At 46.7% G+C, this 71,019-nt stretch overlaps 7 protein-coding genes; 6 read left to right on the top strand and 1 right to left on the bottom strand.

Annotated features, from left to right (window-relative positions):
- Positions 1 to 1,565: 1,565 nt before the first annotated feature.
- GSTUM_00003853001 (uncharacterized protein) lies at positions 1,566 to 2,707 on the top strand (the record flags this gene model as incomplete). The annotated part of the gene is made up of 4 exons (XM_002835057.1): positions 1,566 to 1,614; positions 1,679 to 1,746; positions 1,829 to 1,958; positions 2,019 to 2,707. The coding sequence occupies 4 exons, from the start codon at positions 1,566 to 1,568 to the stop codon at positions 2,705 to 2,707; spliced, it is 936 nt and encodes a 311-aa protein (XP_002835103.1).
- A 23,433-nt stretch (positions 2,708 to 26,140) lies between these two features.
- On the top strand, positions 26,141 to 27,138 carry GSTUM_00003850001 (uncharacterized protein; the record flags this gene model as incomplete). XM_002835056.2 has 2 exons in its annotated part: positions 26,141 to 26,295; positions 26,453 to 27,138. The coding sequence occupies 2 exons, from the start codon at positions 26,141 to 26,143 to the stop codon at positions 26,985 to 26,987; spliced, it is 690 nt and encodes a 229-aa protein (XP_002835102.1). The 3' UTR covers positions 26,988 to 27,138.
- Positions 27,139 to 27,998: 860 nt separating this feature from the next.
- GSTUM_00003849001 (uncharacterized protein) lies at positions 27,999 to 28,874 on the top strand. XM_002835055.2 has 1 exon: positions 27,999 to 28,874. The coding sequence occupies exon 1, from the start codon at positions 28,207 to 28,209 to the stop codon at positions 28,612 to 28,614; it is 408 nt and encodes a 135-aa protein (XP_002835101.1). The 5' UTR covers positions 27,999 to 28,206; the 3' UTR covers positions 28,615 to 28,874.
- Positions 28,875 to 31,902: 3,028 nt separating this feature from the next.
- GSTUM_00003848001 (uncharacterized protein) lies at positions 31,903 to 33,723 on the top strand (the record flags this gene model as incomplete). XM_002835054.2 has 6 exons in its annotated part: positions 31,903 to 32,066; positions 32,243 to 32,267; positions 32,332 to 32,435; positions 32,488 to 32,617; positions 32,694 to 32,960; positions 33,022 to 33,723. The coding sequence occupies exons 2-6, from the start codon at positions 32,262 to 32,264 to the stop codon at positions 33,721 to 33,723; spliced, it is 1,209 nt and encodes a 402-aa protein (XP_002835100.1). The 5' UTR covers positions 31,903 to 32,066; positions 32,243 to 32,261.
- A 2,509-nt stretch (positions 33,724 to 36,232) lies between these two features.
- On the bottom strand, positions 36,233 to 39,598 carry GSTUM_00003847001 (uncharacterized protein). XM_002835053.2 has 8 exons: positions 38,969 to 39,598; positions 38,512 to 38,856; positions 38,228 to 38,435; positions 37,750 to 38,150; positions 37,327 to 37,680; positions 37,107 to 37,277; positions 36,931 to 37,058; positions 36,233 to 36,846 (listed from the first exon to the last, which is right to left on the bottom strand). The coding sequence occupies exons 1-8, from the start codon at positions 38,993 to 38,995 to the stop codon at positions 36,495 to 36,497; spliced, it is 1,986 nt and encodes a 661-aa protein (XP_002835099.1). The 5' UTR covers positions 38,996 to 39,598; the 3' UTR covers positions 36,233 to 36,494.
- Positions 39,599 to 42,984: 3,386 nt separating this feature from the next.
- Positions 42,985 to 49,473, top strand: GSTUM_00003846001 (uncharacterized protein; the record flags this gene model as incomplete). XM_002835052.2 has 11 exons in its annotated part: positions 42,985 to 43,164; positions 43,268 to 43,415; positions 43,481 to 43,641; positions 43,692 to 44,372; positions 44,432 to 44,560; positions 44,614 to 44,741; positions 44,795 to 44,994; positions 45,056 to 45,301; positions 45,366 to 48,889; positions 48,942 to 49,303; positions 49,467 to 49,473. Exons 2-11 carry the CDS (start codon positions 43,355 to 43,357, stop codon positions 49,471 to 49,473), a joined length of 5,499 nt encoding a protein of 1,832 aa, XP_002835098.1. The 5' UTR covers positions 42,985 to 43,164; positions 43,268 to 43,354.
- A 185-nt stretch (positions 49,474 to 49,658) lies between these two features.
- On the top strand, positions 49,659 to 55,900 carry GSTUM_00003845001 (uncharacterized protein; the record flags this gene model as incomplete). XM_002835051.2 has 9 exons in its annotated part: positions 49,659 to 51,685; positions 51,758 to 53,288; positions 53,337 to 53,565; positions 53,614 to 53,870; positions 53,931 to 54,236; positions 54,287 to 54,489; positions 54,541 to 54,850; positions 54,900 to 55,229; positions 55,304 to 55,900. 9 exons carry the CDS (start codon positions 49,659 to 49,661, stop codon positions 55,571 to 55,573), a joined length of 5,463 nt encoding a protein of 1,820 aa, XP_002835097.1. The 3' UTR covers positions 55,574 to 55,900.
- Between the last annotated feature and the right edge of the window lie 15,119 nt (positions 55,901 to 71,019).

Genomic DNA, 71,019 nt, shown 5'->3' with positions numbered 1-71,019 from the left:
ATCATGCATGGTATCGTATCTGGACCAGGTAGGGAAATAAAAATTTTTTATCATTCATTCGAGTTGACGGGACACTTTTGGTCCAGGAGTCAGAACTTCTCTCATTAAATCCAAGCGAATACCTCATCTCAAGCTGCGTAGTGTTTTTAGACTGTATGGTCAAGTACAAATTGTACAATTCGCTTTGTCAAGTGCATACCATAGATTTACTCGGAACATATGATACAGGAAAACTCATAGCAGTTAACCCAAGGCATCACCTGGGGAACCCAATAAAATGAAAAGAAACCTCAAACCCTCCAGAAATATAACAAACAAGCGGTAAGGTAAATACAAGTATCACATCAAGGATTATCACGAGTTATGCCAACCCATCAGCTCCCATATTTGTGACCACAAATTGGAGATTCCTATGAAGGGAAGATTTATCCCCCCCCCGCCGTTGCTCTTCCATAGGGCTGGGTCAGCTCCAGCGTTGGACACCGGTACCTCAGGGTCCTCGCCCGGTCTTGCCGAGGCTATGGACAGACAAGTCCAAAATTATGCGCCAGAAGGTCTGACTGTGGTCCCGGTGCAGTGATCACATCGCGGGTCCTAGACCTGACCCGACCAACTCGTCACATTTTGTTGTCGACCTGGGACTTGGGGACTCGGAGTGCCATGGAGTTCCAGCACTCCCGGTATCATAGGGGAGGGAGACGGGAGGTGTGGTATGTACGAGTACAAGTAGAGTACTCGAGTACACTCCTTGCCAGCCCATCCCTTCCCCTCTCAACCCACATAGCTCCGGATATGGTGGCGTGCCAGACAGGGTCTTGGTTTGATCTCACCGTTTACTCGTACTCGTAGTGGTTCCTAGCAAGGGCTCCTCGTTCGAGGCGGGAAGTACTGCACAAGTACAAGTATCATACTCGTGTAGTACCGGTATGTGGTATCCCCCCTGTTTTCGGGCACAAGGCAAGATGTCTAAAGGCTTGGGATGAGGACGTCGAAATTGGCTTTCTAAGTTAAACAATGTTTCGGTCACATCACATCACATCACATCACATCATATTGATCAGCGCAGCTTCCAGCCTTACGCCTATCATAACCTGAACCTTGCTAATGTCCGTTACCACAGCAACCCTACCGCCCTAACCAACACATCACCTTCGCACTAATCTAACACAAGATGCCAAAACAAGATGCGTCTTCCCGCTCGAGCGCAGCGGCGTTCGAAGGACAACAACACACACGCCCCACCCATCGCATCTCAGCTACCGGTAGTTGGCCCGGCTGGCTGATATCAAGCCCATCCGCCCGTCCACACTCACTCACCCACTCGCTCATTCATCCTTCTCTTCTTCCCCTCCTTCCACTTCCCTTTTCCCTTCGCGCTCACTAGCTTTCTACCCTTTGATCGCCTTTCTCCTTTTCTTTCTCTCTCCTTCTTTCCTTCTCACTCCGCGCTCGCTGCGATTGCACTTTGTCTTTTAACCAAGGTGTTGTGTTTCACCTGCCGACCCGAGAGCTTCATACATATATACATACATATATCCATTCATTTGTTTCGTTGAACAATCGCTATGGCAGCGAGTTTAGCGTCAAAGTTTGAAGTTTTGGAGGAGTTAGGAAGTGAGCTATACACCCATTCGACTTTCCGTGAATGCATGAATACATGCCTGACGTGCGCCTTTAGGTGGGAGCTTTGGCGTTGTTTACAAGGCGATAGAGAAGGAGTCTGGGACTGTTGTTGCTATAAAACATGTTCGCTTCATCCTTTCCCCTTGAGGAATAGAGAGGGAGGTCGCGAGGGCTAATTGGGAGTTTCTGCCTCTTTTTCGCACAGATTGACTTGGAGTCCAGCGAGGACGACATTCAAGAGATTCAACAGGAGATCTCAGTACTGAGCACTTGCGCTAGTCCGTTTGTCACGCAGTATTACGGGAGTTTTGTTAAAGGGTACAAGTTGTGGATAGGTGTGCCGTCTGCGCTTTCGACATGGCATGAGGAGAATTGTTAATATTGACGTCGCGCAGTAATGGAATACCTTGCCGGCGGGTCCTGCCTCGACTTGCTAAAACCCGGTCCCTTCAGCGAAGCCCACATCGCCATCCTGATGCGAGAACTCCTCCTTGGACTAGACTACCTCCACCGAGAAAACAAAATCCACCGCGACATCAAAGCGGCCAATGTCCTTCTCTCCGGCACCGGCCAGGTCAAACTCGCAGACTTTGGCGTGGCGGCCCAACTCAGCAACCTCAAATCCCAGCGCAACACATTCGTCGGGACCCCCTTCTGGATGGCGCCCGAGGTGATCTCCCAGACGACGGGTTACGATTTCAAAGCGGATATATGGTCACTCGGGATCACCGCTATGGAACTTGCGCAGGGCGAGCCGCCAAACGCTGCCATTCACCCGATGAAAGTGCTATTTCTGATCCCAAAGGAGCCGGCGCCGAGGCTGGAGGGTAATAGGTGGTCTAAGGATTTCAAAGACTTTGTGGAAAAGTGCTTGAATAAGGATCCGATTAAGAGGGCTAGCGCGAAGGAGCTCTTGAGGCACAGGTTTATCAGAAATGCCGGGAGGACACAGCTGTTGCAGGACTTGATCCAGAGGAAGCAGAAGTGGGTGGGGAGTCAGGGTGGTAGACAGGCGCATCCAAAGTTGTACCAGGCTACAATGTTTGTTCTAGCATTCCTTACCAAGCCCACACATGTATACTGATAACTGTGCGGTAGGAACACAATGGCACTCCAGGTAGACGAAGACTGGGACTTTGACACCATAAGGACAAACCCGCACCTTACACTCCGTCACCAAGACTTCAAAACAATAAGAGGTGGCCGGAGCGTATCCGATTCTTCGCATTCCTCAGACTTTGAGGAAATCCCCATAAGTGTCGCTCTACAAAATCTAGCCCTCAACTCAGCTCCTCATAGCGAAAACACCGGCCATAACGGGCGTGTGGCTCCATCACCATCGAAACCGACCTGCACAGGGACGGCCCGGAGGAAGAGTCCTTCAAATGCAAGTTCCAATCCTGTTCGTCCCGGGCAGCTCCACCACCAATCAAGCCACCACCACCACCACATAACCAAAGAGTCCCAAGTCCTCCACAGTGACCCCTCCCGCTCCCCCTCACCGGAAGTGCAATCCCACACAGCAAGGTCCACGTCGACCGTACGTCCCGTTAGAAAAGTTTCAGGGAATAACGGTCATACCCCCTCTGTTGCCACTGCCAATTCCTCCGCTCCGCCTTCCAATGCCGCTCCAACGGGTCTTGCCTCCCGGCCCTCGGACGCCCGAAACCTCTACAACACCATAATCCACACCTCCCTTGCACGATTAACCACAAACACCTCCGCAACCCCGCAAGAACACCTAGCCGCCGCCCGTCTATCGTCGGCATGGTCCTCGCTAAACGAGATAAACCCAGAAGCTAACATCCTTTTCCTCCATTCCATGATTGACCAGCTCCAGCGGAATCCTGCCCTCAACGCGCTCGTTTCTCCTACACCTCCGCCACCTCCACCCCCTCCACCTACTACCGCCACCGCTGCAAAAGCAACCCCAGTGAGATTATCAGGACCATTATCCAGCAGCCCAGCAACCACGGGCTCACCACTAGCCAGAAGAAAGCGCCGGAGTAGTGTCGTATCTGGAGCGGGGGCTAGCGACGTAGGAGGTAGAAGAAGGGGTGGGAGTAGCTCTAGCGTTGGCATGGAAGAGACTGCAGAAGTGAAAGGCATGAACGCAGTTTTGGCGGACGTGTTGTATGGGCGGTGGGTCGAGGGGTTACGGGGGAGGTGGGGTTCTGCTGAGCGGTCATAGCTGGCTTGGCTTGCGCCGACCTGGGTTGCCAATGTGATATACCTTGTCTTTTCTTGTAGGTTTCTTTTCCTTCATGTTTTGCCTTCTCTCTTTCTCCTTTTTTTTCCTTTGCCCGTTTACCATGATTTGCGTGCAATTGTTCGGTTCGGCTTGGTTTGTTTCGGTCTGGCTTTTCATTTCTTACTCTTCCACATTAATATTGGCATGGCTACTTTACATCGTGCTAAGTTGTGTTGGACGGTTGGTCAAGGGTAGGCATTTTGAAATAGCCTTTCCCTTCTCCCTCGTCCCTTATTCCATTCTCCTGTTATTAGTCGTTCAAGAGCGGGTTTGCGCTTGCAGTTTGTTGTATATTTTGCAGTTCTCATGGGACATGATGGATGGATCGGGTGGGTGGGTGGGGGGTATATATCGGCAGGATGGGATAGGCATTGGAATGTCATTTATACCATACACCATTGTAGTATTGTATAATTATTCTTTCCCGGACATTCAAGCCCCTATGATACCCTAATAATCGGTCAGTCAGTGTCGTGTTTGCGCACAACATACATGCACCCATATATAATACGTCGGGATGGAAAATCCCAGTGATAAGAGTGTTCGCAGCAGCGCATCACACCAACACCATCCGGGAACCACCTCGTATTATTATCCACTTCGCATACCCCGCTCACACCACAACACCCAGACTGCGCTTGGCTTTCCACCTTTCGTCGTGAATGCTATGCGAACGTATAAGACCTGCCTTTTACCGTCCTCCCCACCCCATAGCGCGGGACCAAATTTTGCTCTTGTGTTGTAGTCTACTGCGGGGTGGGGGAGTGGTGGTGGTGGTTGGACCGCGTTGTATGTGCGATAGGGTTTACTCTGACGGGAGGATGAGGATGCGAGTGAGATAGTGTGGTTTCAGGGAGTGCTTGTAGGATCGCTTGTTGGGCTCTGTAATTTGTCCCTGTCCTCGCGGTGCTGATGATACACTTTACCGGTGCCCTTGTGTGGAGATTTATTGTGTATCATAGGTGAGTGCTCGTAGGGCGATCATATTGTAATAGACTACTTTGTATTGCTTTTAGTCTACGAGTGATGGTTGGAAAACGGGGCGCTGCTGACTCAGCTGTTGTGCTTCAACTCTTGTTGGAGCCTAGTCTTGGCAAGACTCACAGTCATCTCAGCTTGCAATGCTAAGGATCGTACCAACTTCAATACAAATAGCGGTACCGTACTGGACAAGCTACTCTCAGCCGCCACTAACGAGCCCAGGCACCACGATACCATTGTAACGACGATAAAGCATCCAAAGCCTTATCCCGTCGGCAAGCCAATAAACACCCGCCTCACTTACCCCTGTGCTCTTCTCACCAAAATACCAAAAAAATGTCTATCCTCGACCTCCCAAACGAGCTCACCTTTCTAATAAGCAACCGTCTCACACCCCCAGACCTAAACTCCCTCGTTCAGACAAACCGGTACTTTGCGAACCTACTGCAGCCAAGCCTGCTAAACACGGTCTTCACTCTGCGCTCCGAGACGTACGGCCAACGTTTACTTTACACCCGCGCCCGGGCCAGCAACCGCGGTGAGATCCGCGCGTTGATCGGGCAGGGCATACTCGAGTTCGCCCCGCAGAGGAGATTACTCAACACGGCGGTGACAACGCAGACGCCGATGACAGTGGAGTTCCTGCTGGAGAGCCTGGGCGAGGAGAATGTCGGCAGCTTCAGCAACGTGAGCGAGCGGTCGCCGCTCACGACCGCCGCCGTGGGCGGACTTTCGGAGATGACGGAGATGTTGCTTAGGCGGGGTGCCGGGATGGAATTGTCGGAAACGGGCTGCCTCGGACCCCTACACATGGCGGCTTCGTTCGGTCACGTGGAAGTGGTGAAGCTCATGCTAGCCCACCCGAACGTCGATGTCAACACGCGAAACCAGCAGCGCACCACGCCCTTACACCTCGCCTCGTTCAAGGGGTGTGAAGCGGTGGTGCGCGTGCTGCTGCAGGACGCCCGGGTGGATGCGAACGCGCGAGACGCCAGCGGCGCGACGGCGCTGCTGAAGGCCGCTCACCGTGGACGCGGGGACGTCGTGAGGCTCCTCCTCACGCTGACCCAACTCGAGGTCAACGTTCAGGACGACAGGCGCTCCACCGCCCTCGGACGCGCCGCGTCCCGCGGACACGAGGACATCGTGCGTGCGCTGCTGGCGGACGAGCGGGTCGACGTCAATGTCGGCAGCATCGGCGGAGAGTCCTCGCTCTTCTCCATGGTCCGGCGTCGCAGCCTGGCAGACGTGGTGCGCGATTGCCTGGCCGATCCCCGCTTCGACGTGCACGTGCGCGACAATGACGGCAAAAGCATCATGCACATCGCTGCGCGCTACGAGCCCACCGGCATGGTCAGCATCCTCCTCGCGAACCCGAGGGTCGACGTGAACGCGCTCGACAGTCACGGCCGGTCCGCCTTCTACGCCGCCGTCGACACTAGGAATGCGCTGGTCGTGGAGACGCTCCTCGCCGACGAGCGCGTGCTAGTCAATCTTGGTGATTCCGACGGTGTCGGGCCCCTCGAGAGGGCGCTCATCGCGGGGGACAAAGAGGTGCTCAGGTTGCTGCTGGCTTGTCGCAGGGTTTCCAAGGAGGTCCTGTTGGAGAGGGGCGTCGGGAGGGAGGCTCTGGACGGGATCGAGAAGGGTCAGTTGGACGAGGCTGTCGACGCGGTTCTGGCTGCTATCGCACAGAGGGCCGAAGGGGAGGAAGGCGAGGGAGGTGCCGACGCACCAGAGGCGCAGCCCGAAGCAGGGGTGGCGGGCGCTGTTGTTGCATGAATTGGGGGGGGGGATTTGCTTTCAGTCATGTTTTTCTCGTTTTAACTATCATAGCTCAGTCCCTCATAATATTATGAACCAAAATGTTACTTGCAGCAGATCAAGAAAGACGATTTTTTTCAGCCAATTCATGAGAACTATATTCTAGCGATCGAATACCAGAATCCTACACCTTCTAACCAGTTTCGGAAAAACAAACCACAACCTTTCCAAGTCCCGAAATATCCATCAGATTATCTCTCCGTGACCACCAAATATCGCATGATAGAGATACCACACCTCCTCTGTGCTCGGCCGTAGGAATAAAAGAAGAGTAGCATCCATCTGCTTTCCAAGCGGACAGTTCACGTTCTATAATAGTGGGCGTTGTACTTTTCCATAATCGGTTTGACTTAGGCATGGTATCGGTTGATATTTTATTAGTGCGTTGGCGGGATTACCATTTGTATACTGCATAACTGGTAAAGGGTAGGTACTGGCATGTAGCCTTGAAAGTACGCGAACAGAAAGGAAAGATCTAGTTACCTTCTAACCGGGTAACCGACCCATTCATATGATAAGAAATTGCTTTGTATGATAGATATCTACTTGCACCAACATACAATAGCAAGTTTCCTCTCCCTGATAGAGCCCGCCCCGTACGATAGCTACAATGATCAAGACAGCCCAACATAACCATGTCCGTCCCATCCAATCCTCTAACTTCATACTAGGCAACACGAGCAGTGATTCCGGAGGTGAGGTAGTGGAGGCGGTCGAGGTGACCCACCTGCCGCGCCGTCTGGATCTGCAGCAGATCTTGAAAATAAAGTTCGTATCGACGCCAGAAAAAGAGGGGGAACAATCACCTGCCCTGAAGCTGGCGGGCCGATGGGGGATGGCGCTGGGGATGGTATGTATGATACTGGCTGAATTAAGGATGCGCCTGATAGTCTCATTTTGCTTTATGTCTGTTTAAACACTTGTAATGTACTGGAAGAAATTTTGGAAAGGAAATCTGATAGTTGGGCACTGAGTGGGTGTGGTCTCGAGGTGGACTTCGAGTAGAGACGTCAAGGTGCGGGTGTTTTTTTTATTTTTATCTTTTGGCTTGTGGACCTCCTGGAGCACATAAAGTCTAGGGAACGAGTAAAGAGTGACCAATCATGATCGGTCACTCCGCATATAATGTCTTAGTGATCATGCGGTCTCATTACTTGCCCGCTTGCTTGCTCTCAACTAGCGACCTACGGAGGACAGTAAGGCAGATTGGAGGTTATTATTGTTTGTAGAGAAAGTGCTAGCTCTACTTGTATCAGAGAGCTAAAGTCTGCCGCCATGGCTAAGTGAGAGTTTGATGAAAATCTGTCTCTATGTATTAACACATGCTCTACAGTGTCCTTGGAAACACTGTCACACCAACACTACTGCAACTGGAAGTCTCATACCATAATATAATTTAGTAACTTTGATTTTATTTTTAAGGCCCAGTTTGGCATGACACAGAATAAAAAAAACTGAGTTTTTGAGAATATATTGGTGTTTGGCAAGCTCAAAATTTTTTTTTTTTTTACTTTAATAGGTGACAATCATTTAGAGCATAATCAATAGTAAGATATTGATAGAATAGGTTATACTTAAAAGTTAAAGTATAAAAAGATTTCCCTCCACCACCACCATAATGGAACTTGTTATTTGTAAAATGTGAGGACTATTAATCTTGAATTGAGATTGTTCATCTCTTTCCTGTTGATACATGTTTAAGGGTATTTGTAAATGGTAGAATTGTATGTAGTCCAGGTTATTGAAAATCAGAATATTTAGAGAAAACATATTAAAAGAACTTTTATTTTTATAAACATCTATTACTTTACCATTTATTGAGTATATATCAGGATGAATTTATATATATTATTGAAAACAAAATACTATATACTAGCAATCCAACTTATGAAATAGTATAACTTAATTTGTAAACAAGTATATAATTTGATACCAAAAAAGAAAGAGTTATCCCTATCCTAATTGTCTTTGATGAATTATAGGCTAAAAAAATACTGAATAAAAAAGCAAAGTTTTAAAATACCATGGTATTTTTGTATCTATCAAAGACTCCTTGAAAATTTTAGTTTAATACAGAAGAAAAAACTAAGAAGTAAGAAATACTCAGTTTTTCTGACATGCCAAACAGGGTCTTATTTATTTATTCATTGCTCTCCTCCATGGACCTGAATACATATGACTATACTCAGATCCAGTTACTTGCATCTTATACTCCACAGTGGTACAAGTTTCTACACCAGCATCTCCCTGTATTAAATCTCTAGCTGTATTCACTCTAGGGTAAAACTTGACCTTGGAGTATTTGTAAAATTTAATATAGGAATTGAATCAATTCTGTGATATTGGTACACCTAATGGCAATTGTGAAATGAGCTGGAAACAGTTAAAGCTGGTTCACAGATATGAAGATTGCACTTCCCACAAGAACCTAAACTCTGGTAGCATTGTGGTTAGCCCTGATGGCCACTTAGCTATCATAGTAATATCAAGAGACATGTAATGGTGTAATAGCAAGAGAAATAAATAGAAGGACTACCTACTAAAAGCCCAATCCTCTCCTACACTTCTTATAACCTCACTATCAAAGACCTGCTCCTCCTGAATTTTTGAAAATGATTCCAACAATCTTCAGTTGATTAAAGTCAACTTCCTTGTTTTGTAGACTAAGTTTACTAACTTGTACTCAATACTAGGTTTAGCATATTTGGTAAAACATACTATTCTTATCTCCTTGGTCATCGCAACAGTAATCCCAACAGTGATGACAATTTCTAATAAAAACCTAATATGCTGTCCGGACAGAAGAGAGATAGCTATAGATGGGAAAAAAACCTCCAATAGGAGTAAGCACAGGACCTGGTCACTCAACCTATTAGAAGATAAAGTGTTATAAAAGGAGTAACATGTTTGCAAGGTGCTAATCACGTTTCAAGGTAAGGTATAATAGTTGACAAGTGGCCTGCTCTACCACAGAGGAGACAAGAGCTGCAAATTAAAGGAGACTTCAAAGGTGTACTGAGAAAACTAAAGAGTAACTATTCAACCAAGTATATTGAAATACTGTCTGTCGAAGTCTGCCTTTTCCATTGTGGAATCAGGCTATCTTTAAATATACAAATCTGTTTATGTCTAGCATAAATAAAACTAATCAAAGGTATCAAGTGATACACTTTGGTAAAACCACTTAAGTATCAAAATAATACTTAAAACAAAACATAAAACAAAACCCTTAACTGAGTACCCATACCAGTTACAAAAGGACTGGTTAGAAGAGATATTGAGAGATGAAAAGTCAACAAATGAGGGAAAGGAAATGGGGTAGAGTTGAGTGTATGGGGTAAGTAGTGCATCCCAGGCATTCACCTCACATACTCAACTCTATCCCCTTCCCTTTTCCTCACTTGTTGATTTTTCCTGTCTCAATATCTCTTTTAGCCAAGTTCTCCATAACACTTTACCTTCTAACAGGTTGAGCAACCAGGTCCTGTGCTTGTTCATACTAGAGGTTCTGCCTATCCATAGATTTCACTCTTCTGCCCTAATAGCGTATTAGGTTTTTATTAGAAATTGTCATCACTGTTAGAATTGCTATTGTAATGACCAAGGAGATAGGAATGGCATATTTTGCCAAATATGCTAAACCCAGTATTGAGTACAATTTAGTAAACTTAGTCTACAAAACAAGGAAATTGGCTTTCATAAACCAAATATTGTTGGAATCATTCTCAAAAATTCAGAAAGTGTAGATCTTTGACAATGAGATTACAAGAAGTGCAGGAGAGGATCAGGCTTTCAGTAGTTACTCCTTCTATTTATTTCCCTTGCTATCACACTATCACGTGTCCCTTGATATCACAAACTAAGTGACTGCTAGGGCTAATGACAATGCTATCCAGGTTTAGGCTCCTGTAGGAAGTGCAATCTTCATACCTGTGAATCTGCCTTGACTGTTTCCAGCATAGTTCGCAATTGCAGTTAGGTGTACCAATGTTACAGAATCAATTCAATTCCTACATTTACAAATGCCACCAGGTCGAGTTTTACTGTAAGGCGAATACAGCTAGCCATTTAATACAGAGAGATGCTGGTGTGGAAACTTGTACACTGTAAAGTATAAGATGCAAGTGACCAGACCCCAGTACACCCGCACGTATCCAATGTATCCAGACCCACACGGGTGTGCAACAAATAAACAAACAAACAAATAGAGATTCAGACCATCTAACAAGCAGGGCGAGGTATATTTAACTGTAAGGATAATGATATGACCCGATGGAAGCGATATGTTAACTGGCCAGTTGTTCCTTTTGAGAAATATATTATACACTTTGCCCTTTCGTATTAGACTTGATCTGTTCTTAGGGCTACTGTGATGACTATTATATCCACCGTCATGAATGATCACTCGGGGGAAGTAGCTTAACGTATGTTGAAACATACTTCTCACACTACTGTATCATACTAGTAGTGTTGCTCCTGCTACTGATTTTTCTCCTTATATTAAACCTGATGGCATATCTAGACCTGCATTATTAAAGATACCTCCTTGCCTCCCCTTCGCTCCTCTTTTCTTTGTTATTGTTATTGTTCGCTCGAGCTATTTGTCTCGCTCCAAACAGTAGCTAGTCAAGGTCCTCAGCTCTTCCCTCTGAGAACGTTAAGCATTTTCTCAAGCAATCAATCACTTCTTCATATCTGGTATCATTGTTCTATCCAACATTTCCACAACATATATTTTTAACAGGAAATGACTTTAGAGCTGGGCTAGCGATACCAGCGATGAAACGGAACGGCGCTTGGAAAGCGTTGGCACCTATATCCCCCTTTCCTCCGCGCACTCCCGTGCTAACAAACGAATACAGGCACAAAAACTCTCCCATTGCTCCGCGCAGTCCCTTTGGCTCTCCCGTAACCTTCCTGCTTTCGTTCGCTCCAACGGATGCAATATCACGAACGAGCCGCGTACCGGAAAGAAACAAAAGACGGGTGCTAGCTGGGGAGCTAGCTAACAGGCGATGGGTAGGATAATGGGGGGGCGACGAACGAACGAGTTGACAAGCGCGGACGTGCTTGCTAACGGGATAGTGTATGAGCGAATGACCTAGTGAATGAGAAAACAAACGAATGGCCACAGGCATGGGAGGTACGGTGATGAACCGGCCTTCACGCTATCGAGCGACGGGTAATAATCAACAATTAGCGGCGATGGACGATGGACCGGAGGGCCAATAGGCCAATGGTGAGGGGTGCAGGATGGAGGTAACAATGGAAAGAACTGGGGATGCCGAGTAGCTCTAGTTTCCCACAATATTTTGGTAATATCCGCGAAAGTGCGGAACTTACATAGTGGCACGTATCAGCCGAATTCTCTAGCGTTAAACCAGAAGATTTCCTTCTTCTTTCTTCTTGTACTGTACTGTACTGTACCGAACTCAACACTTTTTATCTCTCTTGCTGAACCGAACACTCAACTAACCTTCACCTCTCCTTATACGGACATTCTTTTGTTCTCTAAGATCATCATACCAAGAGTTCCCTGAATTTGAATTGTCAGTAAACAGCCTGTGAACTAGAGAAGATTGTTCTGGCTCTCTTGTGTGATTCATGCCATGATCATTGTCAAAACAGTTGCAGCAAAACGACTGCAGTTACCACACCGAACCTTGCCAAGATTTGGGCGTAATAGTTCCGGTTATGATAGTCTTAGCAGAGCCTCCCTAATTAATGTCTTGGTGTCAAGACGTTTGGTGGATATCATACAAAAGGCAAACGCAACCCAACCCCACACCTCACTCCACCCTTTCCTCTCTTTGTTTCTCAACCTACCGGTAGTACAACAAGCCCTATTCCACTATAAGTGAGTCCAAACAGCTTCTGTGTTTTTATTCGCCAACATGTCGGAAGATTGGGCCAAGACGACCACGGAGGAGCTTAAGAGCCAATGCGATGCGAGAGATATTGAAAATCATGGAACTGAAAAAGAGTTGGTCAAACGTCGAGAAAACTATGAAAAAGGCGAAGAGAGGGAAAAAATGAAAATGCCTTCCATACTCTTGAGTATGATGGAAGAGCAGTGTGATGCAGTTTTGGTCACTAAGGCAGATACCGGTATCAGGGATGATGACGTGATGATTGACGATGGGAAAAGGCCTTCCGAGATATCCTTGAGAAGGGCCAACTTGAGATGGGTTATGATATGGTGCCACTTACCATTCGGAACCCGGCTGGACTTAGCCTTGCAAGTTTGTCCAGAAAAATAAAAGTTCTCCAGTCCAAGATTGCGACACTGGAGGCAAAAAATATGTCACTTACAAGCGATCTCGCTTCCCACACAATCCAGATCAACTCCTTACAAAGCCAGGTAGGAGATCTGACACTGTCTCTAGAGGCGCACACACTTGCCCGGCACCAATTCATTTCTACTTTCAAACGGGACAAGTTTGGTGGAATGACCAATGCCGACTGGAAGTTTATTGCGAGCGGAAATCACACAGCCCATGGAGGAGACGCGATCGCGGACGCCCGCCTATATACGGGCCGCCAGTCAAGACGAGATTATACTGTCTACAAGAGGCTCTATGGTTTCCTGCCACAGGTTGTGCGAGGGTTTAGTAAGTAATTTCTACTGTTTACAACAATTTGATTATGTATGAATGCTAACTTGTCTAGCTCATGCGGAAATAATCAGTGTTCTAAACACTCATGCTTCGGTCTGCGCCTCACAGTGTGATACCGGCAGCAAGAAGTTTTATCGGCTTTTTGCAGAGTTTGTCAAGCTTCTTGAAGAAGCAAACTTCGATCCAGGGGATCTCGTTGGGAATTCCACCCCACTAAGCAGGGCATACTTGTCATTTGTTTCCTGCCGCAAATCCGGGTTGACTAGGAAGGTTGCATTGGATGGTGCTAGAGATGAAAGTCCCTGAGAGGATACCTTGGCTTCGTGTGGGGAAGGAGGTAGGAGAATGGCGGCGGGTAGGGGATGGGGGGCAGGGAGAGGTTTCTGAGCTTTGAACTATCCGCGTTGTGGATAGTAATAAATTTCTATTATTACTGTTAAATGTTGCCTTCAGTTGATCTAGTGAATTACTGGGGGTGATGGGGCGATGGTTGAAAGTAACAGAAGGGCCACCTTATACGTGGCCATTTTCCAAGTGATCTAATACGAGTAGAAAAAGATGAGTTAGTTGACCCTTGGGTAATTGAAAAAGTTTATAGCATCAATAACGATTAATGGCACCGCTCTTCCCATGCCACGCAGCGACTACTGTAATCCCGCCCCACCCCCACCATCCCAGAAGCTTCTCTCAATTTTATTTTCTACCTTTCTTTCCCAAAGTCCCACCGCCGCCTTTAGTACGGCAAGGTAACCTGTCCCCTGTTGTGATAAGCCAGGTATCATACTGTACACACCTCTACCCCAACTCCCAAACTCTAAACCTCCCGCACCTGGAGGCCGCCTTCGACATTTAATTCCCCAAGAAATATTGAATGCCTGGATAGATATCATAGGATGCCTGAGAGAATTCACGCCGTCTTGGATGCAGATGGGGGTCACACAAAATGGTAGCAGGATTTCTTTAAAGCTTGAGATATTTACTTTCATCTGTTTCTTAATTGAATTCGCACCTTTTTTTTCTTCTTTTTTCTGCGGTTGAATTGGTTGATTGTGGTTGTCATGGTTCTTGCCCGGGGTGTAATTATTTACCGGACACGACTGTATCATACCTATGTACTGTACAGTACAGTACAGTATGATACCAATCACCTCTAAAACTCCACCAAAAAGTGCCTAAACATGGGTAATTCACTAGCCCATTTCTAGATAATAAAATACCATATGAAAGAAAAAGAAAATTTGAATAAATTTCTATTCACAAGAACTATCTTATTATTTAATAAAAATAGTAAAAATTTCATATTTGAAGGAGATGTATGATACCTGGATTTATCTAGGCAGTTAATGACAAAGAGCAAATTACCACCAAAGTTGGCCAAACTTGGCGAAATTCGTATGGGGGCTTGGCATTCCGTATGGACCATTGAATGAGAATAGGTGCCAGCCCTGTAGGATAAATAAAAAGATTCTCTTTATAAAATATCTACTCTTCGTAGTCCCAAACAATCTTGAATAATTCTCTTTGGTTGTTTTTTTGGCTAGTGAATATGCCAAGTTGTGCGGGAAAACGGGGTATGAGACAGTCCTTTCGATACCTCTCTTTTCCTCCCAAGACTTTCTGAACCGACCATAGCCCTTCTGTTACTTTCCACCATACAACGACATCGCAACTGGCATCACCACACCCCCGTAAACCCACCGATCAACCACACTCACAAAACTTCTAAAACCTATCATCACTCACAACTCGGATCGTTGCAGCTTAGATGGCACAACCATGGGCACAGAGTACGGCTTCCCTAGAGAGCATTTTTGCAGTCCTAAGCAGCCATAATCACCCCTTCGTCATGGTTGGAACATATGCGCTACGGTGGATGGGAGTTCCAGTGAATACAGGGTCTGTATGTATAGCCTGCCCCTCATGATTACCTGCTTCTTGTGGCTGATGTCGCTTTGATAGATAATGGATATCCTAGTAAGAACCTCACAGGCTGCATCTATATGCCAGGCCTTAGCCCAAACCGGTGAATGGCTGGAGGTCGATCAATCGAGCATTCCGGGGCTAGTTCGTCTGGCTGAACGCGCAGAGCTCCGCTCCATCCGGTGGTTCAAAAGGTGCGATGATCAGTGGTATGTTAGCCTCTGTAGCGAGGATACCTACCGTCTTGCTATTGATACCGAGAAGGTCCAAGTCCCACATCCCATTAACTTCAACTCCGTGTTGATGGAGTCAGAATTTCATCCGAACCCTGCAGATCGGAGATCCAAGCCCTACCTGATTACGGATAAAAACATCGAGTTCGTGTGGGGTCCCGGGGGGAGCGTCTCATTTCCTGTCTTTGTACCGAGCATCCCAGAATATGTGGACTCGTGTCTGAATTGTATGGGGGGACGGAGCTATCTGGATGATGAATCATGCTATATACCTCAAATGGACATGGACCATTTGGCAAGATATCTGCTCCTCGACTCAGCTCCCCAGCAAGATAAACTTCTATCGAAAATCAAAAATACCGGGTGGTTGAGAGAATTTTTTGCCGAGAGGCAGTGGTGGCAAGAGTGAAGGGTGAAGAGGGTTATGGAAAGACGGGCGAAACATGCTGCTCATCCAAAGCCCGGGCCACAAGTTCCATTTATTATGCGACCATTCTGAGACTGGATTAGATGGTTGTTGGTTGAAAATATGGGAGGGTTCCAGTTTGTCTGCAGAGATTATTGACGCTTCTGTATGTTCCTGAAACAGTGCTGCTTGGCAATACTACTAGTGGTTTTTTTCTCACGCTTTTGTAATTGAGGGAAGATGTTTTTCATACAGGGCTTTTCTTTGCTATGATGGAGTTGTTGGAAGACTGGATACACGGGTAGCGACCCAAAGGGGGGCCAGGCCACATTAGCCAGGTCAGGGCCAATTATTATTGTCTTCCGTTCGAATTGCAATACAAACTGGGAAGACAATTGGGTAAGAATAGCTCATCTCTCGTTCACACATTCCATCCGAGTCCCCTTCTCTATAACAATGTTGTAATGATCCTGAGCAACCTCCTCCCCTTTTCCACTCTCGGGAGTTCCGCCATTATATCCTCGAGAATCTCCTTCTCCTCTGAGTCTAATCCCCTAAAATCCAAGCCCTTGCTGACTATCTCACACACTGCATATTCAAAACCAAGCAGATCTTTGAGTCTGCCACGGTCCTTCCAGGAGCCCCCCTTTCCAAGAGCCAGGTCACTAAGAGTGGCCACCGGTATACCCCCAATGATGCAATGGTCTTTCAGCTCATGCATATACCCTCCCTGTCCCAGTTTATCGAGGAAATCCACCTCGACATGGAAACCGTATGAGGAGTGGTACTCCCAGGCACCTAGCAGAGTCTGCGTGAAGCGTGCATCGTGCATAGCTTGTTCATAGAACTTGTTCAGGGAGTCGCCGGTTATCGCAAGATCGGTGTCACAGGTTGGAAGAACGGCACCATGGAACAGTAACGCTGCTCCCCTCAACTACCACAAAGTTTTGCACATGGTCTTCTCCAATGATGTTCCAGATTGCTCTGGCAGCCTCCATGACAGCCAATTGGATGAGTGTGAGGGTGGTAGATCGGGTCTGGTCTGGGCGGGTGGCGGTTGAACTTTCGGCAGACATGATACCGGCGTTCTTCTGAGGGCTTCAAGGGATAAAGGAGGTGGGAAATGAGGAAGAGGGTTTTGGCTCGTTCTAACATCCAAATACTGCTGCTAGTACATAAGGGAGGGAGATGGCGAGTACATATAGCGAGTACATACGCGTCCTTCATGGGCCTCGTGTGAATTCGGGTACAACACGCAATGGAGGTGGAAGTTTCGAAGTATACAGGTCCAACGTCTGAATTCCAATATTCACTTCTATACAGGAGCGGCAGAGAGTGTGGCCAAAGAATTACTAAGGATTGAGACTGTTTGGTGAGCAGGAAAACATATAGGAATACGAGGATAATGATCGGAGAGAATGGTAAAGTGTGGGGCCTTTATAGCAGGTATTGCATAGGTGCTCCGGTGAGACCAGACAGACCCTCCCCCCCCCCCCGAGGAGCAGCAGCGTGAGGCGGAAAGAGATGATCGCGAGATGGAGTGGTCGGATAGGACAGGACCGGACTCTTACATCCCAATTCCCCGAGCCCCGTTTGAAAGTTGTGGGGGGTGGAGAGAATACTTTTCGTCGGATATTTCGATAACGGGAAACTCCACTGCCCACTTTTACTCCCGCTTCTGGCTGTGATGCCCCAACCAGGAGGGTGGGTGCAAATGCCCTAGAAAGGGTTATCGCAAGTCATGAGGATCTAACAAGACTTACTCTCCTATGATATTACATGACCTCTATCAACGAACTAGTGTCTGATACTGTAACCTTCAGTCGTGAGTCTATAATACATGCCCCCCCTCCAGATACTATCTAGCTCGCGGCCAACCTGCTTTTTTCATCCTGCCCCTACGCTCCCTCCTCCTTCACCATCTGCCTCCTACCCCCCCACCCGACTTCCATGGCGGGTTGCGTGAATATATATAGTTCGCCGTCCTTGGAATCGCCTTCTTCCTCACAGTCCGCATCGCAACACACTTGCTAAAAGTACCGGTGTATGGTAAGCCCCATCCACCGGATCTCCTTGGCCACGCCAACGCAAGCAAAGTGGGTGTCCGACGAGATCCGACTGGAAGCGGAGAAGTCAAGAAGGACTCGCATATAGAACGTAAAGTATGGCGATATTCGAGCTTGGCCGACGAAGGAGAGGAGGCATTGGAGATTGAATTTGTGGATGGGGCCAATGTTCGGCTTTGCGATACGCCTGTTCAACCAGGTTATGGGGGCTTTAGGAGGTCAGGCGTCTGGGGGGTTTTTGGTTTTAGTGAGATGGTGCGGAGTCATCCCCGCAGGGGCTTTCCCTTCCTCCTCCCCAGTAGCAGTTGTTTACCCAAGAGTCAAATGATATTGCAAGTTTAGGGCGGTATTGTTTGTCTTCTTTTTCCTTTCCAGGAGGGAAGGTAGGTTGGATGATAGATAATATATCATATCATACTTTATACGTATTACTAAATACTAGCACCTACACCCTCAACGGAAGCGGTATCACAAACACTAATCGCGTATCGTTAGCGGCCGAATCCCTCGGTTTGCAAAGGTGGTTTGAATGTGGGAGGCGTGTAGACGGTGGAAACATGTTAGTATCACAATAGAGATATTGGGGGAGAGCTTATTCAATATCTCGTAAACATTGGCCAAAACCCCAACCTATATCAGACCCCAAGCAGCCCAATCCCCCTCCCGATCCCTCGGTGCTTACCACCTCGCGCCAGGCTTACACCGCCAACCATTTCACTGTAACCCTCGGGCCGTCCCAGCGGTAGGGAGAGTGAGTTTGTGGGCAGGTCTTCGCCATCTACGTATTCGGGCGTCGACGTCTACAACCGACCCCTTCCAGTAGTTAGAATAACCGAGTGATACTACATGATGCAAGCGGAGAACAAAAACCTAATTTATGATATACGCCCACTAAACCGCCGCCCTGCCGCTCTGCACCAAAGCCACCCCTCCCTCCTCCCATTTCACGTGGTGATCCTCCGAAATCGGCAGGTTTTCCTTACCGTACCCCTGGGGAGAACAAGTGCTGTTTGACGCGCAGTGATACAGTCTACCGAACAGCATATCGAGCCGCCGCGCCTCTAATCCCCGCGGCACCTGCCCCGGACTTTGCCGTGGGTGTGCTAGGCTTCCGAGACATTTTCTGCGGCGAGGTAGGTTAGTTCCGCCTACTCGAGTACCGGTTTGCCGAAGGGGTAACACCGGTAGTTACGGAAGCGGCCCGGGCGGCGGGCAAGGTACGGTATTGTACTTGTAGGTTGGGGGTGGATTTAGGGCGGAGCGGGGTGGGTCAGGAGGGATCTCGCTTGTGTCGGTGAGGAAGCTTTCACTGCCGCGGAGTCGAAGCGCAGGATTTGTATCACTAGAGATGTAAAGCTCATGAATGAGTATAATTTAGCTCGTGCTCGACACTCCCCGCCCCTCCTCCTCCCCGCCCTGTCTTGCAAGATTCGCTCGTCATTCACCTACTCTTACGCTCAGCGCGAGATCCGAACGTTCGTCGCGGAGCTGCAGGATACGGCAAGGGTGGAAAAGGCCCCGGGGTACAGCTACGTGCAGAAAGTTCTGACACCCCGGCTGGTACTGTAACACAAAAGGGCTATCCCTTGGGCGGTCTGAAACAGTAAATTTCGCAGCCAGACACACAGATTCCAAAAAAGGTAACTTGGCGCTTATTAAGCATACATGTGATATCAAAAGAGGTTGCATAATACTAGGAGAAAAGTCAATACTTTCACAAAGGTTGAAATGACATAGACCGGGTGAGCCCTTAGCAAGGCAGTACCCTCAGCGAGGCATAGCATTTCTTACCTAGCAAAAACTAGTCAACACTGGGGTTTTTGCTAGCCAAGAAATGTCATGCCTCGCTGAGGGTACTGCCTTGCTAAGGGCTCACCCGGTCTATGTTATTTCAACCTTTGTAACAAATTTAAAAATAAAATATATCATACGAGACATTCATGCCTACTGTCATAGCAGCGTAAACAAAGAGGAAATCCACATCCGGGCCTATTACAGGCAGAGCAAGTTAAGTTTCCACAGATTCCTTTTTGCTTTGCTTGGCGAAGTGTAAATTGGCATTTAGTACATTCCAGCTTTGAACCACCTCTAATGAAGAACTGGTGTTCAGTCTTCATTCTACGGGGAGGAGAAAGCAATACCCTATGCTGTAGTTTACTGTAATGGTGTAAGGTAGTTTTAGGTATATAGTAGGCTTTTCATGGGAGGGAAGCCTTATTGCCATACTGGTTAACAAGTAACTCTGCAAAAGTGAGGCGGAAAGCATGGGATGAGCCAGTATATCGATACTGTTCTGAAAAGCGTGAGGCAAGAAGGAAGGTATTAATAATTGTAGTGTCTAGGAGCCAATAAAATATTGGTGGCCAGTTTCGAAAACACTTCAATTGTGTGAAATAATAACTTTAATATTGATTGGCCACATCAACACCTACTTTATACCCGTTATAGTTATTGGTAATGACTGGAATAGAGACTTTCTATTACTCAGCTGGGCCAAATACTTGCCGAATAGCTAGCCCAATACTGCTCGTCAAGTATGGTTTTTTCCGTTCTGTAGTAACCCACTCGTAAAGTGTGTAAATCGTCATTAAAAAATGTACCACCCAGTTATCCTGCCACTGAATTCCCAGTACCATTCCGTCATACTCCACAGGTCCACCTGATATCTCATTCCAGAGGATATTTTTACGATCATTATGTAACACTGGTGGAAATGCTCCAGAATTTACCCGTACAGTACCACATGCACCAATCTCTCTAGTTATAAGTTTTTTAAAAAGTTGCTGCGAGGGAAAATAGTTATCCATATAAAGATTAAAATGTAGCTCTGGAGTCAATGGAAGAGAAGAGGTAAGCTGAAATACCATGAAGCCTATTGGGGTAAGGTTTTCTTGAAGAACAAGTCTGACAAAGGAATTTAACTGGGAGGTAAAAATCTAACCATAGGTATATCTGGTATTGTATAGTGCAAACACCTTATAGCCTTCAGTAATTAGCTTATTAGACATATGGTATATATGATGGCTACGACTACCAAACCGAATCATTATTTCGTCAATTGTTATATTTAATGCCGGTAGGTAGTACTGCTGATACCGGAACTGAATCATCGTATTTAGGGGCTCTAGTTTCTGAAACCACTCAGAGTAAGTAAGCTGTAGCTGTGGGTCGGAGATATGAAGATATCTTTTAATTTCACTGAAGCGCTTGAATGATAATACTCGAAAGATCAATCTTGTATTTTCTCTTCAATTCCAAAAGCTCCCTGGCCCAATCCCACTTCCTCTCTTTGCTCTCATATATATTAAAATAGCTATAAAGAGCTTAATTTCACCTCTGATTACCTTCTTCCATGGACGACCTAAGACTCTTCTATCTGTAGACCGTTTCCTGGCATCTTTTGTATCTGCATACAGGTTAGTTGCCTCAACTACTACATCAATCACCTCATTATCCCAAAACAACTCGAATATTTGTACTATATCCACATCTACTGAGTCATTCCCCCATAGCAATAGCAGCTGACCTAGGTGATCTTGGCATAGACTGAGAGGAGTATATGGTAGTTGACTGACCAGGACCACTCCAGATTATTGGAGCTTTGGCATACATGTTCTCACATGGGTTGATTTTTTTCGAATAGTAAAGTTAGTTGAAATTGTAGATAAAGTTGTTTGAGATTGCTTCAATTGTGGCATTGTGTTAATCGCTGGACTTGGTTGAACTTTCATATCATTATTGAATGCTTGACGTTGCTTCTTTACTTTTTAGCCTATCCTATTATGATATTGTATTTCTTATAATAACATCTGTGTGTCTGGCTGGGAAATTTTACTGTTTCAGACCACCCAAGGAATAGTAGATGTATTATTATGAACTCATACTTAGGTAACCAAATTATACAAGTAACAAGTCAGTAAATGGGTATCATCATTCCCGATCAGTATTCTTCTATTGATTATCTACTCTCTTAAAAATCAAATTTTCTCTGGAAATCAGCAAATGGCACCTCCACGTACTTCGAGTATATTCAAACATGACAAGCGGCAGGAAGTAATATTTCTGAGAAGTTTGGGCTAGGGGTATAAGCGAACAGCTGAGAAAACTAAAATTCCTGTCTCTACTATTTACAATATTATTAAACGATTTCAAACCTAGGACTTTTCGGATAAGGCATCTCGCTTAGGTATACCATCAAAAATTACGGAAGAAATAGTAGAAACAGTTGATTCCCTAGTTAAGGCAAATTCATAGGCATCTTTACAAGAGCTTAGAAAGAAGCTTCAAGAGCTTGATATTCAAGTTAGTCGTATAACCTTGAATAAGACCATGAAAAGACTTGGTTTCAGTCTACAAATGCCTCGCAAAAAGCCCTTCCTTAATAGTTTTAAAAAGATTTGATGTAAACTCTGGTGTCTACAGAAGATTGTATGGGATTTGGATAAGTGGAAGAGAATGGTTTGGTTGGATGAGTCTAAGGTTGAGTTTGAGGGTTATCACCATAATCGAAGAGTATGAGTCAAGCCTAGACAAGAGTTACTCGATCAAAACCTTGTATCTACCTTTCGATCTGGAAGATTTGGAGTTGGATGTTGGGCTGCATTTACATATGGAAGTCAGATACTTCTAATTCGCCTTCGACAGCGTCAATCTGAAGAACGAATCTCTGATAGTGACAGACTCAGTATTAATGGTTATCAATATGCAACTGAGGTCAATGAGCCATACCTGATCCCTTATCTCCTTTTGCTTGACAACAAGATAGAGGACTATTGCGTTGTTCTGAATAATACAGGATATCACTTTAGTAATCTCAACAGGACTATTTACCTAGAATATGGGGTTCAAATCCTACGTCTTCCAGCCTCTTCTCCCAACCTTAATCCAATTGAAAACGTTTAGAGTATTCTCAAAGCCTCACTTCGACACTGATTTACAACTATTGAAAACGGACCTAGTAACGAGGATGAATAGTGGACTGCAATAGCAGCAGAGTGGGAGGAGATTGATCAAAATGTATTAAATAAATTAGTTAGGAGTATGGGAAATAAGATACGGGCAGTTATTGCAAATGATGGAGGGCATACGAAGTGGTAGTTTAAAGGATAATGAATCTGCTTCTTGAAGTACCTGTACATAATAATACATCTACTATGGCCCTTTTGTGTTACAGTACCAGCCGGGGTGTCAGAACTTTCTGCACGTAGCTGTACTTTACCCTCCTCACACCGTAATTCACCTCCTCTATTGGCCCGTTCGTGTGGCGTGCAGGGGGAGGGAGCCGGGGATATCTGAATGACGATGAATCGCCGGGGGCGGAGCCCGGGATCTGCACAAGGAGGAGAAACATTAATCCACGCGATTAGCCTGTATGGGGGGGATCATGGTATGGTAAGTTACTGGGATATCGTTCATGTTACGATATCGTCGCTGGCTTGTGCTGCTCTCGGAGAGAGTAATTTGGAGGAGAGTGCGGGTAAAGCATCTGTATATCAATGGCAAGATGGTATCATAATGCTACTATACTTTTCCCAGACAAACACTTGCTCAGTTGACTCGTACTCCCCTTAACCCCCATGCCCACGCCCGACTTCCCATGATGCATGCGTGTACTGTACTGTACGAGTACAATACAGTACGGGTACATCTCCAATGCCCATACGGGCAACAAAGCAAGGCAAAAAGCTGCAACAAACAAAAGAAATAAAGCACTCCTAATGTACCCTCCCAATCCAATCACCTCCCTCCCGCATCCACACACACGACAAACCATTCTAACCAACCTTGGCTTCTCCTAACCGACCCATGACGCCAACCTGACGCCAATCCGTGGCATTTGTTCCCTTTACTCAACGCTTTTCCATGATATCTCTCTCCCTCTCCCCCATGGGTGGCGAGTGAGACAAATGGGCGGTGCAAGAAAGGACGATCACGGAAATCAGTTGCGCGGCATGTTGGGGTTGTTTGCGATATCACTGGTAAATCTCATATCGCTTTTTACTTGTGGTGCTTACTCGTACCCGACCGAGTATGATGCTTGGGTGTTATGATGATATCGTACTCGAGCGGGCTACCGGTATGCTATGCTAGGTAGGGTGTAATGGAACGTGCTGTGGGTACCAAAACCGGTGCACCGCGTCTGGCCATTCGGTATCATCGTGGGGAAGCTGGGCGATACAGCACCGAATGGACCGCGAGAATTTGCGAAACGAAACCTACTCGTACTCTACTCGAGTACAATACTGGTATGATACCTGAGCGGGCTGGTTGGGAATTGGTCTACCTTTTGCCAACGCCTCGAACAATAAAGACAAAACGAAACGAAACAACACGGACTAGACTACTTGTACTGTACATCGCTCTCTCTCACGCTCTCATCCAAGAACATGAAAAATAAAAATTGACCCTTGGAAACTCTTCACAATCTCTCGAATCGAAGTATAACTCCTTTTCTTTTCCCCCCCCGCGCCGCGTGCACAATTCCCGGCAGAGTACAGTACTCGTACTCGAGTGCAAGGAGTATCGCCGGATATCAACGATGCAAGGAACGGCCGGTTCTCCAGAACTCATGGAATTGCGATTTTAATTGTGATTGCGGTTCAAATCGACCCTACCTGTGCTCGAGTGCAGTGCTCGAGCACTGTGCCATCGCGAAGCTGGCCCGTTTTATTGAATGATTTTTCGCGGGTGGGTAAGGGGGGATCTTATAATGTTTAGATTCTGGAGGAGCACAGTACAGTATACTCGATTGCAGTACTGGAACGCCACCGCATTATCTACGAGCGGAGACATCTCCATCCTCGCCTTGTCTCGAAATTACAATAGCACGCCGTACAGTGTACGTGCCCCCAACCCTGTATGGCCAGGACCGAACCTCCCACGCCCCTGATTCCGATGTGGTCGCAAGTCCCACCCCAGCCACTTCTTATTTCAACGTAAAAGCATTGTATTTGGGAGGCTTTTTTTTGACAGCGATGGATGATCCGCCACCACTCAACTTGCCGGTATTATTGGTTTTCTTGTTTTTTTTTGTTTTTCTTCTGCCTTTTCCAGTAAGGGTGTGATTGGATGGATGGATGGATACGTGCGTACAGTACGTTTTCTTGCCAACTATATGTACCATATCGTGCCCGGGGCACCCTAGACAGGCTATCCTGTGTTCTGCTGGGTTTATCTTGGTTCTGATGGACCAGTGGAGTTGAAGCGCTCAAGCTCTTTTTCTTCTTCCTCTTCGCTCTGGTCAGCTTGTGTTATGTCCCTTCCGCGTGAGGGGGGTGATGAACGGTGGAAATAATAATTCCCGCGCCAAAGATGATTGGCAAGTCTACTCGAGTACTCGTACCTACTCAATTAGGCACTTCCTACCGTTCCTATTATCGTATGGTGCCAGGAACATGTTGAGTGGTAATGAAGAGTAGAGATAGAGAGAGATGCCTCTCTCCTTTCCATACCCATACAGCACCGCCAATTCCAAGGATACAGTACCGCATCATATATGCTCGAGCACTGCAGGCTCAGAGGCGGTGAAGAGTTCACCCTGACTTGGCCTTGCCGAGTTGCTTTTTGTTCGTCGGGTTTCTACGTCCTAGTGGATTGGTCCCACCAAGCTGGTTCATCAAGTCCTTTTCTTCCTATCCCCCTCACCTCTCCAAACCCTTGACACGGCCAAGTACGTATTCCCAAACCGGTTCATGCCCCGCCCTCCCCAGTTCTGGGTAGATTATTAGAGGCAAGAAGATCTGTTCCTGGTGGCTTGGTTTTTCTTCTTCTTCTTCTTCTTCCTCCTCTTTTCTTTCTCGCCAGCCAGCATACTCGAGTACAGCCAGAGCACTCGAGTACCGGTATGATACTTGGTACATTATCTCGCCTCGACCTATCTTGTATTAGGGTTACGTGTTTCGCACGAGTCCCTATCAGGCTTTGTGTGTGCCTTTCTTTCCACCCGGACACCCACTTCCCGGGCCACTACGAATTCCCCCCCGATGTCCCACCTCCACTCAATTGCGCACACCCCTGGTTTCCACTTCGTCATTCCCTCAGCAAGATCCGGTGCTTAAATCTGCCCCCTCCCACGTCTCTTGTTGCTCCTCGTTTGCTACCTTCATTCTCCTCCTCCTCCTCCTTCATTTTATCCTACCTCTGCCACCTCCTTGAGCGAACCCTACCAGAAGCACCACCACTTCTTGATTCCTCTTTAGCCCCCCATCAACACAAAACAAATGATATCGATTATGAAGACCTCAATCATTGTCCTCGTAGCCGGAATCGCAGCCTCGGCCGTCGCCCAGGATGCGCCGAACTACTGTGAACCTTGCGGACAACTCGACACATTGCTGACGGTTTGCTCGGCCGCATGGAAGGGCGCTCTCGGAGAGTGAGTCTTTCCCAACACTATCATAACCATAAGACACAATCAGCTTTTTTCTAACGACTCAAACCCCCCCCCCCCACCAAAAAAAAAAAAAAAAAAAGGAGCGAAGTTTAACACCATTGGAAAAAAAAAACGAAATACTGACGTCATGAGTGATTAGCTGTCGGGACGGCCCATGCAAATACGACTACGGAGACACCCCATACGCCCGCTGTGCCGCCCCGGCCGCCGGTGCTGGCGGTACCAACACAGCGAGCATCCAGACCCCGACCTCGGGTGCAACGAGCGTATCCCCGCCGGCCTCCACCACCTCTGGCGCACCGGGCACCTCGGGTGCCCAATCCTCCCCCGGTTCGTCTGTCGCGACCACCACTTTCACTTCTGGCGGATCGACCTTCACATCCATCACCACCCTCGGTGCCGGTGCCGGCGCCAGCGGAAACAGAAGCGGAAGCGGATCCGCTACCACTACTACAACTGCCGCCAGCCGATCCGGGACTTCGACTTCTACCGACGGCTCTGGTGGCGGTGCCACTACTACCAGTGAGACTGGTGGCACTAGTCGTGCTGCTACTCCCGCCGAGACTACTGGCGGTGGCGCCGCTGGTGCTGGGTCCGGTGCTGGTGCTATCGCTCCCGGATTCGCTCTTCAGGCTGTGATGGGTGTTGCTGGGTGGGTGTTGTACGCTTTGTAATGATAAGAAAAGAAAAAGAAATCTAGTTTGCGAGGGAAGGGAGGTGTAGTGGTGACGATGGTGATGATGATGTTGAAGATAATGTGGGATGAAGATGTGCCGGAGAATAAATATGAATAACTTAATGCTGAGACAATTTCACACTTTCAAATGTATTTCTTTTTCCTCTTGGCCCCCTCCCCCCCTTTCTTCCCTTTGCTTTCTTTCTTTCTTTCTTTCTCCCTTTCTCTTTATCCTTCTTTCTCTCCTTCTCTCCTTCTCTCTTTCTTTCTTTCTCACTCCTTTCTTTCTTTTTCCCCTTTCTATTTTTTTTCCTGGAAAAAAAATCCAATGCTCGGTTGTAGAGAGAGATGTAGAGGGGTACGGCAATCACACAACTTGAGTGACTGTGACGGGACAGACGAATCAAGGCAAAAAAAAAAAAAAAAAACAAGAACCCCATCGTGTCTCGGGGGGGTACATATCCATTTATTCACTTGACCATGCTTCAGAACATCGTATCCTACAACCACAGAACTAACACTTGCACTTGAGAAAATGCCCCACCGCTCACATTCTTGGACAGAAACAAAGTCCTCGTCATCGGATCAGGCCGGATGTGCATACCGGTACAGTACGAGTACTCGAGTACCGGTATGTGAATTGAGTGAGAGTCGTCAATTACCTATCGATTGGTGGATTGGTGTGGTGAAACCGTTGCCTTGATATAAACTCGTGATGATAGACTCAGCCGCAGCAAGTGTGATGCCAAAAAAAAAATATATACTTGTACAAAAAATGTCTAATTCGTTCTATTATTACTTTTTTTTTTCTTTTCTTCTTTTCGAAAAGAAAAATCGTGGGTCCGGTTGGATGGAATTCCCGTACCGTACAGCACTTTTTTTTTTCTTTTTCTTCTTCTTCTTGATTTAACAAAGTGCTTTTTTCCTTCCCGTCAGCTCATATATACAAGTACAGCTTCCATCCCCTTCCATTCTTTCCTTTTCAATTTTTCTCCAACGTTGATTTCCTCCCCCGCACGCTCAAGTTTTCCAAAAAAACAAAAACAAAAACAAAGTTCGAGCACAACCCATCACTCACTCACTCACTCACCGAACGAAAACAAAACATGGACAACCCACCACAAAGACTTCTACAAATCCTCCTCTCCCTTCTTTTCCTCCTCCCGCTGATCGCGGCCCAGACGTTACGTGATCCCACCGGCTTCGGTCCCTGCAACATGTGCGTCCTCCTCGATGACCCGAGACAGCTGACGCCGTGCAGTCAGGCGTGGCGCGACCTGATCGCCGTGTGCTCGTCGCAGACGTGCTCCGAGTGGGCCCCCCACGTGTCCAAGGCGCCGCCCCTCTCCTCCTGCACCAACACGCCGAACGACCTGCCCGGCGGCACGGCCAGCGCCGGCTTCAGCTTCGGCACCTTCACCAGCGTCGCCAGGAGCTCCGCCGCCGGGACCGGATCGGCCGCCAGGTCCACGCTCGACAGCGCCAGCGCCACCTCGCGCAAGGGCGCCACGGGACCGAACGAGACCGGAAAGTCGGATAGCGGGGCTGGCAGGGTGGTCGCTGGAGGGTTGGGGATGGGTTGGTTGTGGGAGGTCGTGTTCTTGGCTTGGGGTGCTGTTTGGTAGTCTCTTTCTTTTATGTTTTTTTTTTTTTAGGGGGGGAGGGGGGAGGGGGGAGGTTGGCTTTCGCTCGTTCTTTATTATTTATTCTTCCCTTCTCACCGTCTTTCTCTATGTGTATTGTTGGAAAAATGGATCGGTGTGATATGATATTGGAAATCTCTCAAGTGAGCGAGTGAGCGAGTGGGTGATGGATGGTTGTCGCAACTCGAGTGAGATCCTATGATATCTTGCATGCCGTGTGAATGATAAGTTATGTTACTTTGTATGATGAGATCCCCTTCAACTCCTCCGACAGTAGCATCGGCTCGCCACCCGACTCGTCAACAAACAATATCATACACAACCCCTTTTCTCTACCCACGCTGGGCACGCTCCCCTCACGCACCAACGAGCAATCCACCGACGGGCAAAGAGCACACACACACACGTCGTGCATCCCAGTGACCCATTTCCTTCTCCTTTCTAACTTTGGTGGAAAAATCTACTGGAATATCGGGATATAATACGGTACGGTATGGTACGGTATGGTACTACAATCGCGCCAGCATTGAAGGGCTGAGGAGCTAGCTAGTGGGCTAGCGCGAAGAGGTCTATGAGACTCGGAATACGGAGCTATAAATACCCTACAGCGTTTAGGGGCTACTTGGTATTTGGGAGCACAACTCAGAGTGCTATACAGTCGATTAAGCAATTCTTATTCTTCGATCCAGATTCCTCTTGCTTTGTCGATATTTCTTTGAGGTTTGCAGATGTTTTTCCCATTGTAAAGTGGAAATCTTACCTTGAAGGCTGGTGCGGTGAGGAGTGGAACCATTGAGTATGCTGAGATCCCAACTTGTTGGGTCATCGGGGAGGGGGGTTCAAACAACATTTCTCGTAGGGAAACCGGAGTTCATCGTCTAAACGTAAAGGCATGGCATGGCGTTGGACGGCATTTCAAGTCTATAGTCACGTACAACAGAAGTGTATTCCTCTCCGATGGCCGGAGGGACGCGGTATGGGTTACCCATGTTGAGTTAGTATGTACAGGAGGATGAGAATTCGAGCAAAGGATACAGAAAGCAGCCCATCTCTTTGTAAACACCTGCGTCTGTTATGCCTGAGGAGCTACCAATACCCACACTTGATTCCCTCCGGAAACTTTCAACCATGGATTCAAAGGTGCCCCCCGTAAAATTTCCTGAGAAAATAAAATAAAAGCAGCCCGATCACGTCCGTATCGCTTCTGCGACACTTGGTGCACAGCTTTCAAGAATGCGTAGTAATTGTGCGTCCTCGCAGGATCGAGTGACTTATCATGCCACACAACACCCGAGTTCGGGGTTCACCTCCCCAAAGTCGGTCTTGAGGCAGCTGATACCGACCCTAAAGAGGCCTCCAAGTTCTTCACGCAGCACTCACACCCAGCAAGGCGGGTAAGCGCTACCAGACCCATACCGGCCTGTCAACGATCCCATTGCCAGCGTTACCGTTTGGCCTCTTGACGAAATACCCACCTTCAGCTGCCCCGGCAAAGATTTGTGAGGCATCGCCAGGGACTTATCCAGACGCGAGATTTGAGGCCAAGTCTCTCGGCGCGGAGTCATCACTGATGTGAGGTCCGGGAAGTGTTCCCCCGGGAAACCAAAGTCACACCAATGTACTCGAGTACTTGCGGAGCCAAAACAATCCCAGGAGCAGTCAATAGGGGGTGGTAAGATGAGCCGGGCGCTGTAAGAAAATCTTACATAGTGGGAGTCGCACATGGGAACATCCTCCTCCATTCCGTCAAGGAAGCTGCTCACGGCAGCCTCACCATAGCTCGCGGTAGAACCCGTGATCCACCGCAAACCGAAACTCCACGACGGGACTCTTCAACGCGATATTCTTTCTTATTTCTTTAAGATCCGGCCCGAGATGATACACTGCCCCAACATCTATCCACTCTTTCACGTTAGCCTGCGGTCTGCGCGACATTCCTGAACCAACCTCGAGATCCACCAGCTCTGGACAACGGATGGGAACACCGGAGCCACTCGACAGAACATTCTTGTACGCTTGGCTCTGTGGAAGTCCCTCCATGCACATTGTACAAGCCAAGTGCCTAATCGGCCTTGTTAAATTCAGTAAAGCATTCACCCAAACTGCAGATGGATTCACCGACTGCCAAGTTGTGCATGGTGAATATGGGATTGGAGACATCCGACATATCGCTCAACCGCATGGGAGTAGAAGGCGCCGGGACATAGGCAAGGCCCATAGAGCGGTTCTGTAGAGACGTCGCGGAGACTCCGGTCGTGGCATCTCGAAAACCAATGTCAAAGGTGCGTTCATGGTATACAAGTTAGAATCAACGATCGTAAGGGGTCGATATGGAATACATACCTTTAGAGAGACGGTGCAGGCAAGATCCCCAAAAGTGAGAGCAGTGCTAGCTTCCAAAGTAGTAATCTTCCAGCCCATTGATTGCTTGGTGTCTGACCATGATTCTAAATTCCATTCCAGTGCCTGGTAATGGTCGAGATAGCATCATCAAAAGCGTCCTCGATATCTTGGATCAACACTCAAAGTACCTCCAGGAGAGAGAGAGGACGAGTCGAGTAGGACAGAACAGTCTCGGCCCAGAACCCAATAATGGACGGTTGCCAATTTTATGAACATCCTCTGCACACTCAACTCGGACACCATCCTTCACTAGCCACATGTCTGTAAATTGTTAGTCCTACATCGCCCATGCATCCGCATTGCCATAGCAAGAGTATCTACCTTCCCGGAACCTCTTTTAACGGTATCATACCGTATTCGGCGATAACACTACCCAATAATCGAGGCACCAAACAAACAATCACAACCCTTCCTTGATCGCCTCTTTTTAAACGAATTCCTCCCCTGCAGCGTTTGCCATTGTAAAGCTCCCATGCTATCATCCCGGAGGACACCGCGGGTCTGGTGTTCATCCCACCTCACGCGCTCAACCGACCACAAGTGGGAAATATTCCTCAATTAAATTTCCTCACACTACGAGCCCCAGGAGACTCGTGGAATCTTTAGAGAAAAATTTTTCCCTTCAATGAAGATTAGCCAAGGGGAGAGGTTCCAGGCCTTCTCCCGATGCCCAATCTCACAGAGCCGCTAATCCAATAACGGACTAGATGGACAGGTTTATCACAAAAAGGACGGAAGGGGGGACATGTCAGCTCGTGGCAACTAGCAGGGAAAGGTATTTTATTTATATAACAGCTCGAAGACAGCGCCTTAACCGTTATCTCGTCCCATAAAAAATATTGTACAAGTACGAACCTGTTGTTCAGAGGAGAAGTCCTCAAGCCGGAAGGGCCATACAATAACAGACAACTCACGGTGCTTCTACCCCCAATCCTCTTTTGTTGTCTTTTCCGGTTGAGCTGCCCCTCGTGATTACTACTATACTAGCTCTCGGTTTGTGTCGGTCTCAAGCTTTGAAGTTTGCTTGTACTGTACGTGGTACCCTGCTTCTACCCTATTTCAATTCTTTCATCGATAGATCTACGTATTTCATACCATTCTTTCTTGTCTACTCCCTCCTCCCTCTACTTTCACCTTAATTCTCTAGTTACCTGGGAGAAATTTTTCCAATTGACTCGATCATTTCCTTCCCCCAACACTTTTTCAGCTCCCAATTTCCACCAGCCATGTTGGTTAGTCCTCTCTGGTTAATCCCTGGTAGTGGCATTGACTCTAGAGCTTACCCGCTACTTATAGCTCGAATACAGCGTCGAGAAGCCTCTCAACCGTGAGCCTCCGTTGAAAGATCTCGTTCAAAGCTTCATCACCAAGACTGCTACCGCCTATGACAGAAATCATGGGTATCTACTCCCTTGCACTCATTCAATGAATTATGGCTCATCTCTATCTCAGCCCGCTCCCTCATATCAATGGCGACACTCATATGGTTCGCATTGACGGCCTCGTGAAAGATACCGTCAACATTTCCATGTCTCAGCTCCGCAACGATTTCCCTCAACATGAAGTTATTTCTGCTCTACAGGTGAATTTTCACATGGCCATGTGCTCTCTCTCTCCCTCTCCTCTCCTAATTGCCATCAGCTAACATTACAATTAAGTGTGCGGGAAATCGCAGGCATACCATGCGTACAGAATTAAAAGAGGTGGACGGTATAGATTGGAATGACGGAGCAGTTTGCAATTGCACCTGGAGTGGCCCGCTCCTATGCGACGTCCTTTCCCGGATAGGAGTTACTATAGAAGGTGATGCACATGTAGCTTTCTCCTGCCACATGACGGACTGCCAAGATGACAGATACTACGGGAGTTCGATAAGCCTAGCTCGGTGCATGGACCCGGAGATGAAAGTCATTCTGGCCCTGGATGTATGTCTCACCTTGCCCGATCCGAGCTTTTTAGGAACATGCTAACAGCATCTACCGACAGATGAACGGAGCTCCTCTCACAATCAACCATGGCTTTCCACTCCGCATAGTGATCCCGGGAATTGCTGGTGCGCGTTGGACTAAATGGCTCGATCGCATTACCATTCAAGACGAAGAAAGCAGCAACTTTTACATGCAGAGAGACTACAAAATTCTACCCCCCGAGATTGACACTCGCAAGAAGGCAAATGACTATTGGCATAAGGCCAAACCGCTACAAATGATGCCCGTTAACTCGGCTATCTGCTACCCAGCCACCGGTGACACCATCTTCCTAGATAAACTCACTGATGGTGAGCTAGAGATTGCAGGATACGCGCTTCCTAAGGGTGACGAAGGTCCGGTCGTCAAGGTGGAAATTTCGATAGACCAAGGCAAAACCTGGGATGAATCCAGGCTCCTCTACCCCAGCCCAGAAGAGCTATGCAAACCTGGTGCTGCCAAAAAGTATAGATGGGCCTGGGCAATCTGGCAGCACAAACTCCCCGCAGAAAAGACCAAAAAGATGGACAAGTCCACCAAAATATGGAGCAGAGCCACTGACAAGGCTGGTAACGTCCAGAAAGTCGAGGACATAAAGTGGAACTTTAGAGGAGTCGGGTACAATGGCTTCGGCGAGATCAAAAACCTCACCATCATCAACACACATGAGCTGAGCAGGAAGGCCGGAAACATGAAGCTTGGAAATGGATACAAGGCATAGATGGATACCTTAGACCGCTCGCCAATTCGCAAAATGTCGGTGAATATCGGTAGGGTGCCAAGAATCTTGAATTTGGGCGTGAAACTCACAGTTCTTGGCATTTTTATCACCTGATACCGGTACTTTGTGGATTGGCGAGCAATATTTTCTTTTCCTTCTTTTCCTTATAGCATTCCATAGAGCTTAGACATTACTGTACTTACTGTACGAAGCAATAATCACTGTTGAACGCTTGCACATACCAAATCAACTGACCTTTACCCATAGATATTAATAGCTACAATCCATGCTTTGCTTTTTCCCTCTTTCCCTCCTCCCCCTCCTGGCAGCCCCATCAGCCTTAAACCTATGGTACTCGTACAATCGGGCAGGTTTGCTGCCTACCGTACTCGTACTGTATCAGTTTTGTGCTTGCACTGTACTGTACAAGTGTCTTAACTACCGGTAGCCTATCAAGTGCCCCAAACCGTTGAAACACACTCAGAAAAAGGCGCCCTGCCAGTTCCCGGTTTAACCAATCGCTCGACAACCCCCCAACAAGACCGTTCCCTTTTCATTCAGCCTCACCCGAGAGGAAGAGCAACCCGAAAGCGTGATATGGCTCCTACCGGTATTCAGTAACAAGCAAGTCTACAAGCACTTGGTGAATGCCAACTCACAAAACAAAAATTGCACATCAAAAAAAAAAAAAAAAAAAAAAGCGCACAATTTCCACCCGACCCAATAATCAGGGAGATTAAAAGAGTACCATCGAGAAATCACACCCCCCCCCACACACACACCTTCCACCAGAGAGAGCTTCAGGAAAAGCGCCATACGAGTGAGATAACATGAAGATCATTCGAGTTCCGCCCGCCCACCGCCCCGAACCCTATCGAACTGCAATTGTCGTGTGCCGTACGAGTACCGATCTCGGTAGATATCATCATCAACCTTCAATAATTACCGTGACTGTTCTGTCACCATACATACATACATACATACATACATATATACAACCATGTGCGTGTGTGTGGCGGGGGGGGGTGGGAAGGGAGACGGCAAACTTGCAAACTTGCAATGCATGTCAATGGGAAACACAACCCTTAGGGGAAGGAAGAGTGGGGTGGGTTTCCGGAGAATAGGTTTTACCGCATCTTTGGTAAAAAAAAAAAAAAAAAAACCGATTTCTTGCATGGGTCGCACGTTCGGATAGCGTCATTTCGTGAAACGGGGGTGGGGAAGCTTTTTTCTTTTCTTTCTTTCTTTCTTTCTTGGTTTTGGTTTGAATTGCTGTTTGAAACTGTCGAATTATATATACGCTGCTCATGCTGATTGATTGGTTGGTTGGTTTGATGGTTGGTTGGCCGGTTGGTTGGTTTTTTTTTTTTTTTGCATAAATTGGAATTGAATGAATTATAAAAATGGGTCGCGGGGGTTTATTAATGGGTGTTTTGGGTATGATATATACTTGGGCAAAGTATCATAGGTGTCATGGTTACGATAGAAGGAGACGCGGAGGATGGGGGATAGCATGTTTGAGCGACGACATAAAAGTACTATAATATTATTATAGTGTGATATCGTACTCCAGAGGCCGGTCCATTCATTCATCAGCGGTAAAGCATACCACCGTTTGCTCCTTTTTTCTCTCTCTCTCTCTACCTCCCCCTCCCTCCCCGGCATGGCATAGCATGGCATGACAGCAAAAGGAGCAGCTAAATAAAATATGATGCCACAAAGCAAGACGATGTATTTTCGTTCGAGTGACAGGACATGAAAACCTCTCAAGTAAGCAAGCATGCAGCACCACCTTCCTTCTTACTTTCCTCCCTCCCTTCTTCCTTCTGGCTTAGACCCACCATGACAATCAATAGGCGGAAACAAGTGAACAATGACCGAAACGAAACAAAAAGATGAAAAGCAGGTTTATTTGTGTAAGCCTCCACCACCACCCTGCTATCCCATGCCCCGTTGCTATCATACTACCATCGCACACCATCCAGAAAACGTCACATTCTAATGGAGAAAAACGATAAAAGACAACCAATCTGATATCGCGGCACAACCAAACTCACAAGCCAATTTCAAAGGAAATAAGTGGGTAAAGTGAAACGAAAAGAAAAGGGAGGAGGGCAAGCGACTACTCAACCGTTTAGCAACCAACCAAGCAAGCAACCAAGGCGTCGATGGTACTGAAAGGACAAAAACAAAAAGAAAAGGGAGGAAGGATATATCGTATAATTTTCAGTTGGCTATGATATTACCGCGGTCTTCCAGGAGATGGTGATGGAGAATTCAGTGAACTGTTGATGCTCCCGCTGCTACTGGCTCTTGGGCGAGATTTTGACAGCGACTGTTGAGTTTGCGATTGCTGTTTCTGAGGTTGCTGGTGATGGTAATGTGGATGGGTATGTGGGGATTGATTAGGCGCCTGGCGTCGTTTCTTTTCGATATTAAGCATGACAAGTCAGAAGACTGCACGGCGCTCATGACGTAGCAAGAATAGTAAGGTAGGTAAGGAAGAGAGAAAAAGAGTAAGAAATAAAATGTAACAATGAATTGAAATGTAAAGGAGAACCTGATAGCCATAGGAGATAAAGGGAAAAAGTGAGAAAAAGGGGAGGGGATTCAGAAAAGAAAGAAAAATGAATGATTTTGAACATGTGTAATGCCTCCGTCCTCTCTGCCGTTCACTAAAGCTCTTCCTTATTCCGCTATGCTTGCCTTCCTCCAACTATGCCACCATTTTCGCTTACTTCAAATGGGGGGGAAACTGAAATATGGAGGTCCTAAGCGACACCTACCACTTTCTTTCCCTCTTCATGAATGTTCAACGCTACCATTTTCCGTTCACTATCACCAGCGCCATCCTCAGCTATTTGCATGGGGGAGCCACTCCTGGCGGCTTGCGAACCCTTAGAGGACAAACGTTTACCGTCTTCGCTGGCACCACTACCCTCTCTAGACTTCTTGTTCTTGGCTGCCGTATCCTCAAGCATCTTCCAGATAGCCTCCCTTTCTTGTTGCCTTTGAGGGGCACTTTCTTGGTCCGCTGCATATATCCCAGTGCACTCCTCGAAAAGAGCTGGGTTGATTTCCATGAAAAGCTTCATAGCATTATATACCATGCCGTGTATGGTTCTAAAGAGAAGGATAGAATAAGTAACCTGGTAATAGTAATACAAATCGGATTTGATTATACTAATGGGGGGGGGACGAGCATACCTATTCCAGTGACCCTTTGAGTTCTCGTATAAGGGAGCGAACATAATTGGCAAGATAACCTCAACATTATCGCTGACCAGATTGCAAAAGTACTCGTTATTCCAGAAATAAAGAGCTCGTTCTGCAACCTGTTATCCATTAGAATATATTTGACACCACTGTAAGACTCTAGATACCTGGAAGTGTGGACTAGCAACGCTCTTGGCCAATTGATTAAAGAGCGGTTCCTGGACTTTAGCGAATTCAGCAGGATCCATGACTTCGAATATGTCCTCAACCTCGTTTAGATACATGACCTCCTTCGTACTATTAACTTTGGGCCAGTATCTCAACAAGCCAAGGACAACCTATCAAGTGGTTAGAGAAAAAGACTGAGAGATTTGGGAAAATTCAAACCTCTTCAGTCAATGCCGCATCTTTCTCCAAAAACTGTACTATACAGTACGCCAACTGCGGATGATACATACTCAAGCTCTTGACTTTGTGAAGCGGAATAAGAACCCTTGTCAAGAATAATTTATGTTCCTCTTTCAAGGGTAGGGCGAACCCATTGATAATGCTTCCTAGAATCTCCAATAACTCGGCAATCCCATTAAAGCGCTCAGTCTCATAGATAAATTGGAAAAAGACGTTGTTGATAGAGCGCCGGATATAGGACCGGAGGTTAAGGAATTTTCCGTATATGCGGTGGAGGGTAGTCTTCAAGAAGTCACGCTCCCGAGGATCTTCGGAATCGAAAAGCTCAAGCAACTTTGATTCATGTTAGCAATCCATCAACCCTTCCAAAGAGGGCAGATCACAAGTATAAGGGATTCTAACCTGTAGGACAAACTGGTGGTCAATATACTGTTTGGCAATGTTGGTATTGAAGTCCTGACTCTCAATGAATCTCAAAAAGAACTCATATACCACCTGGATATGAGGCCAGGCAACTTCCAACACGGGTTCGTCTTCTTCTGGATCAAATGCATCACCAACTGGGTTCACAGGTGGTGGAATAGGTCTGAAGAGATTTTTGGCAAACATATCGACAACTTTGGGGTACATTGCGTCCGTGATAACAGAACGATTGTTAGCAACATAGTCGAGCAGTTCATGGAGAGCAAGGCGCTTGATTTCTTTGGATTTCATATCAGCGGAGGCGTCATTGAAATCGAAAATCACATTGCACTGCTCAAGTTTTTGCAAAAACAAATCCTGTCGCCGCTGTGGTGGAACCTCTATCATGACATAGCAATCAGCAACCCATCCCTAGACCAGTACGGACCCAAAGGTTACAAAGAGGGTGAAAAAATACCATGAAATGCTTGCAATTTTTCCAACTCTCTCTTCTCCGATACGTCGAATCGAGAACTATGTTGTCTCTTTGGTGTCTTAAGCCCTTCAGGTATTTGATCCGCTTTCGGAGCGGTCTGTAACCGATCAAAAGCGACGCCCTTTGCGCCAGCCTTGGGTGGAACCAGATCGCCCGGCATTGTTTCAGCGGCGCCGGGGGGTGGGATATGCTTTCAACAAAAAAATAATAATACCAACAATTAGTAAATTTACCAGCTAATCATTGCGAAATCTTAAAGCACATACAGGAGCGGAGGACGGGCTGACTATCACAGAAGGTGGAATCATCCGAGACCCCGATGGACTCGTCGCATTATTTGTCTGTTGCTGAATGTTCGCCGCCAGAGACGCTGCGTTGATAGCTCCTCCGGGTGACCCGGCCGGTGCCATAGTCAGAGTTGTGGAGTCCTTTTGTTGTTTGTGACCTAGAGCCTTATCTCCATTCTCAGAACCACTACCGCTCCCGCCACCTTTCCCCCCCGAACTGGAAGACCCAGAACCCGACGGAACTAGTTGGCTAGTAGAAGAGGAGGGAGAATTTCCCTGTGAGTCCTTCTTCCCCTTATTTGGTTTGGGGTCTTTTCGAGAGAGCTGTAAAACAGGCAAACAAGGTGCGGGATCCACTAATTAGCGACAATCCAAGATTGGAGAGTGACGGGGATACTAATGGGATCGAAAACCAAAAACCATGGAAGGAACGTACACCCACTCGCTGCCTGAAATTCTTCATTCTCAAATCCACCTAGCAACAGCTGTAGGATCTGCTTAAGCTCAAAACCTAGCACCTTTAAGAAAGGAAGTAAAATGGTACGTGGAAAGGAGCGACGGGAATGTTGGTAACGTTTTTTTCGTGACGGGTCAAATCAATTGTATGGGACCATATAGGTAAAAAAAAAACCGACTCAAACAATGCTAACGGAAGGGGCGAGTTGATGATGCGTCGCCCTTAGAGGGGTGGGAAGTGGGCGGCGAAAGGTAAGCCGAGATGAAGGTGAATATCGAGAGTAGTTCCTTGGTTTGCGTATAGAGACGGGAATCTTGGTAACTGTGGAGGACGGTGGAGAGGGACACACGATGTAGAGCTGTGTTGTGCGAGGGTGAAGGGGCTTCGTTCAGCAGTGTTGTTGTTGATGGAATCTCAGTGTTGTGGAGGGATACATATAAGGGGCTGATTTGGCGAACGCAGAGGGCCAACCGGGGGACGCTGGGGTAGATCTATCGAGCAGCGGGAAGTAATCAATTGAGCGGGGCTTCACCAACAAGTAGAAGAACGAACAAACAGAAGCCCGGCACCGCAAAACAAAAAAAAGCTGCTATTGAAAATTAATTTGGCTGCATTACTGAACAAGCAGCCTATCATACCAAAACATACGCGGGGGGAGCCTGCGTACCATCAGAGCAGCTAACCTGCCTACAACGTAATTTAACCCCTCGGCAACATGCCATAATTGGTGGCTTTAACACCAAATGAGTAAGCATAATATCCCGCTAATTGTTAATAAAGGGCAATTATTTCCTCTGCCCTTCCGGCCTGTATTAAACGCAACCCGCATAACTATCATACCGCACCGTAGGTCATAAAAAGTACTTTCGAAAAAAACCATTCACTAAGGATACCAAACCCGATGGATCTCGAATGAATAAGATCCGTAACCATAACAGATTATTGCTCTTGCATCGTAAGTCATAAAATGACAGAGACCAAAGATTATGACCTGTGGCCCCAACCCCATGAAGCCGGTAACACACCGCGCTCGGCTCAGTTTGATGCGGGTCTGATAGCGGGGTATGATACCACTACATACTAGTACTCGGGCTTTACTTGACCTTGTACCCGTCATAAAGAATGACTCGGCGGTCACTAGTTAGGGTTAGTGTGGTCTGGCACTACAGAAGCCCACCAGGTTCCGATACTGGTGGTACTGGGTCCCGTTCCAGAACATGTCTCAGAGCGAAATCGGTTTACACTACGGTACTCGAGTACTGTACTCTTAGTGTATGGCTGACTTTATGCAACCTGGGTACCGTACTCGTGCGCTACTGCGCACGATTTGGCGAAAAGAGCCCGGGAGCGAGATTCTGCACTCTTGGTTTCGATTTACCCAATCCAGATCATCCAAGCACACATGGCACAGGTACAGATGCTACAGTATCGTGCGGCAGGAATCTTGCCCAAGCGCATGCGGGAACAGCTTTACTAGTACTCAGTAACCAAAGTACTTCACTCGATACCGCATCACTCGAAGGAATGTGCCCCTGTACCGGCACACAGATATCTCCCAAACCCATCGTATCCACAACAGCAGATGTCTCTATAACGCAGGGGTTATGATGCGGGTTAGCTTAGATTAACTGTTTACTAACTTTATCTTGGATACTTATACAGGCCGCCGGTGTTCCTGTTCTTGACGATATTTCTCTCATTCTTGGCATGTTCCAACCGTGCGACCCGTATTGTATCTTGATCTGTGTGCTCGATTCGTATCGGATTATGGGCGTGATTTCACACAACCGCGAACTCAAATGCTCTTCTGGCAGAATACCATAGCATCCAAAAGAATGAAATCCTTGAGGGCCCAATCCCCTATGGGGGGACTGACGCGCAGTCACCTGTTGTGCGTGAGCGCATTACCTTCCCAATAAGTCACTCTTGTTGGGCAAGTAACATCACGGATAGCCCTTAGGATTCATAATAAGGTAAGGGAATTTCCAGGACACCCCACGCTTGATAATGTGAATAGTGGACTTTAGTATTGGGTTTGGCTACCGGTATGGTAGGCGGTTGAAGTGCAGTACGGTAGTATGAACTTATCGTTCCCCCACCAATATCGGTTGGGTAAGACCCCCCCCAATTGTGCCTAGGAAACTCTCACACGACTCTGACCACATCCTGAGAGAAATATTTCTACTCTGGTACAGAGGCTTCCACGTTTTGCAATCTCTTTATTCTCTGGGAGCAGCGTCAGCGCCCCTTTCTTATGACGTATGATATTATTTGTGCGAGTAATATGGCCGGCCACGAACCGCAGTAGGGCAACACGCCCAGAATAAAATTGGGTGCTCAATTGGGTGGCGGTTCTGTGGTATCATAGCTAAAACTTAATGCAGTAATGAGGTCTCTTAATCAGTCGCAAAACAGACCTAAGATTTTGGCACTCTTTAGGCTCGGGATTAGAGGTTCGCATGCTGTTCCGATCCGCACTCGTGGGACCTACAAGGTGTTGGAAAGAGGAGGAGAGTGATAATTGATGATCGATAATTCAATGGTGAGTGCTCCTAGAGCATCGTAAGAGGAGTGAAACAAGGAGGTGTCTGATGAGAGGAAGTGATGTGATTCTTTTGTGGTTTCTATTATATTGCGGGCTTAGAAAATTTCCTTACCGTTAGTTGTGAGCAGTCGTCCACTTGCACTGGCGGTCTATGTTTCGCCCGTGGCCGATCGGAGAGGTTCAGGGACATACTTAAATTAGAACTAAAAAATTGGTACAAACCATTGCCTATGGTATTTAAGCAAATAGGTATCGTTGCTCGTCATACAAGGAGGTGCGGACTGGAGGGGAGAGGGGGTGCAGCAGAACAAAATTTCAGCCTCGTTTTGTCTTATGGCAGCTCATTTCGAGTAGAGTATCATAGCTGTGAATGTGCTTGACGGAGCGGGGAAGGATTTAGCCCTACTATCCGGATTAGTTGTCCTGCACCTGATTCAGGTGTGCTTTTAAATTTTACTAAAACCTAACTTTCGGGGTATCCCACCCTGGCATTTCGTATGATACCAGCAAGTTAGCGCTGATAGAGACCCCGCTTGGGAGATAACTGTGTCAGGTGCACCTTATCGATTTGTCTTTGCATTCAGTGGACATCTGCCCATACTTGGAGTGCTGTGGGATTCTCAAATACGTGGGGTTGTCTCCCGCTGGTAGGCCGCCAAACATATACCTGTGAAAACCACTTGGAGAGGTACCATAGACAACTAGGGAATTAATGGTTATGCTTTCCAAGTGAAAGTGAATAAACTCCAGAACAATGATTACTCTTGAAAATATTTGGAATGTCGGAATGTTTGATGCCACAGGCCTTGGCTGTTTTGGGGCTCTATGTGCTGGTAAAGGTTGAGCACACCGAGTTTGGCGGAGGGTTTGGGGGCCGGGCGTCAGATGTCTCAAAACCACTGGGTAGTCTAAGCATGATGCTGTGCTCGAGGACTTTGGTTCATGTACTCGTAGTATGTGTGGTGCCGGACGGCTGAAATCAAACCCTCACAACGACAGAATCCAACGATTGACAGGCCCAACAATGGAAAAAAGTTTTTGGTGAGAAACTCTGTATAAGAGTGCTTAAAACAAATTTCTCCAAATTATCGTACTGCTTTTTTTTCGCATGCATTACTAACCGGTTCAATGTGAACGAGAAAGTTGGTTTCTGGTGTCCAACACGACCGGCCAATTCTCATAGTATCCGGAAATTATGCTGCCAGGACTCACAAATTTTGGATGTGGTTTCAGGGGCTTGGCGCGCAGACTTCCAGATACTCGAGCACTTGGAATTTGTAAGTAGTGGCAGAACTTTTTGCTTCATCCGTGCGCAGGAAAGAGCCGCCTGCGGCTCTGAGACCGAGCAAGTGGTTGTACCCTCCTGGAGGTGAAAGGCTTGGCGCTACAATTTGCATAAGAGGCTCGTCCTTCGCCCTGTGTTCCTTCTCCATAATTCAACTTGCAGCCTCGCATCCTCCACACTCAGCGGCACGCGGAGAAATAGGTTAACACTTCGCGTGAGCAAGAAGCCATCCGATCGCTCAAGAGAAATTTATACATCACTCCTTTGCGCTTACTCCTTTTCCTGCTCCTCAACTTTCCCCCTGATGCTCTCTTGCGGTCGCAAGTCATTTCTATAGAGCACAAGGTGAGTCGTCTCCGTTTTGCCCAGACCACACAACTCAACTTCAGCAGCGGTCCACGGAGCCAAACTACCGCAGCTAACAAAGGATTGTTTCTTGTGGTCTAAGCTCCTGCTATTTCCCACTGTTGGGTCGCAATCTCGATAACTGTCAACGCCAAATACACCTCGGCTGATTGGGGGAACCTACAACATCATGGCGGGCGGAACTGCCCACGCGGACGTGTATGCCGCGAGGCTGGGGGATAGCTCGCTTGGTTTGTTTTTAATATTTCTTCCTTTTGCAGCAACAGTGATATAACTAACGGGAATGGGAGGCTAGATGCCAAGTTAAAACTACAAATCGCAGGGGAGCTCCGTGACTCGATTGATATGTTTACACAGGGGCCGGCAGAATACACGAAATTTTTAGCGAAGTTAATGCCTGTGTTTATGAACATACTAAGTGGTCAACCTGTCTTTGTGTCTACATCCCCCGAGCAGGTTCGGTTAACATTTTCTCTTTTAATTAACTTGGTTAACTAAATTTGTAGAAATTGCGGAATATTACTCTCGATACGATCCACCGGTTGCCATATACCCCACCGGAGGCTCTGGAACCATATGCTAGCGATCTGATGACATTATTAATGACGCTTGTTAGGACCGAGAATGAGGACAATGCTGTTCTGTGTATGAAGACGATAATGGATTTTCAGAGACATTATCAAAAACAGCTTACAGAGAAGGTGCAGCCGTTCTTGGATTTGATTCAGGAAATGTTTACTATGATGCCCAAAGCTGTAAAGGAAGCTTTCGACAATCCGTCTACCACATCGGGAGGTACGCCGGGGATGCCTAGTACACCAGGAAATTCTGCGCAGAATTTGGGGATGACCCAGAGCCCTAAGCCAATGTCTCCAATGATGCCGGGTCAGGATCCCGCGACAGAGGCGCAACAGCCCGCAAAAATGCTTGTTAAAGGAATGCAGAGTTTCAAGGTTCTTGCGGAATGCCCGATCATAGTGGTCAGCTTATTTCAAGCTCATCGACCCTGTGTACACAAAAACGTTAAGCTATTTGTTCCTCGAATCAAGGAAATGTTGCTGCTGCAGGCCGGACCTCAGGAGGAGGCGCATAGACTGGCTAAGGCTAAAAGGGAGGTATTCACAGGCGTTAGTTCTAACATCAAGAATAGGGTCGCATTTGGGGAGTTCATAACAGCGCAGGTCAAGGTGGGTCCTAAGACCGTTTGAGGTGTGATATGATGAAAGATTGTTAATATAATATCTAGACCATGAGTTTTTTGGCTTATGTGCTGCGAGTATATGCGCATCAGCTCCAGGAATTTTTGCCCACACTTCCTGAGATTGTGGTGAGGTTGCTAAAAGATTGTCCAAGAGAACGTTCTGGAGCTCGCAAGGTAAGCATGGCCGCTCTGCTATTGGTCTGGAGTTTACAAACAGTTTCACTTAGGAGCTGCTCGTGGCTACACGTCACATAATCAATTTCAACTTTCGGAAGATATTTCTGGGCAAGATAGACGAGCTCTTAGATGAGCGAGTTCTTATTGGAGACGGGTTAACTGTTTATGAAACTATGAGGTGAGTTGGACCGTATACAAGAAGGGTGCGGGGGGCTAAAAGCAATGCGACAGGCCCTTAGCATACAGTATGTTAGCAGATTTGATCCACCATGTTCGAGATGCATTAGATCGCGATCAAATTGGACGGACTGTCGAGGTGTATACGAAGAATTTGCACGATGACTTCCCTGGCACAAGTTTTCAGACAATGAGTGCAAAGCTGCTCTTAAATTTGGCTGGGTTTATAGCGAAATTAGAGAACAAGCAGGAGGGTAAGAGTTTTTCAGACTCAATCTTTGAATAACAGATCAGATCTCTAACATCGCATCGCAGCTCGGCACTTTTTGATCATGATCCTTGATGCCATCGCCGAAAAATTCAAGTCCATGAACAGACAATATGAGAATGCTGTCAAGCAGAGCAGGATGAATTGGCTGGCCAAGGAAGAAACTAGGCCTGAGGAAGTTGTGATGGAGCCGGAGAGGAATAGACGGGATGAGCATGATGAAATAGACATATTTACGGCAACGCCGATCAAGACATCCAATCCTAGGGAGAGGGGTGCCGATCCAGTTTCAGGTACGGGTGATTACTCCGTTCCGCCTTTTCCTCATATGCTAATGGTAATAACAATGGTGATAAGATAATAAATTTCTGTTTAAAAACCTTATGAATGGTCTCAAGAGCATGCTTTTTGCTTTACGGTCATGTAACCCACCCCTCCAATCGGCAGACAACAACCCTCCAAATTGGAATGAGGTCGCATTCGGGTTTAGCGCAGAAGAGGTCAATGTCATAATCGGACTATTTCGAGAGGGAGCCAGAGTCTTTCGATACTACGGCGTTGAGCATGAAGCGAAAGTATCTGATCCAAATACCTCGCCGGTAGACTTCCTAACCAATCACTTTATGGTTCCGAATGGAAAGGAAGAGAAGGAATTATTGGAGACTTTTGCGACCGTATTTCATTGCATCGACCCGGCAACTTTCCACGAAGTGTTCCATTCTGAAATTCCGCATCTGTATGAGATGATGTTTGAACATACGGCGCTCCTACATGTCCCCCAGTTTTTCCTCGCTAGTGAAGCGACTTCTCCAAGCTTCTGTGGGATGCTTCTCCAGTTTTTAATGGGTCATATCGAGGAAGTGGGGACTAAAGATCCAAGGAAGTCACAAGTGCTGTTACGGCTCTTCAAATTGTCCTTTATGGCCGTCACTCTTTTCTCGGCTCAGAATGAACAAGTCCTGCTACCGCACGTTAGTAAGATTGTTCTCAAGTCGATCAGTCTATCAACCACTGCGGAGGAGCCCATGAATTACTTCCTGCTTCTGAGGTCTTTGTTTCGCAGCATAGGTGGTGGGAGGTTTGAACACCTATACAAAGAGATTTTGCCTCTTCTGGAAACCCTTCTCGAGGTTTTAAATACTCTGCTGAATTCGGCTCGGAAAGTCCAGGAGAGGGATCTGTACGTTGAATTGTGTCTCACGGTCCCAGCACGCTTGAGCAATCTCTTGCCACACTTGAGCTATTTGATGAAGCCGTTAGTGGTAGCTCTCAGGGCCGGACAGGAGTTGGTTACTCAAGGATTGAGGACGCTCGAGCTTTGTGTGGACAATTTGACGGCAGACTATCTGGATCCCATCATGGCCCCTGTTATTGACGATCTGATGGCTGCGCTATGGGATCACCTCAAACCGTTACCCTACAGCCATGTTCACAGCCACACGACTATGCGAATTTTAGGTAAACTTGGGGGTAGAAATCGTCGGTTTTTGACACATCCTCCTCCTCTAGCGTTCGGGCTTTATGCCGATGACGATTGCAGCGTCAATGTTAAACTCCATGGAGCGCCCGGTGAACGGGCGTTCCCAGTGCTTCGCGCGGTTGACCTAGCTATGGAAAAGATATTTGATAACAAGCTTTTGAAAACCACACAAGATAAAAAGACCGACCTATTTTATAAACAGCAATCTCTGAGGCTTTTGAGCTCTGCTCTAAAACTTTTTGTGGGGTACGATCCACTACCAGAGGATTTCGCTCTGTTAGTCCGGTTACAGGCCAATGATTTGGCGAGCGGATCATCGGATCTCGTAGATGCTCGTATTCCATCCTCCGACCGACATAAACCTGTTTTTAAAAAGCACGACCAAGAAGTTGTCCTCCGGAAACTTCTGGAGTCAGTTATACACGCCGTTGCTATCCCTGAGCTTGAGGAGGATGCCTCCTCACTAGTGTTTGATGTATGCCGGCATTTCACAATCTTGGAAGTAGGGAGAGCAACAACAGAAATGCGACAAAAGAAACAGCAGTTTGTCGTCAATAGTGGCGAAGGCCCAATGTATCTTGACAACAGAAGCTTGTCTGAGGCTCTCGCCCATTGCTTCTCTTCGGAGAGTAAAGCTGTGAGGGAACTGGTCAAGAAAGCATTGAAGGTGATCTACGACGCTGCGGCCACCCTCTTTGGATCAACGGAGAACGTTCATAAACTTCCCTTCTTTCTTTCAATGGCGAAAACCTTCTGTCATTGCTGTTATGAAGAGGAATGGTATCCTAAATCTGGTGGGTGCTTAGGGATTCGTGCACTGACTGAGGATCTCGATTTGGGAGAGGCTTGGATGGTGGACCGTCAACACGATTTTGTTCGGGCCTTGTTATATGTCATCAAGGACATGCCTCCAGACCTTCCGGCTAGCACTCGGGAATGTGCCCAATCCACACTTGATCTTGTTCTGCGGAGTTGCAACAAAAATGTCACTAAGGAGGAAATCACGACGTATCACTCGAAAAGTTTCAACTTATGCGCTTTGCTCATTTGCGAAATATCCAATCCTAATAAGCATGTAAGGGAGACGGCGCAGAAATCTTTTGCAACCCTGTCGAGTATACTTGACATAGAAATACACACATTAATGACTCCTGTCAAAGATCGCTTGTTAACACCTATTTTCAACAAGCCACTTCGCGCCCTTCCGTTTGCGAGTCAGATTGGCTATATCGATGCTATAACTTTTTGTCTCAGCCTCCAACCCGCCTTTCTGGAATTCAACGAGGAGATGAATCGTCTTATGATGGAAGCACTTGCCCTTGCAGATGCTGATGACGATGCCCTGTCGAACAACCGTGTCCCCGAACACCGAACAACTGAGTCCGTCCTCAACTTACGTGTAGTTTGCATTAAGCTATTGTCTATGGCAATTACATACCCCGATTTCGCTTCCCCTGATAAAACTCAAACAAGAGGGCGGATTATTTCAGTGTTTTTCAAATCTCTTTACTCAAAATCTCCGGAGGTCATCGACGCAGCAAATTCGGGGCTTAAAGGGGTCCTTGCACAGACAAATAAGTTGCCAAAGGATCTCCTTCAGAACGGTCTTCGCCCGATCTTGATGAACCTTTCTGACCCAAAGAGATTAAATGTTGCAGGTTTGGAGGGGTTGGCAAGACTACTGGAGCTTCTGACGAATTACTTCAAGGTGGAGATTGGTAGTAGGTTACTAGACCACCTGAAGAACTTGGCCGAACCAAATACCCTCCAGCAGACCTCATTCAAATTGCTCGAGCAGAACCAAAACATTCGAGTCATAGCGTCAATATTAAACATATTCCACTTGCTTCCACCGGCAGCAGTGCAGTTCTTGGAAGAAATGTTTAAGATTGTAATAGATCTAGAGGAAAAACTTCGGCGAACACGGCATAGCCCATTTCGAGCTCCTCTCTTGAAATTCGTCAATCGATATCCTAGCGACACCTGGGCGTTTATGAAGCCCAAGCTAATCGATATCAAATACGGCAGGATTTTTTGGCAGCTTCTTGCAGATGACACTAGTGGGCCATTGCGTACTGTTGTTTGTGGTGACGTCCCACGTTTTATGGAATCAACGATCCACTCGGATATCAGGATGGAAGACAGATTCATTGCTACAGTAAACGCGGCAAATATTGTTAACGCCATCGTGAAGCACCCTGGCAGTAAAGAGTGGCTTGTGCAAAATCGCGATTTGATGGAGAAATTGCTTCGGGCTGGGATTGAATTGAGAGATAGATTGAAGGAAGGGAAGGTTGCGGTTCCTGTTAGATTGGCTGTTGAACAATCTTCTGAGACATTACTCGAGATATTTATGACCTATCTCACATATGCGGAAGACGATTTGGAGTTCCTTTTCCAGGTACGTTTTTGATTCCTCCTTTTCTCAGCGGGCTATTTCTGACTATTTGAAGGTGATCGACGCACAGACATCTAACAAGCTTAAGAGATCTAATGCTCTGACCAGCCACATCTATTCTCGGATCATATGTGGCGGGTCCATTGAACGGTGGCGAAATGTGATATATAGGTGTCTGGATTTGTATTCCGGGAAATCCTCGACTCAGGAGACCAAAACATTTGCCTTTCACTACCTGGTTAATCCCATACTTGCTATGGATGTTCAGCGCGGGGCTAAACCCGTTAACGGACAAAAGCTTGTTGACAGAAATATGATTGAAGCCATTCACTCCAAAATCTGGAGGCCAAACCTTGGAGATCTGGGGGATGACGCCTCTCCTGGATTAGATCACTCCCGGATGGAACTTCTGCAGATGTCAGCCCTTTTGATTAGGGATCATAATACCATCTTGAATGAAGCCAGAAAAGATGTCATCAAATTTGGCTGGAATTATATCAAACTTGAGGATATAGTCAATAAACAGGCGGCGTATGTCTTGATTGCTTTCTTCATTCGCCACTACGATACACCCTCGAAGATTGTAATTCAGATTTATGTAGCCTTATTAAAGGCACATCAACACGAAGGAAGGGCCTTAGTCACACAAGCTCTCGAACTTATCGCTCCGGTGCTGAAAAAGCGAGTACCAAATGTTAGTGACCCTCGGTATCCGATCTGGGCTAGATGGCCCCGGCGCATTTTGTCTGAGGAGGGTCACAATCAACAACAAATGACCAATATATTTCAGTTTCTCGTGAAGCACGGTGATTTGTTTTACGAGTCTAGAGAGCATTTTTTGAGTTGGATCGTTACCTCCTTACCCAAGCTTGTTCTTCATTTTCCGAACCCGTCAACAGAAAACAAAAAGTTATCCATAAATCTTATTATTTTAATTCGGGATTGGGAAAAGCGTCGAATTTCTGAGGCTGCGAGGACCAGCCCTGAGGCCTCACCATCCAGAAAGCGGAAGTACGGTCAATTGCCGGCAGACTCACGGTCCCCGCCGGCTCCTGGCTCTGTGTCCAACTCGGACAAAACGGAATATGCGGTTCCAACTGTGCTTCGTATGCACGTAGTCAAGCATTTGGTGACATTTATTTGCGGCCTCCAGGAGAAATTTTCTTCTAGTGAACTATGCTGGAATGCACTTGGTTTGCTGAAGGAGTTTCTTAGCTCAAGGTACTGGGGGGATCTAGATATCGATTTGTTCCCGAAGGTCACCGAAAAACACCTTGTTCTCAATGATATCACGAAAGATACACTTCCCGGGTTCCTTAATGGGTTACGGGTCATAGGGATAATTGTTGATCTCAAGTCTGATGACTGGATCATGCAACACCTGCCGCAAATCCAAAAAATACTGGAGAAGTCCCTAAGGTCTGATAACGCCGAAGTACAAAAGAGTCTTCAGCCGGTGCTTGCGCGGGTGCTTCAGGCCATTCCTGCTACTAGGGTGGAAGGGGAAGAGGAGGAGGAGGAGCAGACGGACTCGCCATCCGACTCGTTTATTTCCATACTTACTACCATTGTACAGGAGAATCTGAACACCAATCTCATGTCCAGTGTCAATATCCTTTGGACCTTATCTGAGAAACGTCCAACCGTTATAGATGACCACATACCGGCGCTCATGAAAGCGTTTCAGAAACTTGGGAAAGACCACCTTTCGGCACCTCCGGGTGGACCTGCGCCAGTGGTCAATCTGCCGAATTCGGCTAAGACAGAACCAAACACTGGAGGTAATTCTCAGGTTTTTGATCCAGACACTACGACAGAGCTCCTTCGAATGGTGATAGACGTTGCGTCCGCAAGGGTATCTGTGCTGGGGGACCAGCGTAGGCCCTTCTTGAGTGTGATGGCTCAGTTGGTTGAGAGGTCTTCAAGCTCGGAGTTATGTTTGAAAATTTTACACATTGTGCGGGGATGGGTATTTGGATCGACGGAGTCTTTCCCAACGTTGAAGGAAAAAATAGCTGTATTATCGAAGATGCTGTCATTCGAGTCAAGACCTGATCCAGCACTTTGCAGTAGCTTTTTGGACTTGGTGATTGATATATACGAACACCCCGTGATCACTAAGACAGAGCTTACGGTCCGGCTTGAACCGGCCTTTTTGATCGGAACCCGGGCGAAGGATGTTAACATGCGTAATCGGTTCTTGCAAATCTTTGACCGGAGTCTCTCGCGGACGATTAGCAATCGACTCAGCTTTGTTTTGGCATCTCAAAATTGGGAAATCCTTGCGGATTCCTATTGGCTAAATCAAGCATCGCATTTACTTTTTGGGTCGGTGGATATGGATCTCCGGATTGAACTTCATGAGGACGATCTAAGAGTCGCACCAGCATCTTCCGCAGTAATGGCATATGTATTAGATGAGCGAAGGGATTCTTTGATGCTGGACGAAAAGTTTGAAGATTTCATGGCTCGTCATAGAAGGTTTTGCCAAAGTTTGGCGGAGGTAAGAGCTGGGGATATCTTTGAGCCAATGGCTCAACTTCAACATCTCGATCCGAAGGTAGGACATCAAATATGGGTTGCGCTGTTCCCGTTATGTTGGTCGGCATTGGGCAAGGAGGATCGCCAAGATCTTTTACGGGGCATTGTTTCGCTTCTATCCAAGGAATGGCATCATCGGCAAATGGACAAGCGGCCCAATGTCATCCAAAGTATTCTTGAAGGAGTTGAGCGTGCATCCCCGAAATTAACCTTACCTCCTCACATGGTCAAATTCCTTAGCAAAACTCACGATTCCTGGTACTCCGCGATTCATCTCCTCGAAGACTCGGCGAACGTCCCTCCTATGGACAGTCTTGTTGTGCGTGAGAGTAACTTAGATGCGCTGGCGGAAATGTATTCCATGCTTTCTGAAGAGGACCTGTTCTACGGCCTGTGGCGACGACGGGCCCAATACTTAGAGACCAACGCTGCCATTTCGTACGAGCAGAACGGGATGTGGGATAAGGCCCAGCAGATGTATGAGGGAGCTCAAATCAAAGCACGCACGGGAGCTCTACCATTCTCAAGTTCTGAATATAATCTTTGGGAAGACCACTGGGTTATTTGCGCGCAGAAACTACAACAATGGGAGATTTTAAGCGAGTTCGCCAAACATGAGAATTATAATGACCTTCTTTTGGAGTGCGGTTGGAGATTGTTGGAGAATTGGAATGGAGCAGACGGGGAACGCATGGATTCTACTATCAAATCCCTCATGGATGCCCCGACTCCGCGACGGTACTTTTTCGCTGCTTTTATGGCATTGCAGAAAGTTCACCAGAAAACAGAAGTGCCGGGAGAATTTTCCAGGTTATGTGACGAAGCCATCCAATTATCCCTTCGCAAGTGGCATAACCTACCGCGGAGGATCACTAACGCACATATTCCCCTCCTTCAAGCGTTCCAGCAACTTGTTGAGTTACACGATGCGAGCGTTATCTACAGTAGCCTTTCTACAACAACTGCGCAGAACCTCGACGCTAAGTCACAAGAGCTTAAGATGCTATTGGGTACTTGGAGAGATCGGTTACCAAATGTTTGGGATGATATAAATAGCTGGCGCGATCTCGTTACCTGGAGGCAACACATATTCCATTCAATTAACAACACTTACCTGCCACTTCTTCCAGGTCAAACCCAAAGCGCAGGTGGCAGCAGCAACAGTTCTTACGCCTATCGCGGATACCATGAGACTGCTTGGATTATCAATCGCTTTGCCCATGTTGCTCGGAAACATCAACTCCCGGAGGTGTGTATCAATCAATTGAGTAAAATCTACACCCTACCAAACATCGAGATACAAGAGGCCTTCCTCAAACTCCGGGAGCAGGCTAAGTGTCACTACCAGAACCCCAACGAACTCACACAGGGACTTGAGGTGATCAATAATACGAATCTAGGATATTTCGGAGCTGGTCAAAAGGCCGAGTTCTACACCCTAAAAGGAATGTTTTTGTCAAAGCTCAAGCAGAAAGAAGACGCCAACGAGGCATTTGGTCTCGCGCTTTACCACGACCTCAAGCTACCAAAAGCCTGGGCAGAATGGGGCTACTATAATGACTCGCTATTCAGGGAGAATCCCCAAGATATGCAACCCGCGGGAAATGCTGTTAGCTGCTATTTAGAAGCGGCTGGTCTTTACAAGAGTGGGAAAGCAAGGAAGTTGCTGGGACGAGTCCTTTGGTTATTGAGTTTAGATGATGCTAGTGCCTCGATCTCTGGGGCGTTTGATGCTTACAAGGGCGACATTCCGATTTGGTACTGGATCACCTACATCCCGCAGCTTTTAACCTCGCTCTCCCATAAGGAAGCTCGCCTTGCACGAACAGTTCTAATTAAGATCGCCAAACACTTTCCTCAGGTAGGTCATTGTCATTTCTTCACACTATCTACTTGCTAACTTCTCAAGGCCTTATACTTCTTGCTGCGCACAAGCCGTGAGGATTACCAAGTTATTAAGAAGCAGACCGCCCAGGCAGCAGCATCAAATCGTGGAAAGGCTGGTTCCCCAATCGTTGGCCAAGCAATTCTTTCAGGTCGCCAGACTAGTGTTACGATACAAACACAAGCCAATGGAATTGAAACAGTAATGGCGTCTAGCCCTCAGTCTGCCATAAGTTCTGGCCCCCAAGTTATCAGTACGTTTCCCAAGCCCGATTTCCCGTTAACTATCTAACACAAAACAGAGGCCGGATCTCCGGCACCGGTTCCAACAGGGCAGAATATGTCATCACCCACCCCCGCTGTGCCCAGTCCCCAGCCACCGGTCAAGCGTTTACCTTGGGAATACGCAGAGGAGATTATGTCTGTTCTTAAGACTGCGTTCCCCCTCCTTGCTCTTTCAATGGAGACTATGGGCGATCAAATACAAAAATTCTTCAAGTGCCCACCGGATGAAGACGCATATAGACTGATTGTTGCACTTTTGAATGACGGACTGCAGGTAAGATCCGCTTTACAATGAACGCGTGCAGGTCAGCTAAGCCCAACTAACAAATTACAGTGGATTGCGAGGATGAACCCTTCACTTGAGGACTCGAAGCTCCCACCCTCTACTGAATCCAACATCACTCGCTTCGCGGAGACTATTCTCCCTGCTCATATCCGGGTCGCGTTTGAGGCAGACTTTGTAAACGAACGCCTCAATTTGTTCTCGTATATTGAGAGGCTTCGGCGCTGGAGGGATAGATTTGAGGAGAAGCTTGATCGTCGACCGCCCAATCAGAACCTTGAAGCATATAGCCCTCACTTGAGCGAGTTTAGGTTTCAGAGGTTCGACGATGTTGAGGTTCCTGGCCAATACCTTCTGGTAAATAATCTCAACCCCCGCCCTATTTTCACCTACTAACACCTGCGCAGCACAAGGATAACAACAAGGACTTCGTTCGTATTGATCGCTTCCTCCCCCGAGTAGATGTTGTCCGCGGGTATGGTGTGTGCCACCGACGCCTAAAATTGAGGGGACATGATGGAAGCGTACATACTTTTGCAATCCAACACCCTGCTGCAAGGCACTGTCGCAGAGAGGAGAGGATATTGCAACTGTTCCGTATTTTCAATGGGTATGTTCTCTAGAGTTGGGTGATCGTCTGAAGCTAATAGAATATGTATAGTGCACTTGCTAGGAGAAAGGAAAGCCGTCGCCGAAATCTCGGCTTCCATTTGCCACTGATGGTCCCCTTGGCACCGCATATTAGAATCGTTCAGGATGATGCCTCCTACATATCCTTGCAGGGCATTTATGAAGACCATTGCCGGAGGACAGGAATGAGCAAGGATGATCCCTTAATCTTCTCGCTCAAGAAGGTTATTGCCTCGCTGGATCCCGGCAGAGGCGGGCAGCAGCAGGTTGACGCAAACATCAAGTTGGAAATATTTAATTCTATTCAGTCAACCATGGTTCCCCCTAACATTGCGCTTGAGGTAGGTAACTTGAAATATTGTTTGGAGTATATTGATTAACTATGGACAGTTCATGACCAAATCGTATGCCTCATTCACGGAATTCTTCCTCTTCCGTCGTCAATTCAGCTATCAGTATGCGGCTTTGACTTTCATGACTTATGTTATGAATATGGGCAGTCGGTTCCCGCACAAAATGTTTATTGCCAGAGAGACTGGAAATATTTGGGGGTCCGAATTGATCCCTGCTATGGCATCAACTAACGCATACTTCCACAACAACGAATCGGTCCCATTCCGCTTTAGTCCGAATATTCAAACACTAATGGGCCCGATTGCTATTGAAGGGATATTTTCTTGTGCCGTCATGGCCATTGCACGCTGTCTTACGGAACCTGAGGTATGTTATAGAATTTGCTTGCCACCTATTCATACACTTGAGCATGTCCTAACATGTCCTAACATTAATCGCAGTTTGAACTCGAACAACATCTGAGTGTGTTTGTGCGCGATGAGATGATTTTCTGGTTCACTCAACAGCATCGTTCTAGTATAGGGGAACAGCAACTGCGAGAACGGGTACAAGCTAACTCAGAAATTATCGTTCGTAGAGCGACATCATTAGCACAGTCAAGCGGTGCTGGCGGTATCCCGGCCAACCAAACTGTTATCGATTTCATTTCGAAGGCATCAAACCCAATGAACTTGGCACAACTTGACAACCTTTGGATGCCATATTTGTGATTACGTGAGGATGATCGGTTTCCTTTTTCTACAGGATCTGGGGTTGGTGGGGTTTGGGATTCGGTATCATGGCTTTAATATTTGTATCACGACGGTGTTTCTTTGGCGCAGTTCCGGACTCTTATAAGGGCAAAAAACTTGGTGTGGCTGCCTGATTTGCGTGTTTGTTTTTATTATTTTTATTTGCTGTGGATGTTAACTTTTGTCTTACATGCGTTTGACCTTGTCCTTGTGTATTATTAAACTTCCGTTATTCGCTGTCACAGATAGCTTAATTCAAGAGTGTGCTACATGAGCGCTACACGGTTGAATGGAAAATATGCTCTATTTGTGTTGATACCTGTGCTCCTGTATTGTACCCATGTCCCCGACCCCTAGAGAGTCGAACCACTATGTACAAGTGCACAGATTGGGCGACAGACTGCTGAAATCCCGTAAAGTGCGTAGTTCGTAGAGTTACTTGTTTGTAAGAATATCGGTCCCCTGAGTTTATGGGTCTCTTTTCATAGCTCTATCTTTAAGGAGCCTTCTTGAGACCGCTAGATACAAGGGCAGATACAAGGATATGATGTGTGTCGGGGGTCAAACACAATGCGTAGATATCAATGCCCCTCGCTATGAATCCATAGCTGCCTAAGTGAACTACTGTGTGTGGCATTCACAAATATCACCGACATCATCATCACACCTGGGCACGGAGTAGAAATATTAGTCTATAGAGGGTGAAGTCCAGCTTCCATAATATCAGGCCAACTCTTGGATATGCAATTCCAGAATATGTTCCAGGCTGTCCGGCATCTCTCTGGCCCGCCTGTAAACAAGTGAGGTTACTTCTTATCCATAGGGATTTCTTTGTATTGTGCTTGTTTACTATGATATGCACTAAAACTTGCAGGGAGTGGCGTCGTTTCACATGGAATTCCTTTCGTGGTATATGCTATTATTAGATAGAGCTTGGTAGACTGTCGCTGTTTGAGCATAGGGTTAATGCCCTCTTCAGTTGTGAGTGGCCGACTGACGAACTATATCATATGCGATAGATGCTTTTCGTCCCGTTATTTATTCTGTTCTGATTCTATAATGATAATAATATTATTATAATATTATTATCGTAGGCCGACTAGTGATTGCAACTTATTAAGGTTGGTCTTGGGGTCTTCCCCTGCGGTTCGGCCATATCACACTATTGAGGAGCACGGGTGGGCAAATGGACGGTTATTTTATGATAGCTAGGGCGCAATGTAACAAAAGCCCAACCAAACCCTGGACAGTAGTCCCCAGGGGAGGTTCAGGGATGGGTCGTATGATGTAGAGGGTAGGGCTAACAGATGGAAATAATATCGTAATAATGATCACTGTTATTATGAAAGGAAAAGCGGAAAGTGAAAAGGAGAGAGGGGGGTATGCCAAGAACTTATCTTCCTGGGAGGTGGATTTGAGGTTATTGGTAGCGGTAGATATTATGCACTATTAGGAGGGGAGTATCGTACCCGTAAGCTAGAGTGCAGGGCTTGTGACCGGCGGCAAAAAATACAATGTCATAAGGTCAGGGTTTCAAGATCCGATCAAGGTATGATTATACAAGAGGCTGGAAGGGTGCCAGGCGCTATACACTTATCATATATAAAAAGCGTAGGGCAGATGGGTAGCATGATGCAGGATTCCTCTGACTTCCGAGTTCGGCTATGATACGCCACGCCAGTACTGTACATAGAGGAGCCTCATGATAGTCCTCTCACCCGAGTGATATTCTGTGAGAACGGCCGGCGAAGAAACGAAGTTTAGTCTATAATTATTATACGAACTCCGGACATCAAGATTTAGTTGCTCCTTCAACATCGAGGACAGCTTCTAGGCCTCGGGCCCCTCTGGGCATACGAGTATCTAATACTAGCCAAGCCGGTACGTTCTTGCGTCGCGCATTATAGAGTAGTGCGTTCTGGAGTCGTGTCGTAGAGTGATATGTTCTGGGGTGGCATTGTGAAAGCTGGCAATCGCTGCTTTTTACTATCGTCAAATCGGGGGAATTTAGAGTGTGGTTGGTAGCCTACGAGTACAGTTGGTATGATAGAAATAACTGTGAGTGGATAAGGGGTGAGCATTAGTTATAGAAATATTTTTCAGCCTTTGGTACAAGGGGTAGGGAACTACTTGTGACCACTGTGGCAATTGTCACAAGTACTTCTTGGGTAGCCGAGGGGGAAGGTATGATACGCGGTGTTAAAGAGGGACAGCTTTGCCAGGTAGAAACAGCATGCAGTATTCTGCCGCCCGCGAACTGTGCATCGACTAGAGCGGCGAAAATAATCGCTTCGCGGGAAAAATGCGTCTAGCCATTACGTGAGTTATTCGAAGACCTGTGTGCCTCCCGGAATTTATCGCTACAGTCGTGGTGGTTGTTATCATGGTTCTGGTGGTTGCGGAGTTGGAGTTTTCAACTTCTCTCCCCTCCCTACATTCTTTCTGGGATGGTTGCGTTAGGGACAGTGGGGGCTTATGGTGAAGGTCTGTGGTAGGGAGGATTTTCTACAACTGCACAGAGGGCCGTGCTAACGATTTTATTCACGAAATGTGAGGGTCATGACACCAGGACTTGTATCATATCGTGATTCTTGAAAATTAGGTGTCCGGACACAGCTGTAATTGCCACAAAATAAGAACATTTTGCATTACGGCCATCATACGTTAAAAAACTGTTCATAAAGGAAGCTTTTAGAGGGTTTGGACGGTATATGTCCTACTCAAGTATGATACCGTTCTTTACAAGTACCAATAGAGATTGATGCCATCATTCCACCCTCGACGGTCAGCTTCTTCAGCTAACTAACATCCGAATGTGAGGCTCTTAGTGCTCTACATCCACTATCCTAGAAGCTACGAGTAACTTTCAATCTTACTCTCTAAACCCCGGTATCATGGCCAACCGAATGAAAGACGGAGTACCTTCAAAAACTAAGAAATGGCGCCAAACTATTCACCCAGGTTGATCCCGACACGCCTCCAGAAACACTCTGCCGCCAAGACCTTCCTGTACGAGTAATATCAGAATTTATTCCTTGCTGGGAATGCCGAAAGATAGTCTTTCTAGTACCTCCTTTTCCCAAAGTCCCACCGCCACTTCTACCACTACAAGGTAACATGCCTCCTAGTGTTGCGCTGGAATCTCCACCTCCGCCCGCATCCCGGACTTCCGCAAACCGGGCATGGGACCGCCCCAACTCCCAAACTATAAATCTCCCGCACCCAGAGGCCGACCCCCCGCCATAGGTTTCTTCTGCACCAACACACACAACCTTCTACACCATTACGAAATTCCAGGACCCGCGCAAATTCGTCCTAACAGTCGGGCACACCTTCATATCGCTAACGGGCAAGAAGCAGGATTTCCGCAGGAGAGGCCTGCCGAGGCACATTGAAGCCCATGCCCCGTCCATGGACTAGTCGCGTATTGATTATCACGCTGCGTGCCCAGCTGATAAGATTAAGGATCACATTCTCGCCACAATTGTTAAAGTGCTTAGCATATTCATGCCCAGATGCAAAGTATCTACAAGTAGTATCCGCTCCGGAGAAGTACAGTACTTCTCAGAAATCACTGTGGATGAAAGGCTTTCCGGTCAGGAATAGCCGGACATTTGGCAACTCCAGGACAATAACCTTTAGGGAATTATCATAAGAAGCCTGGCATGAAGCGCGACGAGCGGCTCATTCAAGCCGTCAATATGAGTGGGAGATAGATGTATTGGCCAAGTGGGTCTGATAAAAGTTTTTTTGTTGAGCAAGCCACAACAAAAGTCTCTTATCAGTCCCACGTGGCTAATATATCAATCGGCTACGCTTCTACATATAGCCACCCATTTTTGTTGCCCAATCGCTGTCTTCATCATTTAAAGGCTGGGAAAAGGGTTTATAATGATATCATTCCACCCATGCCACTCAGCTAACTAACCCCCGGATGTGAGGTTCTTTGGACCAAGACTAACGTAACCTTTCCCTCTCAATAGCGGTACCTCCCTTTCCCAAAGCCCCACCGTCGCTTCCACCACTACAAGGTAACATGGAATCCCGGACTTCCGCAAACCAGGTACAGTACTCTAGGGATTATGGTATCATAAATAGGCCTTAAGAGCGTATTTGCCCTGGGCCGATGAACTGCGGGCCCCAGGGGGGTGGATTCCTGTTATTAAGTTTGTCACTCAGCCGGGCGGGTGGGAATTGGAGGATCACACACTGTCACTCGGCGTCAAAGAAAGGAATGTGTTGTAATTCTTGTTTGAAGTTGTACTTCTTGCTTGATTAATGCTCTACCGGGGGGCTATCAGGCCCTACTTATGCTACTCGAGAGCGCGCTACAACCGCCTATGACATATACCTAGTGCGAGAGAAAAAAGAAAAACAAGAACAACAATACAACATAGCCGAGCGGTAAAGAGAAAGGAAACGCGAGCGGGATAACCAGACTAGTACCGCGATAGAGTTTCCGAGGAAACTCTGTGGTAGTCAACTGCGTAATGAGCTCAATCGCATAATGAACCCATATTACAACAGAATGTGTTGTCGGTCAAGGAAGGTAACTGAGAATGTGGAAATGGAGAAAGGTAAAGACTTGTGAGACAGAGAGGCTGTTGGAGATAAAGACAGTGGCTTCTTAGGAATGCAATTGACTTCGTTCTTGTTTATTTCTCCAGTGCCTGAGACCGCCATACCGTACTTATACCCATCAGAGGTTTCCATATACAGTGTTCCAAGTCCCGATTTGCCATACTCAACATGCTTCCGTCACATTGAAGTAACTATTTCAACAGAATGAAGTGTTATCAGGCTATCATACATGAGTGCAATAATCACATCTGGTGAGGATAGTGCTTCCATGTGGCCCCACCCTGTGTATTCTGCAAAGGCAACCCGGATTGAAACCAGTCGCCCTGGAATAGCCTGTTATGAGAATGTACTCACGCCACGGTTGTGGCTAACCCCCTAAAGCTCACTTGTTCACTTTTGGGGGCACTCCGCTGAGTGCCCGACAGCTCCACACCACTTGGACAGCTCAACGCAACTTTGTGGCTCAAAACGTATTTTGACATCATAATAGGCCACTACCGGTTGACTGGGGAGTATAATTGATAGTAGTAGTGGCATGACAGATAGTAATGGATGTAAGGATATTGATAGATACAATCAAACTGCATTTTATGATAATGTTCTGTTATTTTATACCTCAAACTTTCCAGGATTTTAAGTTTCACATTGCTATTGATCTTCAATGGACCTTGGAGTATCAAAATTCTATTGAAATTCAAAGTACTATCATATTCAGCTTGAAAATCAATAGCAAGTGGAAACCAGTACAAGTCATCAAACCTGTAGGAAAGTCAGAAGATGTGAAGAACCTCAATTGCCACCTCATGCTACCGCATAATTTGGACAAACCCGAAATCCTGCTAAAGCCCGTCCTGGACAAAACATGTGGAGAAGTCAAATTTGCCATTATGTGGCGGTGAGGATAAATGTCTGGGATGGGGGCTGAAATGTCTCAATCTCAACCTCAACACCGGCTGAGCTGTACTATCAGCTCCATGATGTCGTAAAGAAAGAATGCAAAACTGACAAATTTCAAATTCTAGAACATTGTTATGTACCGGCTATGTACTGATACCAAGTACCGGTAGCTAAGAGTCTCTGTACTAGTATATATATAAGAATATAGAATTTAAAGGTAGAAGATACTTACACATTAACCGAGTACCAGATCCAAAACTGCCTGACGATGGATTTGCAACTCCTTCTGAATCCCAGTACTCCGAGCAATGAAGACCTTCCAGACGGTATTAGTCCCTCTATACCAGACCTCCAACAATCACCTATTCCCCAAAACCGAGAACCAAGAACCCACATATGGCCAGGAAAAGCGTCAAAATCCATTGCCGAATGGGCTCCCACCGATGCGATATTCGGTAAACCATGACAACGAGTACAGAGAACCTATACGCGTGAGTTTAAACTTATAGTTTTAACTTGGTGGGCGCATCACCGGATACCACAAGAGAATCCGGGCCTATCACCAGAAACAATGCGAGCACCACTCATGCGTGAGGTTTCCCAACGGTATTTAATTCCCATAACAACACTCTATGATTGGAAAAAAAATGAAAATCGAATTATTTCCAGTAAACGGCATGAACGACAAAACAGATCCTATGCTTCCCAGAGTCATTGGCCAGAACTTGAGCAAGATCTGTATTGAAAATACCAACGAAGACCCTCCGAGCGCAAGGCAGTCCGATGAAATTGGTTCCAAAGAGAAGCCAAAATGTCCTTTATTTCATGCTATCCCACGCAGTCAGTAGACAATTTTGTTTGTTCAGCTGGATGGTTTTCTGGCTTCCTCTCTTGCTATAATATTACTCTCCGGTTTGCAACAAATAAGTCCCAGAAAGTCCCACATGATTACTTGCAAGTAATTTTGAATTGGCTTAAATTCAACCGCCGCAATTCCCAACTACGTCCCGGAACCCATGATCAGTATCGTGAAGTAGGACGTTACCTACTTGGCCGCATTTGCAATATGGATGAAACTCCTCTCCCATTTGAATATTTAGATGGCCAAACCTATGCCGACAAGGGCAGCCATTCAGTACAGGTTAAAGCAACAAGTAGTGGTTGGGATAAATGGCAGGCTACACTTATCTTAGCTATTTTTGGAAATGGAAAGGCACCCATTCGGCCATTTATCATTTTTAAGGGAAAAGAAAAATACGACCTCCCTCGCCATCAGTGACTATAGAAAAAGCGAGAGGATGAGATGGTACAATATGATACACGAGTTACTGTTATGTGGAATAACTCTGCATATACCAATGCAAATGTCCTAATTGATTGGATAAATACTATGCTGGTTCCAGCATTCCCACCAGGTCCTCGTTTGCTTGTTCTTGATGTCGCAAAGTTCCACTCTACGGCAGAGGTTCTCAATACACTGCACTCACATGATATTATACCATCTATGGTACCAGTAGGGTGTACGGGACTCATTCAACCTCTCGACGTTTCCGTCAACAAGCCCTTGAAAGATATCCTCTACCAAATTTTAGAAGACGCTCTCGATAATTACGAAAAACAAAATCAGATCAGCTTACACGAAGTTCCAAAATCGAATGCAACAGCTATTGCAGAGCGGCGTATCCTGGTCACTAGGGCTGTAGGTGAGGCATGGGAACAGTTCTGCATCAAACATCAAGATTTAGTTATTAGTACCTTCCGCAAACTTGGCATCACCCTTCCTATTGATGGATCTCACGACAGGGAATTATCGGTCAAAGATATAGATTTATCACTTCTTCAAATTGGAGACTGGAGTGAAAGAGAAGCTATACACGGCGGGAGCTTAAGGGCAGAATTACCGGAGAATGAAGCTGGATTCCCGGAGCATACAAATACCCCTTTCACATCCGAAAATGCAGATAGAGATAGTGCTTCGGAAGTAGAATATGTTGATCAAGAGTAATTTTGTTTTTCTTGTTTGTTATATTTGGTATCAGACTTAGGCTAGTCTTTGGTAGACTTTTATTTCCTGACGGGATGCACGGTATCATGGACTATCACTCGGTTTCATTTCTGATATTCGCTAAAATTTGCCACCTTCATGTGTTGCGCCATCGGCTGTCATCCACACCACATGTAAGCTTAGCGCGATTTCGGGTTTGTCCAAATTATGCGGTATTCTAACCGCGGAGAAGCCGCCTACTTATATCCTCTGTTCCGGTGCAACAACGAACCACGTAGCCAATTCCCCAAATCAACAACGTAGCCTTATTTCCAAATATGGAACAGACTATCCCAACGGTCTCCGTATTTCCATTACAACAACTCAAATAGAAAGATAGTGACAGCTGTTATGAATGATGATGACATAGGTGACTCAGAGTATAAGACAAGTAAAGGTAAAGCTGGAAAACAGAAATGAAGATCAACACAGAAAATTAACAGCATTGACTTGTTTCAAGGGAGATCTACTCGCGCGGCCGAGTTGCTATCGGATACCTATATAGGGTAGTGATCGGCGAACCAATAAACAGGCCTTTTGATAGTGCCAAGCTGGGTGGCTCAATTTGATATACTGGAGAAAACAAGCGATCTCATAGAGGTTTTCACAACCTCCTGATTTGCTCCTCTGTACCCAATATCAATCAACTCCCCATACTATTGCTATACCTTTCAAAATTCTAAACAAATGTCTGCCCCGCTGAGTGAAAAAGTGTCAGCTCCCCAAGTTCCTTTGCTTCAGAGAGCAGTGATTTTGACTCTAAAGTGGTACAAGGACATGTCATATCGAATGATAGCGGAAAAGCTGAAACAGAAGAAGTCCACTGTTGAGAGTATTGTCAAACGGGCAAAGGCAAGAGCACCTAGTACAAGTTCAATATCCTCAAGTCATCAGATTAATGATGTGTTTTGCTTGACAGTAAGGAAAGTATATCATTAAGCTGATGACTTACTCAAGTGGCTGAATTGAAATCAGAAGGTGGCTAAGTGAACTTTGCTGTAATGCTTTCTGACTTCAATTTGGCTACTTGAGTATGTATATTGAAAAACTTATATCTTGAAGTACCTGTTCTAAAATATTCAATGTTAGACTTGCGCAGTAGATTCAAAGGACTTTGAAGATGTTCTTGCCTGTTTAGATGATGATCAGAAAGGTGGCAATCTTGAGCGATTTCCTATAGGCTGTGAGGAGTCAATTGCTCTCTGTAACCTTAGTCAAAAAGATGAGGAGCACTGGCAAAAGACATTTCCTGAGATTGCATAAGAGTTAGATATCAAAGCAGCACGTTCAACTCTTGAGCAAGTTTTTCATAGTCAACATGACATTTTCCGACGAAAGCCAGCGCACAAGCTGAGCCTGTCAGTTGCCCACATAGAAGCATGCCTCGCCTTTGCACATATGGCACTACAAATTGCTATTAATACTATCGTTTTTATGGATGAGATGTGGTTTGAGTTTGGAAAACCCTGTTGCCAAAGTAATAAGTCACGATATCAGGGTATTAATAGTAATGAATACGCAATTCATGATAGGGATGGGGAAAAACAACCTATTCAGATCATGTTTTTTTAGGTGTGATCATTCAAGGGGCTAAAGGCCCATATTATATTTGGGAACAGAATACAGTTGAGAAGAAGGCTGTGTTTCAAGAAGTTGTTAATGAGGAAAACCAAATACAGTAGGAGAAACAGCAGTTTAACCAACAGCAGGCCCAAGTTTCCGGGACCTGGCAGCACCAGACACTTTCCGAATTCAACAACAACATCGAGGTCCAGAACCAAGAGGAGAAGCATACTGGGAGGAATAAAAGGAAGAAAAGAAAGGCAGAGCAGGTGTTTAAAGAGGCGGAGCTAGGATTTACAAGTAAGGGGAGAATTAATTGGATATCATATCAGGAACGAGTTCTATGACCGAAGCTTTATTCCTGGATGAAGTCCATCAGAGAAATACGTGGAGTGCCACAACTATACTTAGTTGAGGACAATGTACCTAGTCACCAAACGGCACGGTGAATTGATTATGATGAACATCAGTCATCAGGTATTTTTACATTAGATTGGCCCTCCAAGTCACCGGATTTGAATCAAATTGAACCCATTTGGGACTACCAAAAGGATGAAGTTTCTACATGGCAGCTTGTCGGAGCTAGTAGGATGGCTGTTGAGCAAGCGAAGGAGGCACTTGCAAGGACTTGGGAAGCTCTTCCTCAGGCTGTGATTGACCAAAAGTGTCAATCATTTCATGAGAAGCTTCAAAGGGTGATACTTCACAATGGGAATAACAATTTCAATGGTTGAATTATCTGGTTTTCTTGTACCGTATATGATTAATAAGTATGTTGCCTGGCATATGGTTGTTATTGGTCCGCCGATCACTACTCCATATAGGTGTCCGATAGCAACTCGGCCGCGCGAGTATAGTACCAAGATCATGTTGCTCCTATTATCCTATTCCGAGTGATTAAAGTGGAAAGCCTAAAGGCCGTTCATAGATGCGATGGGATAGTGGACCCTTACAACCTCTACGGGACGTGTCAAGAGACTCCTTGTGGAATTCCCTGAGTGGACGGATGATATTAGATGATAGTGAGCGATGGAACCCATACCTCTTGAATATTTGCTTTCCTGTACAACTAGGGGCGTGCACTGATACAGAAGTGGTAAGCAACAATAGCTTGATCTTGAGGCTGATATCTGAATAGCCGTAGGAGAGCTACCACAATCCGGAGTTCATACTCAACAGTGCCCAGTTGGATATCCTGCATCCTAATCTTGATGATGGTTTACTTCGATGTTTTTAGCAATGTTCCGTGTAAATGCGCAGCCTAAAACCAAAGCCGTAGTACGAGGGGACAGACGTTGGGGAAGTGATAGGATTATACACCTTTCAAGGCACGTGTACAGGTTTACCGTATTGGCCGGACTCAACTCCTGCCCGGTTAGGCATGAGGGGAACTGTAGGGCATTGCTAGCAACCTATTGACAATATCTAATGTGACCTCTATACAGCAACGACAATGGACTAGAGATCATGGTAAAAGCATCGGGTAGTGATGATAGGATGGTTGATTGTGGTTGTTACTCTCCCTGTTGGTGTCCAGTACTGATATCGTTCCAAGGCAAGCCCCTACAACATGCCTCAATCCAACTTGTTAGCCTTCCTGGGATCCCTGATGGAAAGGGATGAGTGCTATGTGGTTGTAAGAAGATGCTCACCACTCTCCATCATGCTAGGTACCGTGCAGATTCTATTGCATCAGACAGTATTAGGAATGGCAAGCTTGGACCCTACTTATTGTCGGTCTTGTACTGTGATGCATACTGGATTAGCACCTCCGCTATCTGCAGGCTATATGTCATACTAAACCGGCACATGTGGTATGTGCGGTGCGTACAAGTGCTTATCTACCCGTCACATTATATATCCATAGTATTTCCACCAAGTCAATTCGCCCCCACCATCCCTTGGGGGGTCTGAAACTGGTGTCCTAACTTTGCTTCAACCGCAACTCTCAAGTGCATTAAGAGGGCTGAAGAGCTCAAACTCCATTCTCGCTGCAGCCTTTGGACCGCTCATAATCCCACCTATCATGTCCGAGCCAGGCGGAAAATCAGTCTCGAAACAAGGCTCCCCAGCTCCTTTCATATTGGTGAGGACTGCCTGCTCAAAATGCTAGCGCAGAAGTTCATCGGGCGGCCAACCCATATTCTCGCGTAACAGCGGATCAAGTCGAGTGGGGAGGTTGTAGAAAAGGGGTTCAGGTCCGAAAGAGACAATCTTGTAGTTGTCCTACAATCATTAGCCACGAAAGCTTCAGGATTTCACCTTCCATACATTGGGATTAATTGCCACAAGATAGTTATCGAAAAAACAGTGCATATCGCTGGAGAGGCAGATCCCATTTTGGACAGAGTTGATGGATCCGTCGGACTCACGGTCCGGCAGAATAGTGACCAAATTACCGTAGCCATAACGATTCCAGTGCGCCTCGTATGCCAAGGGAAAGATGTGGGCAGTTTGCAAGCCAAACCACCTACCCAAGATAGAGCGCCTATCAGTTAAAATGCAACCCCCGTCCCGGCAACGTACTGCTTCACTGAACGATTTAGTGCGTGTTCCCGACTGCATTGTAGTCGTACGAAGTAGCGGGACTTCCTCGGTGAGTATGACGGAACCTGTTCTGAGTGAGTAGCTGCTAACGATAGAAGTATAGAAGAGATCTACCGTTAGTGGCAATATAGTAATCTCCCGGTTGAAGCTGTTCGTCATCTCTTTCAACAAGCTGTCCGTCATCGTCGCGTAGCTCAAAGCTGTCACTGAACGAACAGACAATCTCCACCATGGAATAGAAATTGTCGTTGGTGATAGAAGAAAGTATCGCGTATCGTGGAGCGGTCCACTGCCATGCTTGATTGATTGTCTTGGAATGTTAGCGGTGTCATTCTAACAGGGGATGGGGAAAGGAAGACAGGATCTAAGAAGAGCAAAATTAATACTATATACCCGTGCCAAGGTCGCCACCACTTCGGAAGACGCTAAGCTTCCTTCGAAGGCGGTGATACTGCAATAAGCGTAGAACAGATGAGTGTTGCTATGTAGAATTGATTTAGTTCCTAAGTAGGGCTACCCGAGTACATAATGGACCGACGTATGATGTTGTAATATGACTTTCAAATATGCACGGGTTGAGTATTTGATTATGACAGAATTTCTGTAATAGTTACTGGTATGAGTTCATCGGTAGATGAACTTGTTATATTGTTGCCGATTACTGTTGCATTATGCAACACCGCTGTTGACTTTTTCTTTTTCTCTACCTCTACCGTACATTATCTATTGCCTTTGTCTTCCTTTCCGTAGCACAAATAGGGCCCTATGGGCCCTCAGGGATAGGTATCATTAAGCAAGAAATACGACATAAATAATATTATTATCATGATGGGCTAATTTAGCCGAGTGATTGCTCATGACGGGAGATGCAACAGTCTTATGCGATCACAGTAGCATCCCACGAACCGATAACGCCTAATGTGAAAGATAACGTCTGCCAAGTATTATTGCTTGATAGGCGTAATTAACCAGATAGCATGCAGTAGCTAAAAATGAAAGCAAAGCGAAAATTGTAAACCCAAACATCACCCCCCGCAACGCCCCGCACACCTCATGACAATTATCCACCCAGCGCTATCCCCTTTATTCACCTGGAGCTCTGGTTCCCGGGCAGCAGTATTGAGGATAGTCCTCCTCTCGGAAGAGCTATTTTGTTGGTCGGCCGTGGGGTACCTGAGCTTCTTCTGGTCGACGTAGCTGGTCATTCAACTTCAACTGTCTCGACCAAATACTCCACACAACCATAGCGGATGACAGGGCTCGGATACTACAGCGGTTGTTACCACTCGAGCCTCAGAAACGACATCAAAATTTAAGGGTGAGCCCACTCGAAGGGCGTGAGACAATGGATATTTCGTACAAGCGAATTACTGAGATGGGATATGGGAGAGGATGGATCCTTTCACTCTACATTATTTTGTTATGATGACCCAGGTGTGGGAAAGTCTCATCTCAGGTAACAGAAGAAATCGCTGGGGAAAGCCCACATCGCCAACCACAAGCGATTTTGTCTCTCAAGTAATCGATCATTTTTATGGCAGTGGACAAGATACCACAGTTACTGGGCTATGTTGTGACCACCTCGGCCGAGAGGAACAGAGTATGATACATCGAGTAGGCTTGGAGCCATTCTCGGACTGTTGGTAGGGAGAGGGAACTTCCTGGGAGACATGCAAAGCGTTCCGAGAGGAGCAATGGCATTTTGGCGGGGGTAAGCCCGCGAGTTCCAGAATTCCTGGAAATGCCGAAGACGGCGACTGGGCAGCGACAACGGGTGGATATTTGCATTGACGGCTTGGGTGAATTACTCACAGCGTATAGGACCGGGCTACTTGGCTCGCTGCAAGCTATCATGCGGGAGTGGCTAAACACCCCGCTGCCCTTGACCGGAAAGCATTTTATTCGCAGTGAGTAGGAGCCGTGATTACATTAACTCCCGGCACACTCGACCTCGGAGAGTCGATAAAGAAGCTGTTCTGTAGCGTCACAGCCCGAGTTCATTGGAGTCCATCATGACTCATTGGGTAAGAAACGAATTCCGGGGAGTATGGGGTGGGTGTGGAGGAGGAGGTAGGGGGGAGGAAGGAATGGGAAACCTATCTTAGCTATTCAGGTGCCTTAGGTGAAGAGGGGTGGAGAGGTGACGGACAGCCATCGGACAAGCCCCACAGAAGACCAGCGATACAAGCCACACCAAGAGCCCCCTCAGCCGACCAACCAATCAGGCGTCCTGAAATTAGCACTATATGAGTATAGTACAATACATATCCGTCGGAAAACAGCAGCGCAGAAATCACAGCCTCTCACTCGAAAAGTGAGACCTCCCATCACATACTGTAGTATGGAACCTGCATCCCCCCTGACCCCCCCTCGACCCCTCACCACAACCAGTCCACCCCGCTAAACTCCGCTGGCCTCCTCCATAAGAGCTAAAAACGCCCTCAGGCTTCCACCAACCCCCCTAGCGACCTTCCCTAGATCAGTGATGCACCACCCCAATGCGCAATTTTGTACCTAACGCACTCCTCAAACCCCCAGCGTGAAAGTTTCCGGCGCGTGTCAGTGAGAGCATGAGGTGGATGAGCAGTGCCGGGTTGCCCTCTAGTATGAGGACGTTGTAAATATTCAACAATTTCGCCGTGGCCGTGATGATGTTTCGGAGCTAGGAGACGGCTTGGAAGGTTGTCATCGTGTGGTAGATGTCTAGTTTTTGTGGCGGTGAAGGTGCCGGAAGTCGTTAGGGATGTGGTTGAAGACGAGTCGGGAGCGCTTTTCGTGGGGGGCTGGGAATGGGTGCGAGGGGGTGATTCCCATCTGAGTTGTTTTTTTATTTTCGGCCATTTAGATGGTTGCGGTTTCTTAGAAGTGTTTTTGTCTTTGGCAGCGGTACTGCGCACGGGTGTTTTGCCATATGTTTAACGAATCCGTGTTTCGGATACCCCTTGCCAAGGACGAGTAAGTGAAGTGAGGGTTTAGGTGTTTGTGCTTACATAAGTGCCGATTCCTGGTTATGATATCATAACAGTTGGGGTATCATAATTATATTATGCTATTCCAATTTCCATTCCATGCTGGAGATTATCTGTGTTTTCAGTGACACCTTCGAGCTACGCGACGATAACGGACAGTTTGTTGAGAGAGATGAAGAACAGCTCCAACCGGGTAATTACTATATTGCCACTAACGGTAGGTCTCTTCTATACTTCCATCATTAGCAGCTACTTACCCCGAACAGGTTCCATCACTCTCACGGAGGAAGTCCCGCTACTTCGTACGACTTCAACGCAGTCAGGAACCCGCACTGCATTGTTCCGTGAAGCGGTGTGTCACCGAGACGGGGGGTGAGTTTTAACTCGCAGACCCGCTATGCTAGGTATGTGGACGAGCTTACAAGTCACCCATATCTTTCCCTTGGCATACGAGGGGCACTGGAATCGTTATGGCTACGGTAATTTGGTCACTATTCTGCCGGACCGTGAGTCCGACGGATCCATCAACTCTGTCCAAAATGGGACCTGCCTCTCCAGCGACATGCACTGTTTTTTCGATAACTACCTTGTGGCAATTAATCCCAATGTATGGAAGGTGAAATATTGAGGTTATCGTGGCTAATTTTTGTGTAGGAAAACTACAAGGTTGTCTGCTTTGGACCCCAACCCCTTTTCGATAACCTCTCCACTCGACTTGATCTGCTGTTACGCGAGAATATGGGTTGGCCGCCCGATGAACTTCTGCGCTGGCATTTTGAGCAGGCAGTCCTCACCAATATGAAAGGAGCTGGGGAGCCTTGTTT

This window comes from Tuber melanosporum (assembly GCF_000151645.1).
Source record: "Tuber melanosporum whole genome shotgun sequence assembly, scaffold_1, strain Mel28".
Lineage (NCBI taxonomy): Eukaryota > Fungi > Ascomycota > Pezizomycetes > Pezizales > Tuberaceae > Tuber > Tuber melanosporum.
Note: the sequence above shows the minus strand (reverse complement) of the source record. Positions and strands in the feature narration are given on the sequence as shown.

What these genes read in the sequence shown, in the direction of transcription:
- GSTUM_00003849001 (XM_002835055.2), top strand. Translation starts at nt 28,207, where the DNA reads ATGTGCGTCCTCCTCGATGACCCGAGACAGCTGACGCCGTGCAGTCAG.
- GSTUM_00003847001 (XM_002835053.2), bottom strand. Translation starts at nt 38,995, where the DNA reads ATGAAGAATTTCAGGCAGCGAGTGGGT. An exon ending in ACCACCAGTTTGTCCTACAG is followed by an intron (nt 37,681 to 37,749) that starts GTTAGAATCCCT and finishes CATGAATCAAAG; the next exon opens with TTGCTTGAGCTTTTCGATTC. An exon ending in ATGCGGCATTGACTGAAGAG is followed by an intron (nt 37,278 to 37,326) that starts GTTTGAATTTTC and finishes ACCACTTGATAG; the next exon opens with GTTGTCCTTGGCTTGTTGAG.